Genomic DNA, 72,089 nt, shown 5'->3' with positions numbered 1-72,089 from the left:
GCATAAATTTCTTTACTCACAAAATATGTACCTTTTTGGAGCCCAAAGCCCATGAGGAGCTTTGCACTTAAATACTATACTAACATTTCTCAAATATCCAATATAGCGGTAAACTCTTTTTTTTTCCATTGCCATAATACCCACTTTAAAGTCAATTTTTATTCATTTCCTTCATAGATTTGAATAAGTGAATATATGACATAAAAGTACTATTTGAGCTCTTTTAATTCCACTATTAATCCATTATTAATAATGGGTGGACTCCACTAAAATATGAGCTCTAAATTAATAAAATATTTATGTCAAATACATGATATTTCCAACTATCCCCCACATGAATGAATTGACTAGAAATGCACATGAAATGCAAACTTGACTAAAAGTACAATGATAGGTAGTTTTTGGCTTTGAACCTTCTCTATGGAAGTACTATTGGATATATTCACTAACTAGTGAATATGATGTCTTAAACTGTTCAGCTTTTGTATAAACTAAGATAATAATACTCAAACACCTTCTTTTCAATATAGTTGGTTCTATATGTTGTCCATTTCGACCCTCAACGCGCCCGGTAATAGGTGACCTTTTATTAAGAGTATCATAATATAGTCCACTTAGATTTCCAAGGTATAAGACTCATTAAAAGTATTACTTCTCCTAGCACTTAGTACAAGTTTTTCACTACATCATCATAAGAAAAGGTTTAGGAAATAATTTCTTAGTGCTTTTAGAGAATGCCTCCACAACTCAGTCCCTTTGAAGTTAGATCTTGGGATCTCCAATCAACTAGGTTGGGTTGTCACTGTGTCATTCCTCTATGTGATAGACTTTAAACCTATTTTCCTTGATGAACAATACATTTGATCTCTTAGTAAGTTATTTGATAATGGATCTATAATGTTATCCTTTGATTTTACATAATTAATAAATATTATACCATTGGAGATCAATTATTGCACAGTATTATGTGTACAGTGTATATGTTGTGACTTGCTATTATATATTTGACTTTATGCCCTTCCTATAGCCGATTGGCTATCACAATATATGCAAATTTTTTGATACAGGTTTTGGCCACATAGGAATATCTTCTAAGTAATTTTGATATCACTAAGTTTTTTCTCCAACCTTATCTAATGCAATGAATTTATATTCCATTGTAGATTTAGCTATACATGTTTGTTTAAAAGATTTTCATGATATAGATGCACCTATAGCTTCTTTTTTTTTAGAAATCCAATTTGCATCACTATACTATTCAAGTACTGTTGGATATCTTGAGTGGTGCAATCCATAGTTAGTGGTGTATCTCAAATATCTGAGTACCCTAACTATTGCCTTTTAGTTGCCACTCTTTGGATTATTTGTATATTTACCGAGTTTACTCATAGAGTACGAAATATCTAGACGAGTTCATTTCATGACTTACATCAAACTGCCTATTATCCAAGAATATTCTAATTGAGATGTATATTCACTTGTATTCTTTGTGAGATGAAGATTCACATCTACGAGTGTTCTCACTAAATTGTTATTATCTTTATCAAATTTATTGAGTAATTTATCAATATAATGTGATTGAGATATAACATATACTTTTGTTGTTTCAGTGATCTTTAGAACAAGAATCACATCAACAATTTCTTGGTCTTTCATGTCAAACATGCTAGCCAACATGTTCTTTCATGTCAAACACACTTATCACATTCATTAATGTGAAAACCATTTGACACCATAACTTAATCAAATTTTTATGCCATTATTTTAATGCTTGCTTAAGACTATAAAGAGACTTAAATAGTTTGCACACCTTTCTCTTCTATCCTGGAGCCACAACTCTTTTAGGTTGTTCGATGTACATTTCTTTTTTCAATTCACCATTTCACCATTTAAGAATGTCATTTTCACATCCATCCCATGTATTACCAAATTATATAACTGCAAGAGGAATTATTAATCGGATAGACATTATTCTCGTAACTGGTGAATATATATCAAAGTAATCTATTCCATTTATCTGTCTAAACCCTTTGACTATAAGTCTCGCTTTGTATTTGTCAATTGAACCATCTGCTATCATCTTCATTTTGAAGATCTATTTGTGACCCAAAGGTTTACCCTTAGTGGGAGATCTACCAATTGCCAAAATGGATTCAACTTCACTCTCAATAGCTTCTTTTCATAAAGGAGCTTCACGAGTAGACATTGCTTCCTTGAAACTCTAAAGTTCTTTTTCTAACAAATATGTTAGAAAATTAGGACCAAAAGATGTAGAAGTCCTTGCCCTCTTACTTTGTTTAGGTTCGTTATCATTCCTTCTTGCATGGACTCTTAGTCTTGCTCATCCTTTTCTACATTTTCATGTTCTTTTGAGCAAACTTAATTCTTATGTAGACTTATATGGAAATACATTCTTAAAGAATAATGCATTCCTAGACCTAATAATTGTATTCGCATGTACCTCAAAATTATTTGATTTGTGAAATAGGAATCGATATGCACTACTATTATGAGCATAACTAATGAATATATAGTCAATAGTTTTAGGTCCAATTTTTGCCATTTTAGGAACTAAAATTGCAACCTTTGCTAGGCACCCCGACACTTTTAAGAATTTATAGCTAGATTCTCGACATTTCCATTACTCATAAAGTATTTTATCTAATTTCTTATGGGTAATCGATTGGGAATGTAATTTGTAGAAAGCAAAGCTTTCCCTATTCCCAACAAATTCTAGGGTAAACCAAAACTTATTAACATGATATTCATCATCTCTTTAAGAGTTCTATTCTTACGTTCAACAATACTATTTTGTTGTAGAGTATTAGAAGTCGTTGTTTGATGAATAATACCATTTTCTGCACATATTTGTGCAGATGGTGACTCATATTAACCACCTCTAGTATTTTAATCTTTACGCTAAGTTGGTTCTCAACCTTAGTTTTAAAATGTATAAATATTTCTAATGCCTTATTTTGCTTCTTAGCAAATACATATAACGGTATCTTATGCAATCATCAACAAAAGTAATAAAATTCATTTTCCTTGCTCTAGTTTGAACAAAGTAATAAGATCTAGAAGTTTTGTACTTCGTTTAATGGAATGAAACGAAGCCTAAGTCAATTTGGCTTCCACACATATTTCACATTTATTATTCAAATCAATATGAAAATTAGGCAACATGTTAAATCTTAATTAATCTACGTAATATGTCATAATCTACCATGCCAAATTTCACAAGACTCAAGCAAGTAAAAAGAACAAGATTTATCTTTATTCATTTTAGGAGTCATAGTTATTACATTCATCTTAAAGGGGCCATTAGACAAATAGCCTCTTTCTATATACATGTCAATTTTAATATGTACAAACTTATTAGACTTAAACACCAGTTTAAAACATTTCTTACTTAACAATGATCCTGAAATCATTTTTGCAAATGTCTGGCACATGCATCACATCATTGAGAGTAAGTTTTTTTTTTCCTTAAGTCTATTTTAACATGAACTTCCTTATTCTTTCCAACTTAGAAGTCGCTGAATTACCTATGTAAAGTTTTTTCATCTAGCACAGTTTGATAAGATGAAAACATATACATGTTGGCACAAATGTGTTGAGTAACCCTAGTGTCTACCCATCACTCTTTGGGATTTCCACCAGTTAGGTTTACTTTGGAGACAACAGCAGAGAGGTAAATGTCATCGACATTAGAATGAAGGTTCTCCAGTTCAGTTACATTGGCTTATGGCTTCTTCTTTTTAGAGTTCTCTTTCTTGGAGTTCTCCTTTTTACGCAAACGATAGTTCTGAGCACGATGCCCTTGCTTGTCACAAATGTAGTATTTGCTTTTGAACTTCTTTGCATTACCACCTTTAGAGTCTTCGCTAGTGTGCTTCATTTTCTAGTCCTTTGTGGACTCTATAATATTTGCCTTCAGCACATACTAATTTTTGCTTTTCTTTTTAAAAATGCGATTGTCTTCTCCATCCTTGATTTGACAATTAGTTCTTCAAGTGTTATCTCTTTGCGCTTGTGTTTCAGGTAATTTTTCTAACCCCTCTAAGACAGCGATAATTTTTTAATAATAGTCGCTACTTAGAATGATTCATTAATCATCATTAATTTCTTTAGCATGGATCTCATGAATTGTCACTTTAAGATCTCGCACCTAGTTAATCACTGGTTTAATGTTAACTATCACTGGTTTTGGACTTGACCCACACGCACGAACTGAACCGAACCGAGCCAAACTAGGCCGGGTGGCGTGTCTATGTTTGAGTTGATTCGCATAAATTTCTTTTCTCACAAAATAGGTATCCCTTTTAGGGACTAAAGCCCATGAGAAGCTTTGCACTTATATATTATACTCATTTCTTAGATATACAATATGGTACTAAACTCTCTTCTCTTTATTTTCTATAGCCATGATACCCAATTTATATCCAATTTTCATTCATTTCTCACCCAATTTATAGCTAATTTTTATTCATTTCTCATCATAGATTAGAATAAGTGAATATATGATATTAAAGTACTCTTTGAGCTCTTTTCATTCCCCTATTAATTCATCATTAGTAATAGGTGGACCGCACAAAATATGAGCTCAAGGTTATTAAAATATTCATGTCAAATACATAATATTTCTAACAAAGAGAACCAAGAGTAAGAACAAAATCCTTTTGTTCTATTTCTTGATCCCTCGTCTTCCATGCATAATTTGTAAAATTATTACGCACTACTTAGCTAACACACCTCTCTCTGGATATTCTCCCTGAGTTGTATATCTCATTAATGCACCCACCCTTCTATAGATATGAAATATATCGTTATTGTTTGGTCCTTGTAAACTTAATGAAATACACACCTCCAAATACACGTGCCTATCATGTGGGTAAAACCCCTACATAGTATTCACATGACCTAATAGTAAAATGCTTAATGATAGTTTTAGAGGTCTGAGTAGAATTATCCCCATTATAAATGCAAAATGTTCTAAATTATTGCAGGTGTGGGCTATTGCGCACCCCATAGCCCATCCAAACCCTAGGTGGGGGTTGGGACCAAACCCCACTCTCCTCACCATCTTCTTCCTAGAGAAGAATGACTGAGGAAGGAGGAAGAGGGAATTGTTGTTGGTGATCACCATTGCTAGCAATGAAGTTTACCTCCTCCCCAAAGTCAGAGAGGTTAGCCATGGTTGAATAGTCTTAGTGGTTGGCTAGAAAAGAGAAGGGAAGAAGTAAAAGGAACACAAGCCACTGGTGTGAAGAAGATGATAACTTGAAATGAAGGTGCAAAGGCAAAGGCATCTATCCTACAACACTCTATGAAGAGAATAGAGCATTCCTAGACTATCGACAATAATGGTGGAAAGGACACTCCATGGCCAGAGGCCATGGAGGTTCCCATTAAGATCAAAGGCCACTTGGGACCCAACAAGATGACACAAACAACTTCCTTTGGAGGAGCCGAAAACTAACTGACTAGAGAGATGTGGCCTAGGTCGCCCACATTGATGAGACGCACATCGGAAAACCGATGTTGAAAGGCGACATGGTGTAGCCTCTCATACAAAACATTGGTATCCACGGCAAGAGGACAAAGGGGTGAAGCTTCTTGTATCAGTAGGGGGTCAACACGTAGCCGTCAGTTGAATCTTCTTGATTGGATAGAGATCTATTTGATCTGATGGTGCTTCGGTGATCTGTGGCTTCATTATCGAACACTTTGGCACCTAGGAAACAAAGGCGAGAGAGAAAGATGAGATGAAGGGAAAAAGGCGAAGAGGAAAATTGTTAAGAGGGAGCAGGCAGGGCTTTAAATGGGATGGTCTCCACCCCGATGAGGGCAACATAAGACCATTTCACCTCTTGTAACCTCACATGTGCTTCAGTTGACTAGTCAGAGAAATTTGTGGCTGGTTGATCGCATGCCCCATTTTTCTCTTCTTCTTTTTCAGTAGGGGGAAAGGGTGGGGGGAGGGTTCTTACAATTATGTAGCAACTAGTGACACTTTAGAACATTTGGACGGCACATGCAAGATAGTAAAGAAAAGTTTAAAGATGAATCTAAATTGGAGAAGATTTTGTCTATTATAAGTTCACCACCTATAAATAGAGATTGAAGGGGCTGCTCTATATAAAAGTTGGTGCATTAATGAGACAAACAAGTAAAGAAGAGTTTCAACAGTCATTATATATCAAACAAATTTCAGGGGGCCATTGTAGAAATGGATGATAGTTCATGGAGATGAAAAAGAAATTATCCCTTCTCTTAATTCATTGGGTTTTGATATTTACGATGGTGTACGAAGAGATTTGGAGTGGTGTTCTTCCTTATAGTGATAAAGTAAACAATTGCACATTAAATTGGTAATAAAATATTTTCTTGAGATTTCATCTTCAATGTGTCCAAAATTTTGTCTCGAGGGTTATTAAGATGGAAATATGAACCTTAGATCACTGAGGTTTATAAGTCCATCTTATAATTGCTACATTAGTTCTAGTGATAGGTTCAATCATGGATATGATTCATAGTTTTTACCCTCAGTTTATGTGGGGATTTTTCTATGTATGTAGTAGTATATTTGTAATATAGTAACAAGCATAAGGTATTATTTATAATTTGTTCTCTCTGTACATAGTAGTAAAAAAAAAAAAATGTCACTTTATTCTTCACCATAGTAGATGGTAAAAAAACCTAAATGTATGTGAATTAACACCCTAAGAGATAGGATCTATCATACACTATTAATAATAAAAGGCAGAAAGTAAAGCGTAAAAATAACAATCTCAAACATAACTTTTTATGTAAAAAAAACCTCAAATCGGGTAAAAACTCATGGATCCAAACTCAAATCAAAATCAAGCACTAAAATCTGTAGAAGTTAACAAGAAGCTTACAGATCACCGTTGATTTTCACAACTCAATTTGTATCAACCTTGCTCGCTAGACCCCGCAATGCACTGCTTCCTGTGATATGTTTCCAAACCTTAGTAACCCTCGATGGCTTCTCTAAAAGATGATTTTCAATTTAATGCTTGGCAATACTAGCTCCTAGGGTTAGAATAAGTCTCTTTATATGCTTCTTAAAGATAAGATAAATATCTCTTAAATATTAAATAATATCTATTAGAGATAAGATATCTTTCCAAAAATTTTCTATGAATTTTCTTAGAGATAAGATAAATAAAGATAGACCTAAATCTAAGTTAAATCAGCCAAGGGCATTCGAATGCCTGTATGGGCCATTCGAACGCCTATACTGTGTTTCGCACTTAGGGAAATGCATCTGGATGCTCGATAGTCCGTTCGACCTGCTGAGCAGATAGTTGAATGCAGAGTTGTTATTTTTGTACTTTTGGGTAATTTTTTTATACTACTTTTACCATCATGATACCGTTTGAGCACTTTAATGACGATTATAAAGCTGTTTTGAATACTTTGACTTTAAAATTAATTTTTCACTTCAAACATCTCATAACTTGTGCATATGCTAATATATAAAATTTAGACGCATTACATAGATAAAAATTATACTTTAAAATACTATGTCAATTACATTAGTACAAATAAAACTTAACAAACCGAAACTCATATAGAAAGAGATAATATTTTTATTTGATGAATGAAACACACAGATAGATTTTGTTCTACAAAGAATAATTAGCACATTTTTATGTTAACAAACAAGGATTAGAAATATTGAAGGACTAATTAACGAATCATTAATTTATGCAGCATCAACTCAATAGGTGGACTATCCATACGTCTAAAACTGCGCTTGTATCATGTCAACGATCTTCTTATCCACTTGGAAAGCCTTGGCAAGAATATCATCAGAGATGGGTGGTGTCGACCCAAAGACAGCATTTGCAACAGTAATCACGCCAGGGTTCTGGCTGCTCAGAGCTGCGATAGCCACGGCATTGCAAGTACCATAGTTGTACTGGAAATGAATGAGACCTTGGGGGAAGACAAACACATCGCCCTTGTTGAGGACCTTGGAGAAGAGCTTGTTCTCTTGGTTCGCTTGGTTTGAGGTGACGAAGCCAACGTAGAGCGAGCCTTCTAGAACCGTAAGTATCTCAGTTGCCCGTGGGTGGATGTGAGGAGGGTTGAGACCATAGGGAGCAAAGTCAACCCGAGCAATAGAGATGCCCAATGTGTTTAGACCTCCAAGTTGGTTGACGTTAACTGCCGTGACATTAGACCCAACTTTGTTCGTCGTATTGCCAGGCATGTCGAGACCGGAGAAGAAGAAATCTTCGGCCATGACGTTCTTTGGGTCCTTGCAGGCAAAACCATTCACAAACACCGGTGACATCTTGTCTGCGACACAGAAGTCCTGCAGCTGGCTAGGATCAGATGCAAATGCTTGGGAGCATGCTAGAACTAGAAGAGCGAGGAGGAAGAGGTAGGAAGCCATCTAGGGAGGTTGTAATACTTTCTCTTTCTCTCTACCTATAAAAAGAAGAAAGTATATATGTGAGAGATTTTGAGCAATGGATTGCAATGATATTTGATGATGAAATAAGTTGGGGAAGACTGGTTTATATAGAGAAAGGGAGGTAGCTGCCATCAAGCTAACACGGGAGTGGGAAGAAGTGGTCAACTTCAATCCCTAACAACATGGAATAAGTCATACAAATAATAAAAGTCTGATCGCTGGCCTGCAAGGTGTGGACTTGGTCGATCCTTTGGTTAAATACTAAGCAAATAATGTTTGATTTGATGTAGTCATGCATAACTATTTCTACGCGGAGAAAATGAATTAAATTTTAATACAACAAGAGGGCTTCATCAACTTATCTGGAAGAACGCATTGATGAGCTTTATGTGAAATAACTACGTGTAATCTTGAAATAGTTATATATGGATTATATTGGAAAATATTATTCCTGTTATTTTGATTATTTATGTTGATTAAATTGAAGTAATCTCCTGATGCTTTTAATGGTAATCTTTATGCCTCTATTTAATGTGAGTATTTTTTTATCTCAGTGATAATTACTAAGCAAATCCAATGCAGCTTTGTGTTTATGTTGTTTGCTCTGGAATATTTTTTCTGGTTGATGGTTTCTGGAAAGTTGTTTTGTTGAGTATCAACTTATGCAAGATTGTTTGAGATGTTTTGAAAATTTTTGAGTATCGCCTTAAAGGTAGTGCAGCTTAGTAAGAATATGGGATTCCTAATTACTCCTTGCAGATGCTGGAATTCATGATTCAGTTTTGATTATAGGCTAACGTGGATGATTCATTTGCTATTTTCATGTCTTGAGTTTGTAATTACCTCAGTCACTGTGGCTTGTTTTCTAAACATTTTGTTGGTAATCTTGCTGTATGCATCCCATATATATATCCATATATTTTAAGCAATGTTAGGTTCAAAGTTATAACCAGAGTCATTCACTCATTTGAATTGCTCTCTTGAGAATTTGATGTGATCCAGGTCAGATACGATCACATCATAGGAATATTAGGCTTGATGAATCAAATCTAAATATTTTATTTATTCTGCTTATATAGTTTAGTTAGAGTCTAAGTGGATTAGAGTTTATTTAATTTGCTAAATTTAGTTCACTTAACTTCTGTGTAGTTTCAAAAAAATATTCTACAATATTTAGGAGTTGTTTGAATATTATGGAACTACTTGGAGAAGATCGAGACGTCCTGATCTACATATTTTGTATTCAAGGTTTCTCCAGATTAGAACTTTATCTTTGGAAGAACGAATAAATATTTTGAGAAAAATAAAGAAGGCTGATTTAGCTAAGTCATGTTTATCTCTAAGTCAAGTTTATCATTAATATAAGCTAATAAAGCAAATCTTAATGAAAGTCAGTCTAGGGTTAGCCTCTATAAATATATGGAGTGCCACTCTAATTGATTATCATTGAATTAAAGCGTTAGATGAATCTGAGTTTAGCTAAATATTTCTTATTATCCTTATCTTTTATCGTAGTCATTAGATCGTCTTTATCTTCATAGGAATAGATCATAACCGTAGAACCCTTTCAAGCATCCAAACCCTAGCCACCACCTTCCTTCAGTAGCCACCCTGCTTTACGGCCATCCACCATTACCGACAACCGCCACAATGTCGATTAATTACTATTCTACCCTACTTCAACCTTGCTCTACTATTTTAAACATAACTTTCCATCTAGATCTCTGACTGACTTTATTCCAAATCTATTATATCCGGGACTTCCGAGATTAATACTCTTCAAACTCTTAGGATCATTCTACGGACGGATCGTTCCAGATCTGGTTCGTAACATAATTGAAACTTCTAGTTTAAGCAATGGATGGCTTAGAGATTAACTAGCAATATGCTTGACAGTACTAATCTTCTTTTTTCCAAAATTGAATTTCCTTACTGACTAATTTATTAATTAGAAGTATTTTCCTTGAATTTTTGAATTAGAATTCAAATTCCTTGTGTGTTTAAATCAAATTTGAATCGCACTTGAAATCGTATGAAATTGTTTTTTCTATTACTTGATAAGTTTCAATTTATGGACTTTTAGTTTAATAATTAAATTAATGTCATCAATTAATTTTTGCATATTCTCTTTAAAGTATATCACTACTGAGTTGGTTTGTTTGAAGATTGGAAAAATGTGTATGTTGGGATGTTTGAACAAACAATTATATTGAAAGTTGTAATGTTGAATATTGTACTGTTTAAATTGTAGTTGAATTGGTGGTCACTTTGTTGAATATTTTTTGAGTCTTGGCGTAGTTTTGTTACTATTACTATGTGAACATAGTTTATTGAAAAGTCTAAGCATGTTTATTATGAAATGTTTTAATTGAATTTCAAAACTACAATAGATGTGTAGAAGTTGCATCTTACAAAATGGGCATTCATTATTTGATATATCATATTCTTCATAATGTTGCATATGATGAGTGATAGATGTGTAGAAGTTTATCATGTCCATTTATTTGAGGATGATCCTGAGATTTGGAGGGGTTGTAATCTTGAAAATCCCAGACTAATAGCTTTTGAAGTAAATCAGAGATCCGAATGGAAAGTTATTGTTAAAATAGTGGAGATAGGTTATACAAGGCAAAACGGTAAATATCCGACGTTACGGCGGTCGCCGGAGGGTGGTGGGCGGCTAAGGGTGGTGGTGGACGGCCATAACATAGGGTGGCTGCTGAAGGAAGGTGGTGGCTAGGGTTTGGAAGCTTTGGAGGTTCTACGGCTATAATCTACTTCTAGAAAGGTAAAGACGATTGAATGGCTACAATAAAATGATAAATATGATAATAAGAAAATAATTAAACTTAGTTAATTCTCAATGCTTGGATTCTTAGATTTCTCAACAAAGAAGCCCAGCCTTCTATATATAGAGGTGGGGTACAATGAGTTCTACTATAATTTAGCCCTAAAAGCTTATACGACTTGAACTAGTACTTGCCTTACACTAACTCGAAAGGCTTATATAACTCGATTTAGTACTTGCCTTAGACTAATCCTAAAGGCTTAGAAGACTCAAACTAGGACTTGTCTTAAAGGCTTACATGACTTAATTGAACTTGTCTTAAGAACTTACATAAGCATGAATCAATTAAAAGATAAATATGCTCGATCTATCGTGGCCAATGCCCACATGATGCGATCCGATGATACGATCTCCCCTTTTGGCTAAGGTTCGATCTCTTCCAATTCTCTGATCTGGACTAGATCTGACACGGAAATTTATAAATAGATCCCGAAAGATGCCGCCGTTGGATCAATGTGAAATATTGATATGTTGTAGCCCCAGAAAAGAGCTTTCCAACAAATTAAGTTTTAGGTGAATCGGATGTGCGGATCTTGAGATATCGTCCGATTAGTGGACAGACATCATGGGGTTTGATCAGGATCCGTGGATGGAGGCACGAGATCATAGGTGATGGTGGTTGGAGGCAGACCGGCATTAATGGGGTGGCACCGGTGAAAAGTGGTGGTGGAATGGTTATGGTTGATGGAAGGGTTAGGGCAAGTGTTGGATAGATTGGAAGAAAGGGGAGGAGAGGGCCACCCCTAAGGGACTAGGGTGATTGGCCGGTCAAGGGAGGTTAGAAGTGGCGTCGTCGGGGATTGAGAGAACGAGGGCGAAGAAGATGAAGGAGGCAAGGCAAAAACTCAATTCATCAATAATGACTCTATGGTTGCCATCCACATCCTTTAGAGGCTAACCAAACAATTCAAAAATAACCCTAAACAGTACATTTTTGCCGACCGTATTCGAATGCGCTCAATCACGTTCGAACACACATTTTGCGTTCTCTATATGTGCAAACGCGATGCAGGCATTCGCAGACGCGTTTGAATGCACTCCATCCGCGTTCAAACGCGGCGTTCGAACACACCAAATTGCATTCAAACACACATTTTCGCGTTCTCTATTTTTACAAACCTGATGTAGGCATTCACAAGCGCGTTCGAACGCACTCCATCAGTATTCGAACGCGACATACAGAAAACTTATTTTGTCTATGAAATAAACACTAAAAAAGAATAAAAGACACTCCTAAAATGTATCCATGCTTGAGACGTCCTCAGTGAAGTCTGAATCGTATCAATTCACCACGCTTTCATACACCTTGTCCTCAAGGTGACTTGAGTCAAACTTACTGTGTTCGGTGGGTCATCCTCAGTCAAACTTGGATACTTGTACTCCTACTTGCCCAAGGTGGGATTCGGGTCCGTCTACATTGAGTCCACTTGGTCTCGGGTGGTCGAATCAATTGACTCAATATCAATTCAGCAATAAAAATCTGGTGCATCTAATTACGCTCGGGAGGTCGAGTTAGATGTAGTTGGTGGATCCAGATTAGTTCCTCCTAGTGACTCGAGTTAAGTTCAACCAGCCGAACTGACTGTTGGTTGTGCTCATAATCATTCTGCCCACTCCATGGATTAGGATCCAAGTCAAATGTATCTTGGTATAAGCAAACTTGATTTAAGTCAAGTAGAGGGTTTTTGATCATGTCTCTTATTTGACTTAACTGAGTCCCCAAGTCTAGAGTTGACTCACACTTGACTTGACCCCTTTGTCTCTTAGGTCCAACCCAGCTCATGTCTAGCAATTCAACCTAGTCAAGCCGAACAATGTAGCCTTCTTGAAATTCTAACCACTTAGGGTCTTCAAAAAAATTTGAAATCCCTAATATTTCTCCCATAATTCCATCTCCATCAGCCATTGCCATAGGAGTTGCCTTAGCACGTGGCAGCTATGGTTGAGTAGTGACCACCTCCAGCAATTGCTCTGGTAGGGTTTCCGACGGTGTGGTGGCAGTCGACCGCTGTGGAAGGCTAAGGTTGACAAAAACAAAATCTTCATCTCCTTCTTCTTCATTTTGTCGCAGCCATGGCAGGGAGCTTTCGGCCTTCTGGGTGAGAAAAGCAGCAGCCCACAAGGTCTTTACAAGGCTGTCAGAGGCTGGTGCTGCCGTGGTTGGAAGATTGCGGCCTTCTCCTTCGAGTTGTAGCTCGGTGGGGAGCTACAACGTCATTGCCGGTGATGGCGCTGTCGCGGTTGATTGTCGATTGACCGAGGAGAATGGTGGAAGGTCACTAGAGACAATACATGATTTCTTCTTGGTTGCTGACTCGCTGTGGTTGCAAAAGAAGGTGGTGTAAGGCGGACCAAGTGCTGGAACTTGCAGGTTCTGTATCATCTCCCTCACCACTAATGAGAATTCTGGATGAGGAATATCCAGCGGCCATGTGTGGTCTTCCTCCATTCAACAGTGGTTCGCACAGTTGTTGACTCATCGAAGAACTCTGTTTTGATGTCGAAAGAATCTTTCCAACCATCGGGCTCGCCGAAAGAAACTACTGCCTTCAAGCTGGACTCTTCGCCGTTTCTACAGGGATCAGGAAAGGAACAGCTATCCTTTCGCAGTTTATCGGCGCGGTCTCCAGTGCATAGGAAGATTTGGAGGTTCCGAGGGCTGCTAGAATGGTTGAGGATCCCATTGTAGCCGACGGCAGTTCATTGCGGCTGACCATGGGTCGAGGTGTAGAAGCTCGATCTTGCTGGATAGCCGAACTCTCCCCTACTTTTGTGAGGGACGGGGAGGTTGTGGAGGATGTTGGGTATGCTGCGGAGGGTTCCCCATACTGCCTTGTGATTGCCCTGCTTGTTGAAGAAGGTTTCGGCCACGCCCGTATTTTTCGCATTATCTCCATCATCATTTGATTATTGATGGCCATCTGTTCGGAAAGAGACCCCAACACGGCTTGAACACTTGGTTCTTCCGTATTCCGATTTGATCGGGCGGTTTCGCGGGTGGAAGTCCCCGCAACCGTTTCCCCCTCCTCTATTAAGAGAATCTCTTCTTCCTCATCTCGCTGTGCAGCCATGGCTCTGGTTGTCATCATAGGAGGCGTGTGTTCGAGGAACGGTGGCTCTGATACCAGCTTGATACGATCTCCACTTTTGGCTAAGGTTCGATCTCTTCCAATTCTCTGATTTGGACTAGATTTGACACGGAACTTTGTAAATAGATCCTGAAAGATGCCGCCGTCGGATTGATATGAAATATGTTGTAGCCCCAGAAAAGAACTTTTCAACAAATCAAGTGTTAGGCAAATAGGATGTGGAGATCTCGAGATATTGTCCGATTAGTGAACGAACATCAGGGGGTTTGATCAGGATCCATGGATGGAGGCACGAGATCCTAGGTAATGGTGGTTGGAGGCGGACCGGCGTTAATGGGGTGGCACCGGTGAAAAGTGGTGGTGGAAGGGTTATGGTTGATGGAAGGGTTAGAGCAAGTATTGGATAGATTGGAAGAAAGGGGAGGAGAGGGCCACCCCTAAGGGACTAGGGTGATTGGCCGGTCGAGGGAAGTTAGAAACGGCGTCACCGAGGATTGAGAGAACGAGAGCGAAGAAGACGAAGGAGGCAAGGCAAAAACTCAATTCATCAATAATGACTCTATGGTTGCCATCCACATCCTTTAGAGGCTAACCCAATAATTTAAAAATAACCCTAAATAATATATTTTCGTCGACCGAGTTCGAACGCCAAGATAGTCTCTGTATGTGCGAACGCGATGCAGGCGTTCGCAAGCGCGTTCGAACGCACATTTCACGTTCTGTGTTTTTGCGAACCTGATGCAGGCGTTCACAAGCGCGTTCGAATGCACTCCATCCACGTTCTAACGCAACATACAGAAAACTTTTTTTTCTATGAAATAAACACTAAAACAAGAATAAAAGACACCCCTAAAGTGTATCCATGCTCGAGACGTCCTCGGTGAAGTCCGAATCGTATCATCCGATCTGAACCGGTTCACATCAGAAACTATCTTGGCATTTGAAGAATTATCTATTGTTCTAGTCAACTGTATTTCAGTTTTCATATTAGACAAATTGGCTTTTCAGATTAAGACCTTGCAAGATAAATAATATTTGACATGTAAACACATAACCATGTCTAGATGATATCATTTATATGGAACACTAAGTCTATAGATGCATATTATGTTTCTACGGTGAATTGATTAATCGGGAGTTTTCATCTTTATGCATAGATTGCTAGTCAAAGATTTATTTTATAGTTGTATTCGATTCTTATTCGGTTTGTATTCATATTTGATTAAGATTTGATCAGTATCCATTTAATATCTATTATGTATCCGAAAACTATTTGTATCCCTTTAGTTAGGATATAGATTTGAATTTTGCTATCCGTCCAAAACAAATATTTGAATTCGTATCTAAGTAAAATCATAGATCTGAATGTGAATTGAGTACTATCTGGTCCATATATCAGAGTTGTTTTCACCCCTACTTGTATATATAAATTTTTGTTCCTGTAATGAGCATTATGTTAGGATCAACATTGATTGAGAGAGCTTGGTTTATTTCTGAATTGCATCCTAAAGAAGGAATATTTAATTATTTGCTAGAAGTTGTTTTCTTAATTAGAACGTAAAAGAATACCTAAAATAGGAAATGTGAACACGTGCAATCTTGAATCTAGTAGAGCTCCATCAAAATATGGTATAAAAACTCACCATTCAACCCTCTTTTTTTTCTATAATTCTTGTTTAACATCGTGACGTTATTTAGATTAACTAATATTGACCAAATTAATAAAATACTCTCACCACTATTTTTCCTCCTCTCTGCCCCTACTTTGAAAAAGGCATGGTTGCAAATGATGAACTTGAAATTCCTCTGAGTTATATTTGTATAGATTCTCCTTCCTACCTTTTGTTCAGCTCCTCCGAATTGCTACAAAGTGTAGTTGATATTTGATAAGCATTCAGACTAAAATTTGAAAAATCACCAACTCGCCACGTGCCTCCAACATGAGGTTACGATTAATACTGCATAAGAATAAAATAGTGAAAATTAAAAGAGTTCATAGGCCACAATAAATCTATAAAAAGTACAAAAGTGGGTAGAAACTTTAAATACAAGAATACATGCTAAAAAATAAGATAAAATAATAAAAAGAAACATAACCACTTACAAAATATTTTATACCAAAAATGATAAAGGGTAACCACCGTGTACTTATGCCCAAAATCGTTTTACTCTCTATACTTTAAAAAGTCTTAAATCAGTCATTGTACTTATGACTTTTGGGGACTATTAGTTTTTTAGTCAAATTTAATTAAGTATCATAGCTATTTTAGTCATTTAATAGCATTACCTAAAAAATTCGCATGTTTTGCCTAATAAACACGATGTGGTATTTTAGTCATTTTGACGGCGCTTAGCTAAGTTTGATAAAAAAAATTAACGGTTACATTTTAATTATAAGTATAAGGATAGGTTTGAGAAATTTTAAGGTATAGTAGAGTAAAATAATTTTGGGTATAAGTATAAGGTAGCAAAATATATTTAATCCAAAATTAAAATATGCTTAACGCATTACTAGGTGAACTGCTAGTAGGCCCTTATAGCAACGATTGTCGATCTATAATATATGACAAATATGGATGAGCTCAATGCTCTCCAAGTGGTATTATAACTAGCAGGATAAAATTAATATAAATACACTCAGCATGAAAAGTGCATGAATAGCTAAATAATTGAACATCATAATAGCAATAAGTCAAGCACACAAATACTTTAGTTAACATTGTCCGACCAAACACATGCTAACTCGTTGCAACCCCATCCTAACTACTAGCAATAACTCATACATGAGCATGCTAGCATGGATGCATAGAAATCACAGTAAATGCAGTCATATTAACCATCAAGCTAAATCAATCTATGCATCAACAAATGCTAAGACTGCCATGTCATATGTGAACCGTTCTAGTCGTCAACCTAGCACATCATATCTATTGATTCTGCAAGAGAAGATGGTCCATTTTTGCCTGGATACACTAAATTTCTTAGTGATGAGAAGGCTCAAATTTAATTTGGGTTTGCTGCAAGGTTTGCACCATCATCTAGGAGGTCAATGATAAAATGCTAAGTTCATATCAAATTTTTAATATTTGATAAATAATAAGGTTGTGTTCACTTGTGTAATAAGGGTGAAATAGGCATAACTATTATGTTTTTAATACTAGAAGAAGAAGGCGTAATACTAGTATAAGCTATTCTATTGTTTACTTTAATATTAGCATAAGATATAATAATTATATTAAATGTGATATAAGGTTGATATTAAAATAATGAAAATGTATTAGGAATTTGTGATATTTTAAATCCAATGACAGAAATACCCTTAAGTATATGTTAAATAGTAAATAGTAGACTTTCCTGCATTGTGCAGGGTTATAACTTTGCACTAACCCCGTACTGTGCGAAGTTATAACCCCGCACTAGGGTATAGTGTATCTAGTCCTTCGACTCAAAGAATGGTTATAAGCAAATTTTGCTTGAGCCAGCATGATCCCATTGACAGATATTTTTACCGACCAATTATATTATTTCATGTGAAGTTGTAAACGCCAAACTAGTTAGGCATGAACATTTCTGTTGCACTCGGTCAATCAGGTTACCACCGACTGGGAAACATAGTTTTCAAGATAATATAGCTCTCATCAAATGTGTTCTTCCAGATAAGTTGATCTAGCTCTCTTGTTGTATTAAAACTTAATTCATTTTATCCGTGTAGAAATAGTTACGCATGACTACATCAAATCAAACATTATTTGCTAGTACTTTAATTAAAGGATCGACCAAGTCCACCACTTGCTGGCCATTGTTCAGACTTTTAATTACTTTAATGACTTATTCCATGTTGTTAGGCATTAAACTTGACCACTTCTTTGCCCACTCCCTTGTCAGCTTGATGGCAACTACCTCCCTTTCTCTATATAAACCAGTCTTCTCCAACTTATTCCACCATCAAATATCATTGCAATCCACTGCTCAAAATCTCTCACATATATATTTGCTTCTTTTTACAGGTAGAGGAAGAGAAAGTACTACGTATCTAGATGTCTTCCCACCTCTTCCTCCTCGCTCTTCTAGTTTTAGCCTGCTCTCAAGCACTTGCGTCTGATCCTAGCCAGCTGCAGGACTTCTGTGTCGCAGAAAAGATGTCGCAAGTGTTTGTGAATGGTTTTGCCTGCAAGGACCCAAAGAATGTCATGGCCGAAGATTTCTTCTTCTCCGGTCTTGACAAGCCTGGCGATACCATGAATAAGGTTGGGTCTAACGTCACTGCAGTTAATGTCAATCAAATTGGAGGTCTGAACACATTGGGCATCTCCCTGGCTCGGGTAGACTTTGCTCCTTATGGTCTCAACCCTCCTCACATTCACCCACGGGCGACTGAGATACTTACGGTTCTAGAAGGCTCCCTCTATGTTGGCTTCGTCACCTCGAACCAGGCAAACCAAGAGAACAAGCTCTTCTCCAAGGTCCTCAGCAAGGGCGATGTGTTTGTCTTCCCCCAAGGTCTCATTCATTTCCAATACAACTACGGTACTTGCAATGCTGTAGCCATCGCAGCGCTGAGCAGCCAGAACCCGGGTGTAATTACTGTCGCAAATGCAGTCTTTGGCTCAACACCACCCATCTCTGATGATATTCTAGCCAAGGCATTTCAGGTAGACAAGAATGTAATCGATCGGATTCAAGCTCAATTCCAGACCTAAGGATACTCCACCTAGTGAGTTGGCGCAGCATGACGCTATGATTCTCTAATTAGTTCATTAAATATTTGTAATTTCTATTTATCTGTTGTAATTATGTCTGTAGAATAAGGCATATGTGTGCATTTCATTCAACAAATAAAAAGCATTATCTCTTTGTATACTATATTATGTTTTGTGATTGATAAATTTATGAGAAAACATAGTCTTTTGTGATGTAAATTGTTTAAATTTTCTATAAATATCAATAGCACAAACTCTTCCATTTAGCAATTAAAATTGAAGCAGTTTTAATTTGAAAAATAGTGTTGTAGGAATTTTATTCGAAATTCATTAAAAACGAGATTTACTTCCATTGGTACAAGACAAATCTGTTTAAATGGAATTTTTCAAAAACCAACATATTTCCAACATGGAAAATCCATTCAAACGAAATCTTTTAGAGAGCAATATTTTCCAATGTGGAAAAGGCATTCAAATGAGATACACTTGAAACAATTAGGTGTTTGAATGATTTTTAACCCCTTCAAGTCAAAAGATTCCTCCTTTCAATCCGAGTTGCCACCAAGTTAAGGCATTTTGGGAGCATATCTTTTAGGACTATATAAGGGAAGTCTTAAAGAATAGGTAGATTCTTGGAGACTATTAAAAATATTTTGGGAGAGCAAAACGAGAAGAGTTGGAATAGTTAAATGGTGAGGTTTTATATCACATTTTGATAGAGATGTACTAGATTCAAGATTGCTTATGCTCTTACATCTCATATTTTAGCTATTGTTTAGCATTTAAATTGAGAAAACATCATCTAGCAAGTAATTATATATTATCAATTAGTATTAGATCGAGATTCTCACCTTAGAGAGAGAAATCCTCTAGAAGATGGATCATTCTAGAGAAGGATTATCTACTGTTAGGCCTCCATTGCTCGATGGATCAAACTATCCATACTAAAGTGTTAGAATGCTAGATTTTTAAAATCAATTGATGGAGACTTTCTACTCTTTATGGTTATAAATCTCCTACTATTATTAATGAAAATAGAAATGCTATTAAAAAACCTATTTCTCAATGAGTTATAATTGTTTATGAAAACTCTAGTTTTAATAGTAGGGCTTTTGTCGAATATATACTTGTGGGATTGCTAAGAATGCATAACATAGTTACGGACCAAATCTAAATCGATCCGAACGTAAAAAAATTATAAAAATTTAGTTAGCGGTAGCCTCATGAGATAGGATTCTAATAGCTCTAGTTTTACGTCAATCAAATATTTGGATGAAAAGATATAATTAAAATAATAGAACAAGATCAAAATTGAGTAAAACGATAAATATCCAACATTGCGGCGCTCGTTGGATGATAATAGACGACCAAGGGTGGTGATGAATAGACGTAAGGTTGCATGGCTCCTGGAGGTGATGGTGACTATAGGTTGGAGATTGGGTTTCTAACTTAGATTACTCTTAAATAAATAAAGACGATCTAATAGCTATAATAAAAAAGGTAAATACGAGAATAAAAAAAAAACTAAACTCAATTAGTTTCAATGTTTGGATATACTTAGATGCTTGGATGATTAAAGCCTAGCTTTACTATATATAGAGTTGGGTACAATAAGTCATACTCGAACTTAGCCCTAAAAGCTTATATGACTCGAACTAAGACTTGCCTTAGATATTTATATGACTTAATTGAATTTACCTTAGTAGCTTACATAACTTATTTGTGGCTTATATGACTTAACTAAACTTGCTTTAAGAGCTTACATTAAAGATAAACATGACTTAGCTAAGTCAGCCTTTTTTATCTTTATTAGAATGTTTCTTCATTCTATCACAGATAGAGTCCTAATATGGGAAAACCTTGGATACAAAAGTTGTAGATCAGTACGTCTTCAATCTTGTTCAAGTCGCTTTATAATATTTGGTCGACTGATAAATATCTGCAAAATATTTTCTTAAAAGTACGAAGAAGTTAACAAACTTAGCTAATTAAATAAACTCTAACGTCTAACTAAACTACATAAGCAGAATAAATAAGATAATAAGACTCGATCCATCGAGTCTAATGTCCCTACGATGTGATTCGATCTGACCCGGATAGTATCAAACATATTTTTGAGACTACCCATAAGGGGACTCCGTCGATTTAATTTTCAAAATTTCAATAGCTAACTACTAGGTTTGAGACTCTCCGTTTGGATGAGAATGAAATTGTTCATGATTTCTATGCTAAGCTATCTGATATTATTAATTCTAGTTTAGCTTTGGTGAGCAGATACTTGAGAGAAAAATTATAATTAACAAAAATCCTCATGTCCCTTGCAAAGAGTTTCAAGCAAAAGTGACAACTATAGAAGAGAGAAAAAATATTGGCTCTCTTAGAGTTGAACAACTTATAGGCAATCTTTATACCTATGAGATCACCCTTCGGTCACCCTAAAAAGGTAAAGGATTTGCCTTAGCGTCCATCAAGAGGGACGATGATTAGTTTGATGAGGACTTTGACAATGAGATGATGAAGCATAAGAAAAAAATTAGATAAATTTTCAAAAATTCGAAAGATACCACAAGCAAGAAGATTAAGGCAAAAATCCTAGAGAAAAATAAAAATTCTAGTGAAGCCCTCACTATCCGTATTATTAAAGGCTCAAAGTAAGATCAAAAGTCAGGTGAGAGAGGTTCAATGTTTTAGTTGTCAAGATTACGGTCACTTTGCTAAAGAGTGTGCTAATCATAAGAAAAAAAGAAAATTTTACAAGCCACCTACCAAGCCAAGACTGAGCGAGCAGATTTCAGCTCAGACTCTGCTCAAAATTTAAATTGATCCTTAATTTTTGAGCTCTCGAATAGAGAAAATCCATATTACACAGTATTTCACATAAAGCTCATCAATGCGTTCTTCCAGATAAGTTGATCAAGCTCTATTGATGTATTAAATTTAATTCATTTTCTCCGCGTAGAAATAGTTACGCATGACTACATCAAAACAAACATTATATACTTAGTATTTTAAACAAATGATCGACCAAGTCCACCCCTTTGCAGGCCATCGATCAGACTTTAATTATTTGTACGACTTATTCCATGTTGCTATGGATTGAAGTTGACCACTTCTTCCCACTCCCTTGTTTGCTTGATGGCAGCTCTCTCCCTTTCTCTATATAAATCAGTCTTCCCCAACTTATTCCATCATCAAATATCATTGCAATCCATTGCTCAAAATCTCTCACCTATATACTTGCCTCTTTGTATAGGTAGAGAAAGAGGAAGTATTACAACCTCCCTAGATGGCTTCCTACCTCTTCCTCCTCGCTCTTCTAGTTCTAGCATGCTCCCAAGCATTTGCATCTGATCCTAGCCAGCTGCAGGACTTCTGTGTCGCAGACAAGATGTCACCGGTGTTTGTGAATGGTTTTGCCTGCAAGGACCCAAATAATGTCATGGCCGAAGATTTCGTCTTCTCCGGTCTCGACAAGCCTGGCGATACCATGAATAAGGTTGGGTCTGACGTCACTGCAGTTAACGTCAATCAAATTGGAGGTCTGAACACATTGGGCATCTCCCTGGCTCGGGTAGACTTTGCTCCTTATGGTCTCAACCCTCCTCACATCCACCCACGGGCGACTGAGATACTTACGGTTCTAGAAGGCTCGCTCTACGTTGGCTTCGTCACCTCAAACCAAGCGAACCAAGAGAACAAGCTCTTCTCCAAGGTCCTCAACAAGGGCGATGTGTTTGTCTTCCCCCAAGGTCTCATTCATTTCCAGTACAACTATGGTACTTGCAATGCCGTAGCTATCGCAGCTCTGAGCAGCCAGAACCCTGGCGTGATTACTGTTGCAAATGCAGTCTTTGGGTCGACACCACCCATCTCTGATGATATTCTTGCCAAGGCTTTCCAAGTGGATAAGAAGATCGTTGACATGATACAAGCGCAGTTTTAGAAGTATAAATATTCCACCTATTGAGTTGATGCTGCATAAATTGATGATTCGTTAATTAGTCCTTCAATATTTCTAATCCTTGTTTGTTAATATAAAAATGTGCTAATTATTCTTTGTAAAACAAAATCTATCTGTGTATTTCATTCATCAAATAAAAATATCATCTCTTTTTATATGAGTTTCTATGTACTATGGTGAAGAATAAAGGGACCTTTTTTTAACTACTATGTACAGGGAGAAAAAATTATAAATAATACCCTACGCTTTTTACTATATTAAAATATACTGCTACATACATTGAAAAATCCTCACGCAAAATGAGGCTAAAAACTATGAACCATATCCATGATTGAACCTATCACTAAAACTAGTTTAGCAATTATAAGATAGACTTATAAAAATTGATATTTCTATCTTAATGACCCCTGAGACAGAAATTTTAAGGATACATTGAAGATGAAATGTCAAGAAAATATCTTAGTACCTCTTCAATGTGCAATTGTTTACTTTATCCCTACGAGGAAGAAAAAAAATTCTACAAAAATTAATCTACTTAAAATCCTCGAGTAAAACACCACTCCGTATCTCTCTGTACACCGCCGTAATAATCTCAAAAAAATAATGAACTAAGAGAATGGATAATTCTATTTTTACCCCATGAACTATCACCCATTTTCATAATGACCCACTAAATATTTTTTAATATATAATAACCTTCTGAACTATTAGAAATATTTTAATTGACCCTTTTTATTAGGGGGCTACCGTGTACTAAAAATAATTTAGAGGATCATTATATACCAAAAAAAAATAATTCAGAGAGTCATATATAGGAGAAGTAAAATTAAGAACAAAATCCTTTTATTCTATTTCATGATCCCTAGGCTTCCGAGCATAATTTGTAGAACTATCATGCACAACATAGCTTGACACACCTGTCTCTTTGAATACACTGGTTGACTTGCTTGTCTCATTAGTGCACCGACTTTTATATAGGTGTGAAGATGATAGACAATTTATTAAGGTTGATAGCTTGGTCAGACAAGAGATAGTACTTATCAATACTGGTTTTGAATTTAGAAGCTTCACCAATAGTTGATTAGATCATTGATAAACATTAAAGGTATTAATGCCGCTGCTCCTCGAGCAGGTGTCACATCACTGATTCCGTCGATGTTAGCTTCTATCCGAAGGAGTAAAGAGAGAATGTTAGAACCGATTATGAATAGATAGGGAAGACAGGGCACTCTTGACGAAGTCCCCTATAGAGCTTGAATCTACCATTAGCCCTTCTATTGACAATCACAGATAGAAGATATTTGCATACCAAATCTACTGATGATAGTGAACTGATTTAATCCGATTCGAATCAAATATAATATATTAAATATAAAATACAGTTAATTAAACATTGAATAATTCTTTAGACGCCAAGAAAGTTTCTCAAAATAAATAGACATCTATTACGGCAACTTCTACACATCTATTACTTAGCACATCAAACATTACGAAGAGTATGATATATCAAATAATGAATACTCATTTTGTAAGATGCAACTTATACACATCTATTGTAGTCTTGAAATTAAACTAAAATATTTCATACATATTTAGACCTTTCAATAACCTTGTTCACATAGTAATAGTAACCAAACTACATCAAGATTAACTAAAAAATTAATAATTCAAGTACAAAAGTAAAACTTTGATATAAGAAAAAGAACTACTATCATCAACAAAGTGACCAACAATTCCACTACAATTTAAACAATATAACATTCAATACAGTTGTTTGTTCAAACATCCCAACATACACATTATTCCTAACAAGCCAACTTAATATTAATACACTTTAAAGAGGATCTTGCAAAATAAATGAATGATATTAGTTTAATTGTTGAACTAAAAATTCATAAATTCAAGCTTGTCAAGTAATAAAAAAATAATTTCACATGTAATTCAAATTCAATGTAAACATACAAGGAATATGAATTCTAATTCAAAAATTCAAGGAAATAATGCTTCTAATGAACAAGAAATAAGCCGGTAATGACTAGATTTGTTTCAGAAACGAGAAGCCTAGAACTACCGGGCCAACGCTGTAATCTCTAAGTAAATCATTGGTTAAAACTAGAGGTTTCAATTCTTAAGAGAACCATTCAAATGAGTGAATGACTCGTTATAACTTTGAATCAACCATTGTTTAAAAGATAGAAATATATGTGCTGCATACACCAAAATCAATAAAAATAGTAATAAAATCTGATTTCGATATTTCTTTCCAATACTCCCCCTCAAGTTGGAACCAAAACTGATTTCGATATTTCTTTCCAATAAACACCCTTCTCAAGTTTGAACCAAATCTAATTTCAATATTTCTTTCCAACACTCCTTCTCAAGTTGGAGAGTGAATATCTTGCACACCCAACTTGCATACCATAGGTATAAATGTTTCCTTTCCCAAAGGTTTAGTTAACAAATCTGTCAATTGATTTGCTGAGCCAATATGCTTGGTAATTATTGAATCATTTTGAATCTTGTCTCGAATATAGTGACAGTCCATTTTTATGTTCCTTGTGCGTTCATGAAAGACTGGATTTGCTGCTATATGCAGAGCGGCCTTGTTGTCACAATATAAGGAAGCAGGTCCATGGTGAATAAGGCCTAACTCTCCTAATAGGCACTGAAGCCATGTTAACTCGCAGCAAGCTCCGGTCATTGCACGATATTCCGCTTCGGCTGAAGACAATGATACAATTTTCTACCGTTTTGATTTACATGAAATTAGTGAGGACCCAAGGAACACAAATACCCTGTAGTGGATCGTCTGGTGAGAGGACAACCTCTCTAATCTGAATCAAAGTAGGCCCGCAATTTCAAACAACGCATAAGGCTGCCTCCATATGATGTCTTCTGGGTTGATACATAAATCTACTCAAGACATGAACTGAATAGGTGATATCAGGTCTTGAAATTGTCAAATATATCAGGCGGCCTACCAATCTTCTGTATCTGCCTGGATCTTTAAACAATTCATCTTTATCTGACAATTTTAAGCCTCTTTCCATAGGAGTGTCCACTGGAGTAGCATTTAATAGACCTGCATCTTTGATTATTTATAATGCATATTTTCTTTGTGACATAAAAATCTCATTCCTAGATGCAGAGATTTCTATTCCTAGAAAATATTTCAACTCGCCAAGGTCTTTAAGACTGAAATTTTTATGCAAATGCTTCTTGATGGCAGCAATACTATTTGGATCATTTTCAGTGATCAAAATGTCGTCGACATAAATTAGGAGAATGGTAAAGGACTTGCCTTTCTTTTCGATGAAGAGGGAGTAGTCGGCTTGTGATTGTACAAAGCCAGTGGAAGTGATGACAAAAGGAAACTTTGAAAACCACTAGCGGGAGGCTTGCTTCAATCCATAGAGCGATTTGTGTAGGCGACAGACGAGATGTTCCTCCCCCTATCTCTGAAGCCCTAGTGGTGGAGACATATAAATTTCTTCAGTCAGGTCACCGTGGAGGAATGCATTGTGGACATTAAGCTGATGAAGTGGCCAGCCTCTGGCAGCAACTAAGGCAAGAAGACAGTGAACAGAAATAATTTTTGCTGTGGGAGAGAAAGTCTCGTGGTAGTCGATGCCCTCCATTTGGATGAATCCTTGAGCAACCAGGCGTGCCTTATGTCGCTCTATTGTGTCATTAGAGCGACGTTTGATCTTGTAAACCCACCGACATCCTATGGGTTTCTTGCCAGTCGGAAGAGAGGTCAGACTCCATGTGTCGTTGGTAGCAAGGGCATCTAACTCAAGCTTCATTACATCACACCATTGAGGGTTGGTGATAGCTTCATTGTAAAAGGTTGGCTCTCGCTCTTGACTAATAGAAGCAATAAACAATTTGTGTGCAGGGGTATAGCGATGATAAGAAAGGTAACTGGTCAGTGGGTACCTTGTCCCTTTGTGCGAATCTGGAGGGGAGGAGGTGACTAGATCAGAGGGAGGCTACGTGATGGCAGAGCAGAGATAATCGTTGAATCTCACAGGTGGATTAGATTGTCGAGTGGAGCGGCGGAGAGGAATATTGGTTGGTGGTGGTGGATCGGGTGTTCTGGTAGAGGGAATGGTGATAGTATGGCAAGGTGGTGGTGGCGAGGAGGGAGTATAGGGGAGAAGGTTCATGGGTGAACAAATTTCAGGTGGTTGTTTGTGTGGTGGTGGTGGAGTTGCGGTGGAGGGTGGTGAGGTGGGTGGGTTAGGTTCAAATGATGGTGATGTGGTTGAGTTGGGTTCAAAAGAATTGTCATATGGGCTTATGGGATCTATATCATCTCCCCTTGATGGGCTTGTTGTTTGGATCAAAAGAAAGGGTAGTGAATAGGTATTATTTGGAGAATAAGGAAAAATATCTTCTTTAAAATGGACATCTCTGCTTGCGAAATTTTTTTTTGTTGATAAATCAAAAAGTTTGTAACCTTTTTGACCTATCGGGTATCCAATGAAAATAGAAGATGTAGCTCGGTAGTCAAATTTATGAGATGTATGGATGTTTGTGGCATAAGCCAAGCAACCAAAAACTCGTAAATGGAAAAAAGTAGGAGGTTTTGAGTAAAGAAGCTCAAATGGTGTCTTGTCGGCTAAAATTGGGGAAGGTAGCCGATTAATGATGTGAACAACAGTAAGAACACATTCTCCCCAAAATTGGGAAGGAAGATTAGCTTGAAATTTTAATGCTCTTGCTACTTGAAGAATGTGACGGTGTTTGCGTTCCACATCCCCATTTTGTTGAGGTGTGTATACGCAAGAATATTGAAAAATAGCACCGTTATCTTGAAAAAAAGAATGAAGAGAGATAAATTCGCCACCATTATCACTTCGAACAGTTTTGATGCGAGTTTCAAATTGAGTAGAAACATAACTAAAAAAATATTTTAAAAGTAGTTGTGTTTCATCTTTATGTCGCATAAAAAATATCCAAGTAAAACGTGAAATATCGTCGACAATGGTGAGAAAATAATTAGAACCAGAAAGGGAAGGATGTCGATAGCGACCCCAAATATCACAATGAATAACATCAAATGGTTTAATAGAGAAAGTATTACTGACATTAAAAGGTAAACGACTTTGTTTGGCAAGTGGACAAATAGAGCAAGATTTATTGGAATTAGCAGAAAAATTTAAGAAATTTTGGGCAATAAATTCAAACGGGAAAATGATACATGCCCTAAGTGGTTGTGCCAAATGTCGGTAGGTGAGATGGTGAGATTGCATGTTGGTTGGTTTGAGGACGTGTCTTGTTTAGTGGTAGACTTTCCTGCTCCTAATGTCACCAGATAATAGAGTCCGTCATGCATTTCACCCAAACCAATCATCTTCCTCGTATCTAGATCCTGCAAAATGCACCAATAAGGGAAAAATGTCATTGAACAATTTAAGCATTTTGTCAATCGCCCTACTAACAACAAATCAACTTTGAATATAGGAACAGATAACACATCATGCAATTTATAGACGGAATTCAAAGGCATGGATCCTTTAGCAATAGTTTTGGCCTTCTCTCCACTAGGTAATAATACATGTGACAACGAGAAACCTTTATCTTTATGTAGTATTTTTGATGATGAGGTGATATGATTTGTTGCACCACTATCGATAATCTAATTTCAACGAGCTAATTGAGACAAACCTGGTTTTGTGACCGCATTTGCCTTAGGATTAGGGGTACCTTCTGCCCGATTATTGAGAAGTTTCATAATCTGTTTTGATTGGGCTTCTGTGAATGTGGTGTTAGGTCCACCTTTTTCACAGCTCGCCTGGTTGACTGCAGAGTAATTGGGCCAAGCAGAGCCTGAGCCGGATAGAACTTGGTCTTTGGATGGCCAGGGGGGTAGCCATGTAATTTGTAACACTTTTGGACCCAATGTCTATCGCATCACAATAGGTGCAGTGGGGTCGCACCTTTCCAGAATCGGGTCCATTACATTTGTGATTAGAATCAGGACGATCACTCCTCTCGTTCTTCCCTGGTGATGGCGGATAAAGCTTGCGGACAGCCATGGCAGCAACCGAGGTCGGCTCGGTGGAGGTGGAAGCAACTTCTAGATGGCGTTGATTCTCCTCTTGAGCAACAAAGGTGTATGCTTCGCAAATCGAGCGAGAAGGTTTCATCAAGAGGATCTAGTCGCGAATTGCACTGTAAGATTCATTCAAACCTATTAGAAATTGCATTACCTTTTGTTGCTCCGATTGTGGTGTTTCACAATGCATCCCTAGCTCGTCCCATAGGGTTTTCAATCGAGTGTAATAGGTGGAGACAAAGGTGGTTTCTTGCTTGTGGAGGGCGATGTCCCGTTGGATCTCAAATATGTAGGCTAGATTGCCCTGAGAGAATCAAGTGTCGATGTCCTCCCAAACTTCTCTGGCAATGGAATAAAAATTCACACTATCAACAATTTCTGGATCACAGGTGTTGACTATCCAAGAATGGATAATGTCATTACATCTTGACCAAATGGCGTGACCTTTAGGATCATCTGCTTATGAAGGAGCTGAGATAGACCCATTGATGAATCCGAGCTTATTTCTTGTATTCAAGGCTCGAATCATGGATCTTTTCCAACTGGAGTAGTTATCTCCATTGAGGGGCTTGGAAACGAGAACCAATTCAGAATGATCGGAAGGATGGATGAAGTAAGGATTGGAGAGGTCAGCAAGAGATTTTTCTTTCCCTACCTTTGATGGATTTAGTAGAACAACACCTTGGGAAGAAGAATGATTATCTTCGGCCATTGAGGGTAATGAAGGTTTCGATGGATTAGAATATGACTGCAATAGAACTTGGTTGCTCGAGTTCTAGCTCTGATATCATGTAAAAAGATTAGAATAAGGTAATTGTGTGTTTCATTAAGATGAATCAAGTACATAAATAGGAGAAGATTATAACAATCTCTCTTATAATTAAGCTTGTCTATTCAACAGATTAGGATAGAGCCGCTATATACAAAGAAAGTAAATAACAAATAGATTAACCAAATCAATAATAATAGTAATAAAATCTGATTTCGATATTTCTTTCCAATACTCCCCTCAAGTTGGAACCAAATCTGATTTCGATATTTCTTTTCAACAAACACCCTTCTCAAGTTGGAACCAAATCTGATTTCAATATTTCTTTCCAACACACAAACACAAAGCTTTCTTTCCAACACACAAACACAAAGCTGCTTTGGATTTGTTTAGTAATTACAACTGAGATAAAAACAAACTCACATTAAATAGAGGCATAAAGATTACCATTAAAAGCATCAGGAGATTACTTCAATTTAATCAACATAAGTAATCAACATAATAGCAGTAATATATTCCAATATAATCCATATATAACTATTTCCAGATTACACGTAGTATTTCACATAAAGCTCATCAATGCGTTCTTCCAGATAAGTTGATCCAGCTGTCTTGTTGTATTAAATTTAATTCATTTTCTCCGCGTAGAAATAGTTACGGTATGACTACATCAAATCAAACATTATTTGCTTAGTATTTAATCAAAGGATCGACCAAGTCCACACCTTGTAGGCCATTGATCAGATAGGGATCCAAATTCTTCATGCAAAGCCGTTGTAGCACATTTGTTAAAATCAATATTTGCTTGGCTTTCCGGGTTCGAACCCCGGCAACGGCATAAATGCTGCTGTATATTTTTTTCCCCATTTTCTTCCTCACTCCCAACTTACTTTAATACTCTTTGTTTGTGGATCCAAATTTCCAATATCATACAAATAGATCTTAACAACTTATTTTAAGTGTTTCTGGAATAAAAGGAAGCTAGGATTATTTTCATATTACATCCGGATACAGTAGGTAAACGTCTTATATAGATAGATAGATAGATAGATAGATAATTATCACACCGGGCAAGCAAAGCTATATAAATATATTGCACTTCATGTCACACTTGTATATATGGATGGTAGCTAGTTACATGGATATGAAAGCCCCTACGACTGCTGCAATTATAGCAGTTGGATCACCGAGGATGGCAGAGACGATGATTCGAATGGCGGTGGTGGCGATCTAGCAGCGACGAGCTTTCAACCACACCCTTCCCTTGTGATGGTTCTGCATTGCCCCTCGAAGGTTGGGAATCCTCGACTGGATCTCTCTAACCTTGGTCTTATCCATGTTCGCATACATTGCTTGCCAACTCTTGACCACCAAGTGAAGGTTATAGTTCTTGCAGTCGGATGTTTTCAAAAGTTTTCCACTACTCCCTTGTTAGCTACCTCCCTTTCACTATATAAACTAGTCTTCCTCAACTTATTCCACCATCAGATATCTTCGCAATCCATTGCACAACATCTACTTGCTTGTTTTTATAGGTAGAGAAAGCGTAAGTACTACGTACCTCGATTGCTTCCCACCTTTTCCTCCTTGCTCTTCTAGTTCTAGCTTGTTCTCAAGCACTTGCTGATCCTAGCCAATTGCAATACTTCTGCGTCGTAGACAAAATGTAGTAAGTTGAATGTTGGATTTTGAAATACTGATCGAAGAGTAGCCGAAGGTCAAAAAGGATGGAAAAGTGATAGCATCCGGTGGTGGAGATCCGACCGTTGAAAAGAGGAACCGAGATGGTGGAAATATAGATCAAGATGGAGGTTCGATTCTATGGTTGTGAATTGTCGAAGTAGGTAGCTGTTGGCGACGATGGTGGTTCGGCTAGGTTGAGTGTGGTGCAGTAGGAGCTAAGGTGGTGTAACAGGTCAAATGATAGAGGTGACGAGGGCGACCATTGTGGTCGGCCAGGTCTAGTCAAAAGTAAGAGGGAGAGGAAAAGAGGAGAGCTAGAAGACAAGACTTAATAATTCTCAATAATTGACGAAGGTGCACACTATAGCTATTTATTAGTGGCTATCTTGACTTGGTTGACCAACATGGTTTCATTTTAGTCTTGGCTCATCTAAATACATATCTAATCAAATAAATTATAATAATCCAGGGACTTGTGAAAAAATCCCTAGACACACGTATGTATCTAAACACTAGGCAATGATATCGCTTGTTCTCTTAAGTAAAAGTCCGAAGAAATATCTAAACCTTTTGTTAAAGGATTCATAATGTTATTTCACATAATCAATGGATATTATACCATTTGAGATCAATTGACGCATTGTATTATGCCTACGACATATATGTCGTGACTTGCCATTATATATTTGACTCTTTGCCCTTTTTATAGCCAATTGATTATCACAATGTATACAAATTGTGGACACAGATTTCGATCACATAGGAATATCTTCTAAGAAATTTCGAAACTACTCGACTTCTTCTCTAGCCTTATCTAATGCTTTGAATTTTGATTCCATAGTAGATCTGGCTATACATATTTATTTAGAAGATTTTTATAAAATAGATGCACCCCTAAATGTAAAGACATATCCACTTGTAGATTTTGTATCTTTTGTATTAGAAATCTAGTTTGCATCACTGTACCCTTCAAGTACTGTTAGATATTTTGAATAGTGCAATTCATAGTTAGTGGTGTATCTCAAATATTTGAGTACCCTAACTATCTCCTTCTAGTTATCATTCCTACATTACTTGTATATCTACTCAGTTTACTCATAGAGTACGCAATATCTAGATAAGTGCAATTCCTGACATACATCAAATTGTCTATTATCCAAGAATATTCTAACAGAGATACATTTATTTATATTTTTTGTGAGATGAAGATTCACATCTACAGGTTTTTTAGCTAGATTGTTATTATCTTTATCGAATTTAGCGAGCAATTTCTCAATATTATGTGATTGAGATATAACATATCCTTCAATTGTCTTAGAGATCTTTATACCTAGAATCGCATCTACAAATTCATGTCGAACTTGTTAGTCAACATGATCTTGATAGCTTTAATAACATTAATATTGACACCGGTTATTACTATGTCATCCATATAAAGACATACAATGGCATAATTATCTAAACCGCTTTTTATATAAACACACTTATCACATTCATTAATGCGATGACCATTTGACATCATAACTCAATCAAATTTTTCATGCTATTGTTTAGGCGCTTGTTTAAGTCCATAACGAGACTTAACTAATTTGCACACATTTTTCTCTTTTCCCGAAGCCACAAACCCTTTGGATCTAGTCGGCACCAAGGGTGGTGCAAAAGTGAAAGATCCAACTTAAAGAATGGTTGGTTATAAGAAAATGTCATGAAATAGTTGATTCAATGGAAGAGTTCAAGAGGTCTGTATCTAGTCGTTCGACTCAAAGAATGGTTATAAGCAAATTTCATTGAAGAGTTGAGTCCATGGAAGAGTTCATGAGGTCTGTATCTAGTTGTTCGACTCAAAGAATGGTTATAAGCAAATTTTGCTTGAGCCAGCATAATCCCATTGACGCATATTTTTACCGACCAATTCTATTATTTCATGTGAAGCTGTAAACTCCAAACTAGTTAGGCATGAACATTTCTGTTACACTCGGTCAATTAGATTACCACCGACTGGGAAACGTAGTTTTTAAGATAATATAGCTCTCATCAAATGCGTTCTTCCAGATAAGTTGATCTAGCTCTCTTGTTGTATTAAAACTTAATTCATTTTATCCGTGTAGAAATAGTTACGCATGACAACATCAAATCAAACATTATTTGCTTAGTACTTTAATTAAAGTATCGACCAAGTCCACCCCTTGCTGGCCATTGATCAAGACTTTTAATTACTTTAATGACTTATTCCATGTTGTTAGGGATTAAACTTGACCACTTCTTTGCCCACTCCCTTGTCAGCTTGATGGCAACTACCTTCCTTTCTCTATATAAACCAGTCTTCTCCAACTTATTCCACCATCAAATATCATTGCAATCCGTTGCTCAAAATCTCTCACATATATATTTGCTTCTTTTTACAGGTAGAGGAAGAGAAAGTACTACGTACCTAGATGTCTTCCCACCTCTTCCTCCTCGCTCTTCTAGTTCTAGCATGCTCCCAAGCACTTGCATCTGATCCTAGCCAGCTGCAGGACTTTTGTGTCGCAGACAAGATGTCACAAGTGTTTGTAAATGGTTTTGCCTGCAAGGATCCAAAGAATGTCATGGCCGAAGATTTCTTCTTCTCCGGTCTCGACAAGCCTGGCGATACCATGAATAAGGTTGGGTCTAACGTCACTGCAGTTAATGTCAATCAAATTGGAGGTCTGAACACATTGGGCATCTCCCTGGCTCAGGTAGACTTTGCTCCTTATGGTCTCAATCCTCCTCACATCCACCCACGGGCGACTGAGATACTTACGGTTCTAGAAGGATCCCTCTATGTTGGCTTCGTCACCTCGAACCAGGCAAACCAAGAGAACAAGCTCTTCTCCAAGGTCCTCAACAAGGGCGATGTGTTTGTCTTCCCCCAAGGTCTCATTCATTTCCAATACAACTACGGTACTTGCAATGCTGTGGCCATCGCAGCTCTGAGCAGCCAGAACCCGGGTGTAATTACTGTTGCAAATGCAGTCTTTGCCTCAACACCACCTATCTCTGATGATATTCTAGCCAAGGCATTTCAGGTTGACAAGAATGTAATCGATCGGATTCAAGCTCAATTCCAGACCTAAGGATACTCCACCTAGTGAGTTGGCGCAGCATGACGCTATGATTCTCTAATTAGTTCATTAAATATTTGTAATTTCTATTTATTTGTTGTAATTATGTCTGTAGAATAAGGCATATGTGTGCATTTCATTCAACAAATAAAAAGCATTATCTCTTTGTATACTATATTATGTTTTGTGATTGATAAATTTATGAGAAAGCATAGTCTTTCGTGATGTAAATTGTTTAAAATTTTTTATAAATTTATGAGAAAGCTGTTTTAATTTGAAAAATAGTTTTGTAGGAATTTTATTCGAAATTCATTCAAACCAGATTTACTTCCATTCGAACGAGACAAATTTGTTCGAATGGAATTTTTCAAAAAGCAACATATTTCCAACATGGAAGATCCGTTCAAATAAAATCTTTTAGAGAGTAATATTTTTCAATGTGGAAAAGGTATTCAAATGAGATACACTTGAAACAATTAGGTGTTTGAACGATTTTTAACCCCTTCAAGTCAAAAGATTCCTCTTTTCAATCCAAGTTGCCACCAAATTAAGGCATTTTGGGAGCATATCTTTTAGGACTATATAAAGGAAGTCTTAAGGAAAATAGGTAGATGCTTGGAGACTACTAAGAATATTTTGGGAGAACAAAAAGAGAAGAGTTGGAATAGTTAAATGGTGAGGTTTTATATCACATTTTGATAGAGATGTACTAGATTCAAGATTGCTTATGCTTTTACATCTCATATTTTAACTATTGTTTAGCGTTTAAATTGAGAAAACATCATCTAGCAAGTAATTATATATTATCAATTAGTACCAGAGCGAGATTCTCACCTTAGAGAGAGAAATCCTCTAGAAGATGGATCTTTCTAGAGAAGGATTATCTACTGTTAGGCCTCCATTGCTTGATAGAACAAACTATCCATACTAAAGTTTTAGAATGCTAGATTTTTAAAATCAATTGATGGAGACTTTCTACTCTTTATGGTTATAAATCTCCTACTATTATTGATGAAAATAGAAATGTTACTAAAAAACCTATTTCTCAATGAGTTATGATTGATTATGAAAACTCTAGTTTTAAAAGTAGGGCATTCATTGAATATATACTTGTGGGATTGCTAAGAATGCATAACATAGTTACGGACCAAATCTAAATCGATCCGAACGTAAGAAAATTATAAAAATTTAGTTAGCGGTAGCCTGGTGAGATAGGATTCTAATAGCTCTAGTTTTACGTCAATCGAATATTTGGATGAAAAGATATAATTAAAATAATAGAGCAAGATCAAAATTGAGTAAAATGATAAATATCCGACATTGCAGCGCTCGTTGGATGATAATGGACTACCAAGGGTGGTGGTAGATAGACATAAGGTTGCATGGCTCCTGGAGGTGATGGTGACTATAGGTTGGAGGTTGGGTTTCTAACTTAGATTTACTCTTAAGTAAATAAAGATGATCTAATAGCTATAATAAAAAAAGATAAATACGAGAATAAAAAAAATAACTAAACTCAATTAGTTTCAATGTTTGGATATACTTAGATGCTTGGATGATTAAAGTCTAGCTTTACTATATATAGAGTTGGGTACAATAAGTCATACTCGAATTTAGCCCTAAAAGCTTATATGGCTCGAATTAGGACTTGCCTTAGATGTTTATATGACTTAATTGAATTTGCTTTAGTAGCTTACATAACTTAATTGAACTTGTCTTTGTGGCTTATATAACTTAATTGAACTTGCCTTAAGGGATTACATTAAAGATAAACATTCTTTATCAGAATGTTTCTTGATTCTATCATAGATAGAGTCTTAATATGGGAAAACCTTAGATACAAAAGTTGTAGATCAGTACGTTTTCAATCTTGTTCAAGTCGCTTTATAATATTTGGTCGACTGATAAATATCTACAAAATATTTTCTTAAAAGTACGCAGAAGTTAACAAATTTAGCTAATTAAATAAACTCTAACGTCTAACTACACTACATAAGCAAAATAAATAAGATAATAAGACATGATCCATCGAGTCTAATGTCCCTACGATGTGATTCGATCTGACTCGAATCACATCAAACATATTTTTGAGACTACCCATGAGAGGACTCCCTCTATTTAATTTTCAAAATTTCAATAGCTAACTACTAGATTTGAGACTCTACGTATAGATGAGAATGAAATTGTTAATGATTTCTATGCTAAGCTATCTGATATTATTAATTCTAGTTTAGTTTTGGTGAGCAGATAATTGAGAGAAAAATTATGATTAACAAAAATCCTCATGTCCCTTGCAAAGAGGTTTCAAGCAAAAATGACTACTATAGAAAAGAGCAAAAATATTGGCTCTCTTAGAGTTGAAAACTTATAGGCAATCTTCATACCTATGAGATCACCCTTCGGCCACCCTAAAAGGGTAAAGGATTTGCCTTAGCGTCCATCAAGAGGGACGATGATGAGTTTGATGAGGACTTTGACAATGAGATGATGGAGCTTAAGAAAAAAATTAGATAAATTTTCAAAAATTCGAAAGATACCACAAGCAAGAAGATCAAGGCAAAAATGCTAGAGAAAAATAAAAATTCTAGTGAAGCTCTCAGTATCCATATTATTAAAGGCTCAAAGTAAGATCAAAAGTCAGGTGAGAGAGGTTCAATGTTTTAGTTGTCAAGATTACGGTTACTTTGCTAAAGAGTGTGCCAATCATAAGAGAAAAAGAAAATTTTACAAGCCACCTACCAAGCCGAGACTGAGCGAGCAGATTTTAGCTCAGACTATGCTCAAAATTTAAATTGATCCTCAATTTTTGAGCTCTCGAAAAGAGAAAATCCAGATTACACATAGTATTTCACATAAAGCTCATCAATGCGTTCTTCCAGATAAGTTGATGAAGCTCTATTGTTGTATTAAATTTAATTCATTTTCTCTGCGTAGAAATAGTTACGCATGACTACATCAAATCAAACATTATATACTTAGTATTTTAATCAAATGATCGACCAAGTCCACCCCTTTGCAGGCCATCGATCAGTCTTTAATTACTTGTATGACTTATTCCATGTTGTTAGGATTGAAGTTGACCTCTTCTTCTCACTCGCTTGTTAGCTTGATGGCAGCTACCTCCCTTTATCTATATAAACCAGTCTTCCCCAACTTATTTCATCAACAAATATCACTGCAATCCATTGCTCAAAATCTCTCCCATATATACTTTCTTTTTTTCATAGGTAGAGAGAAAGAGAAAGTATTACAACCTCCCTAGATGGCTTCCTACCTCTTCCTCCTCGCTCTTCTAGTTCTAGCATGCTCCCAAGCACTTGCATCTGATCCTAGCCAGCTGCAGGACTTCTGTGTCGCAGACAAGATGTCACAAGTGTTTGTAAATGGTTTTGCCTGCAAGGACCCAAAGAACGTCATGGCCGAAGATTTCTTCTTCTCCGGTCTCGACATGCCTGGCAATACGACGAACAAAGTTGGGTCTAATGTCACGGCAGTTAACGTCAACCAACTTGGAGGTCTAAACACATTGGGCATCTCTATTGCTCGGGTTGACTTTGCTCCCTATGGTCTCAACCCTCCTCACATCCACCCACGGGCGACTGAGATACTTACGGTTCTAGAAGGCTCGCTCTACGTTGGCTTCGTCACCTCAAACCAAGCGAACCAAGAGAACAAGCTCTTCTCCAAGGTCCTCAACAAGGGCGATGTGTTTGTCTTCCCCCAAGGTCTCATTCATTTCCAGTACAACTATGGTACTTGCAATGCCGTGGCTATCGCAGCTCTGAGCAGCCAGAACCCTGGCGTGATTACTGTTGCAAATGCAGTCTTTGGGTCGACACCACCCATCTCTGATGATATTCTTGCCAAGGCTTTCCAAGTGGATAAGAAGATCGTTGACATGATACAAGCGCAGTTTTAGACGTATGGATATTCCACCTATTGAGTTGATGCTGCATAAATTGATGATTCGTTAATTAGTCCTTCAATATTTCTAATCCTTGTTTGTTAATATAAAAATGTGCTAATTATTCTTTGTAAAACAAAATCTATCTGTGTATTTCATTCATCAAATAAAAATATCATCTCTTTTTATATGAGTTTCTATCTACTATGGTGAAGAATAAAGGGACCTTTTTTTTACTACTATGTACAGGGAGAAAAAATTATAAATAATACCCTATGCTTTTTACTATATTAAAATATACTGCTACATACATTGAAAAATCCTCACGTAAACTGAGGCTAAAAACTATGAACCATATCCATGATTGAACCTATCACTAAAACTAGTGTATAAATCTCAATGATCTATTTCTATCTTAATGACCCCGAGACAGAAAGTTTAAGGATACATTGAAGATGAAATGTCAAGAAAATATCTTAGTACCTCTTCAATGTGCAATTATTTACTTTATCCCTACGAGGAAGAAAAAATTTCTACAAAAATTAATCTACTTAAAATCCCCGAGTAAAACACCACTCCGTATCTCTCTGTACACCGCCGTAATAATCTCAAAAAAACAATGAACTAAGAGAATGGATAATTCTATTTTTACCCCATGAACTATCACCCATTTTCATACTGACCCACTAAGTATTTTTTAATATATAATAATATTCTGAACTATTAGAAATATTTTAATTGACCCTTTTCATTAGGGGGCTATTGTGTAGTAAAAATAATTTAGAGGATCATTATATACAAAATCCTTTTATTCTATTTCTTGATCCCTCTGCTTCCGAGCATAATTTGTAGAACTATCATGCACAACTTAGCTTGACACACCTGTCTCTTTGAATACTCTGGTTGACTTGCTTGTCTCATTAGTGCACCGACTTTTATATAGGTGTGAAGATGATAGACAATTTATTAAGGTTGATAGCTTGGTCAGATAGTACTTATCAATAATGGTTTTTTACTTAGAAGCTTCACCAATAGTTGATTAGATCATTGGTAAACATTAGTTTTTATTTGTCGGCAATTGTGTACAAAATATTCTAAGTGTATTTTTTATATGTATATAAGCTTTACACAAGTCTAGAATATCTCTGGTTTGAAGAATTGCAAAATTATTGGAGAAAAGCCGTTGAGTTCACACCGCGTTCACAAACGCGTTCGAACGCGAAATCTGCGTTCACGCAGACAGAGAATCGCGTTCGCAAACGCGTTCGAATGCGGGCACTGTGTTCACACAAACAGAGAGCCGCGTTCACAAACACGTTCGAACGCGAGAACTGCGTTCACACAGACCGAGAGCTGCGTTCACAAATGTGTTCGAACGCAACCTAAAGAATTCAAGCTGTCGCGTTCGAACGCACTCGAGCCCGTTCAAATGCACCTGAGATTAAGACATGTCGTTCGAATGCACCCGTGCCGCGTTCGAACACACCAACAAAGTTTGAGAATATTGGACTTTCGTGAGTACGGATAAGACTCGAATTTGGCTCTATCTTGAAGATCATATATAAGGATTGTGATACCCTATCTCTAGGGTAGTTGAAGAAATATTATTGAAGGATATTTCTTGAGGCTACATCGGTTCTTCAACGAACAAGGTTCCACTCATCTACAAGATTTTAATCTTTCGTCTTTAGGGCTATCTAGACGAAAGATCAATCTCGAGGGCTACTGAGATTGGACTTCAATCACGAGAAGCAGTGAATCGTGGGTTCTAGCGATCAAGACTGAGAGGAACAAAGTCGTTTGGACCGACGGGTTGCTTTGTGAGTCAATCTTGTAACTGCTACTATCATATTGATTGGTTTTGATCCGAGTTTGGATCCGTGGTTTTTTTCCGTTTTGGGTTTTTCCACGTTAAAATCTTGGCGTTCATCTCTATTTTCGTTCTTAATATTTCTTCGGACTTTTACTTAAGCGAACGAGCGATATTATTGCCTAGTGTTTAGATACATACGTGTGTCTAGGGATTTTTTCAAAAGGCTTTAATGCCGGTGCTCCTCTAGCAGTGTCACATCATTGATTCCGTCGATGTTAGCTTCTTTCTGAAGGAGTAAAGAGAGAATGTTAGAACCGATTATGAATAGATAGGGGAGAGAGGGCACTCTTGACGAAGTCCTCTATAGAGCTTGAATCTACCATTAGCCTTTCTATTGACAATCACAGCTAGAAGATATTTACAAACCAAATCTACTGATGATATTTAATCCGATTAGAATCAAATATAATATATTAAATATAGAATACAATTAATAAAATATTGAATAATTCTTTAGATGCCAAGAAAGTTTGGCCAAATAAATAGACATCTATTACCACAACTTCTACACATCGATTATTTAGCACATGTAACATTATGAAGAGTATGATATATTAAATAATGAATGCTCATTTTGTAAGATGCAACTTATACACATATATTGTAGTCTTGAAATTAAACTGAAACATTTCATACCTGCTTAGACTTTTCAATAACCCTGTTCACATAGTAATTGGAACCAAATTATATCAAAATTAATTAAAAAAATTAATAATTCAAGTACAAAAGTAAAATTTGATATAATAAAAAAAAAACTACTATCATCAACAAAGTGAACAATAATTCCCCTACAATTTAAACAATATAACATTCAATAAAGTTGTTTGTTCAAACATCCCAACATACACATTATTCTCAACAAGCCAACTCAATATTAATACACTTTAAAAAGCATCTGTAAAAATAAATTAATGATATTAATTTAATTGTTGAAACAAAAAATTCATAAATTCAAACTTATCAAGTAATACAAAAATAATTTCAAATGTAATTCAAATTCAATGTAAACATACAAGGAATATGAATTCTGATTCAAAAATTTAAGGAAAGAATGCTTCTAATGAACTAAGAAATAAGCCGGTAACGACCAGATTTATTTCAGAAACGAGAAGCCTAGAACTACCAGGCCAATGCTGTAATGTCTAAGTAAATCATTGGTTAAAACTAGAAGTTTCAATTCTCAAGAGAACCATTCAAATGAGTGAATGACTCGTTATAACTTTGAATCAACCATTGTTTAAAATATATAAATATATGTGCTGGATACACCAAGATTACTAACAAAACGTTTAGAAAACAAGCCACAGGGACTCGAGCTAATAACAAACTCAAGACATGAAAATAGCAAATGAATCCACCACACTTAGCCTATGATCAAAACTGAATCATGAATACCAGCATCTGCAAGGAGTAATTATGGATTCCATATTCTTACCAAGCTGCAATACCATAAAGTTGATACTCAAAAATTTTCGAAACATCTCAAACAATCTTGTATAAGTTGATACTCAACAAAACAACTTTCCAGAAACCATCAACCAGATAAGATATGACTTAGGGTTAGGTCTCACTATATAGCTACTCCAAAAATAGCACAAATTGACCTTCAAAGTTGTTGAAATTAGAATCTTGCTCATGCGCTCGAACACTAATTAGTGCATTCGAATGCCATTAGTGAAAAGTACTCTTCTACATCATTTCTTTTTCTTAAACTATATTGGAACCATTCATCAAATGCTAGACGTGTGAAAAGTCTATATTACCCCTAGTTAAAACCACTTTTGGTAGTTAGACCCACAACATGAGAACTTAATATCTAGGGGTGGCAATCCGGTCGGGTTAAGCGGGTTCGGGCCGGGTCAGATTCGGGTCGGGTCAACTTTACCCTAACACGAACACGACCCGATTAATAAACGGGTTGTATTTATTAGACACGAACACGACCCGATTATTAAACGGGTAACACGACACGACCCGTCTAACCCGTTTAATAAACGAGTCGTGTTAACACGACATAGTAACATGACCAGTCTAACCCGTTAAATAAACGGGTCGTCTTAACACGACCCGATAACACGACCTGTCTAACACGATTACCAACCCGATTACCCCGTATAAAATTTAAAATTTATTAATTTATTCTATATAAATAATGTGTTAAACAAACAAACAAATTAACCTATTATCATTTCAAAACTCATTCAAACATAAAGCTGCAGTAACTAAAGCAATCGATGTTCAACAATCATTTCCTTCTTTCGTCCACAATAACAATTTCTTCAGTAATTAAAGCTGCAGTAGGCTTTGGTGCACTAGAAGCACTAAAGGTTCCAGCTAATATGGAGTTCGATGTATGTTCCAAGGACCGCCAGCGCTTTGAGTTCTTTCTATTGTATCAAAATGCAAAGTTTCTGCTTCCAGCTGGTAATGTATTAATGGCTTCAACAGTATCTCCAACATGTTTAGCTATTTTAGAGGAAATATTGTCAACCTTGATCAAGGATGTCTCCCTGCCAAAAATAAAATGATGAGATTTAGAAAGCAGAACATAAAAATGTTAGAACCAGATGTTATTGTACAAGCTGCATAGCCTGCATAGCGTCATACAATAGCAAAGTAATAACAATGAACAAATCGTAAATATCTAACCAAGGAAGTGAAGAACTATTAGGAATACATGAACAAATGCTGCTACCTCGCTGTAGTAATCTCAAGCCAAAATATACCATTTGAGATCAATTGACGCATTGTATTATGCCTACGACATATATGTCGTGACTTGCCATTATATATTTGACTCTTTGCCCTTTTTATAGCCAATTAATTATCACAATGTATACAAATTGTGGACACAGATTTCGATCACATAGGAATATCTTCTAAGAAATTTCGAAACTACTCGACTTCTTCTCTAGCCTTATCTAATGCTTTGAATTTTGATTCCATAGTAGATCTGGCTATACATATTTATTTAGAAGATTTTTATAAAATAGATGCACCCCTAAGTGTAAAGACATATTCACTCGTAGATTTTGTATCTTTTGTATTAGAAATCTAGTTTGCATCACTGTACCCTTCAAGTACTGTTAGATATTTTGAATAGTGCAATTCATAGTTAGTGGTGTATCTCAAATATTTGAGTACCCTAACTATCTCCTTCTAGTTATCATTCCTACATTACTTGTATATCTACTCAGTTTACTCATAGAGTACGCAATATCTAGATAAATGCAATTCCTGACATACATCAAATTGTCTATTATCCGAGAATATTCTAACAGAGATACATTTATTTATATTTTTTGTGAGATGAAGATTCACATCTACAGGTTTTTTAGCTAGATTGTTATTATCTTTATCAAATTTAGCGAGCAATTTCTCAATATTATGTGATTGAGATATAACATATCCTTCAATTGTCTTAGTGATCTTTATACCTAGAATCGCATCTACAAATTCATGTCGAACTTGTTAGTCAACATGTTCTTGATAGCTTTAATAACATTAATATTGACACCGGTTATTACTATGTCATCCATATAAAGACATACAATGGCATAATTATTTAAACCGCTTTTTATATAAACACACTTATCACATTCATTAATGCGATGACCATTTGACATCATAACTCAATCAAATTTTTCATGCTATTGTTTAGGCGCTTGTTTAAGTCCATAAAGAGACTTAACTAATTTGCACACATTTTTCTCTTTTCCCGAAGCCACAAACCCTTTGGATCTAGTCGGCACCAAGGGTGGTGCAAAAGTGAAAGATCCGACTTAAAGAATGGTTGGTTATAAGAAAATGTCATGAAATAGTTGATTCCATGGAAGAGTTCAAGAGGTCTCTATCTAGTCGTTCGACTCAAAGAATGGTTATAAGCAAATTTTGCTTGAGCCAGTATAATCCCATTGACGCATAGTTTTACCGACCAATTATATTATTTCATGTGAAGTTGTAAACTCCAAACTAGTTTTCCATGAACATTTCTGTTGCACTCGGTCAATCAGGTTACCACCGACTGGGAAACATAGATATTAAGATAATATAGCTCTCATCAAATGCGTTCTTCCAGATAAGTTGATCTAGCTCTCTTGTTGTATTAAAACTTAATTCATTTTATCCGTGTAGAAATAGTTACGCATGACTACATCAAATCAAACATTATTTGCTTAGTACTTTAATTAAAGTATCGACCAAGTCCACCCCTTGCTGGCCATTGATCAAGACTTTTAATTACTTTAATGACTTATTCCATGTTGTTAGGGATTAAACTTGACCACTTCTTTGCCCACTCCCTTATCAGCTTGATGGCAACTACCTTCCTTTCTCTATATAAACCAGTCTTCTCCAACTTATTCCACCATCAAATATCATTGCAATCCATTGCTCAAAATCTCTCACATATATATTTGCTTCTTTTTACAGGTAGAGGAAGAGAAAGTACTACGTACCTAGATGTCTTCCCACCTCTTCCTCCTCGCTCTTCTAGTTCTAGCCTGCTCTCAAGCACTTGCGTCTGATCCTAGCCAGCTGCAGGACTTCTGTGTCGCAGAAAAGATGTCGCAAGTATTTGTGAATGGTTTTGCCTGCAAGGACCCAAAGAATGTCATGGCCGAAGATTTCTTCTTCTCCGGTCTCGACAAGCCTGGCGATACCATGAATAAGGTTGGGTCTAACGTCACTGCAGTTAATGTCAATCAAATTGGAGGTCTGAATACATTGGGCATCTCCCTGGCTCGGGTAGACTTTGCTCCTTATGGTCTCAACCCTCCTCACATCCACCCACGGGCAACTGAGATACTTACGGTTCTAGAAGGCTCCCTCTATGTTGGCTTCGTCACCTCGAACCAGGCAAACCAAGAGAACAAGCTCTTCTCCATGGTCCTCAACAAGGGCGATGTGTTTGTCTTCCCCCAAGGTCTCATTCATTTCCAATACAACTACGGTACTTGCAATGCTGTGGCCATCGCAGCTCTGAGCAGCCAGAACCCGGGTGTAATTACTGTTGCAAATGCAGTCTTTGGCTCAACACCACCTATCTCTGATGATATTCTAGCCAAGGCATTTCAGGTTGACAAGAATGTAATCGATCGGATTCAAGCTCAATTCTAGACCTAAGGATACTCCACCTAGTGAGTTGCATAGCAAGAAGCTATGATTCTCTAATTAGTTCATTAAATATTTGTAATTTCTATTTATCTGTTCTAATTTTGTTTGTAGAATAAGGCATATATGTGTGGATTTCATTCAACAAATAAAAAGCATTATCTCTTTACTATATTATGTTTTGTGATTGATAAATTTGTGACAAAGCATAGTCTTTGGTGATGTAAATTATTTAAATTTACTATAAATTTCAATAGCACAAACTCTTCCATTTGGCAATTAAAATTGGAGCTGTTTTAATCTGAAGAATAGTGTCGTAGGAATTCTATTCAAAATTTGTTCGAAAAAGACTTACTTCCATTTAAACGAAACAAATTTGTTCGAATGGAATTTTTCACAAAGCAACATATTTTCAACGTGGGAAATCTATTCAAACGAATTTTTTTGGAGAGCAATATTTTCCAACGTGGAAAAGACATTCAAACGAGATACACTTAAAATAATTGGGTGTTTGAACGAGATTTTATGTATGAGAATATATTTGAATTATGATAAGTCATGAGATGTTTGAAGTGGAAGATTAATTTTAAAGTCAAAATATTCGAAACGGTTTTAGAATCATCATTGAAGTGCTCAAACGGTGTCTTGATGGTTAAAGTAGTATAAAAATTTCCCAAGTAAACAAGAACAATAAGTCCACATTCAACTATCTGCTTAGCCATTTGAATGAACCATTAGGCGTTCGAATGCATTTCACCAAGAGCAAAAACACACTATTGGCGTTTGAATGGCCCTTGCGAGCGTTCGAACGACCTTGCTGATTTGACTTAGATTTGAATCTATCTCTATTTACCTTATCTCTAGTAGAATCCATGGAAAATCTTTGAAAAGAAATATATCTTATCTCCGAGAGATACTTATCTTATCTCTAAAGATATTTACTTAATCTCTAAGAAATATTTATATTATCTTTAAGAGATAATTAACTTATATCTAAGAAGCATATAAAGGGGTTAATTCTAACCCTAAGAGTGAGTATTGTCAATTTTTAATTGGAGGTCATCTTTTTGAGAAGCCGTCAATCAATATTGATATCATCTTTTGAAGGCCATTGAAGATCACTTCTCTGTTTTAGATGGAACGTGCTAAATCATTTTCATCTCAATGCATATACATTAGATCAGGAAGAACTACATCAAGAGGGTCATTGAGACGAAAAGATCAACCTCAAGGGTCACTAAAATTTGGAAACCTTACACGGAAAGTATTGCATCGCGGGGTCTAGCGAGTAAGGTTGGTATAGATTAAGTCGTTAGAATCGGCGGGTGATCTTTAAGCTTTTTGTTAACTGCTACAGGTTTAATGATTGGTTTTGATCCGAGTTTGGATTTGTGCTTTTTACATGGTTTGGGGTTTCTTCATATAAAATGTTAGGTTAATTACACTAGCACCCCCTGAACTATACCCGATTTTCACGAATACCCTTTGAAACTTTTTTGGTTATAATGTCTTTAGGGGACGAAAAATGCATATGACCAACTATACTCCTAATAAATTAATGAGGTCATCAATTTAGCCATAACTAGTAAAATAAAATAAAATAATTAAATTACAAACCATCATCTCATCCCAAACCCACTACCATTCCTCCCCTAACTTGAACTACATCTATTTTTACAATGACTCCTTGAACTTATTTGTCTAATTAGTGCACCAACTTTTATATAGGTGTGAAGATGATAGATAATTTATTAAGGTTGATTGACAAGAGATAGTACTTATCAATAACGGTTTTAAACTTAGATCATCGGTAAACAATAAATGCATTAGTGCCAGTGCTCCTCTATCAGATTTCACATTATCGATTCTATTGATGCTTGCTTCTTTCTGAAGGAGTAAAGATTGAATGTTAGAATCAATTATGAATAGATACGGGAAAGAGGGCATTCTTGATGAAGTCCTCTAGAGGGCTTGAATCTACCATTTGCCCTGCCATTGACAACAAAAGCGGGAGAAGATGAGATTTGCTAAGTAAAAAACTGATAAAATGAGTAGGGAAACCATGAGCCATAAGACAATCACTAATAAAAGACCATGTTATTCTACCGAATGCTTCAATAGATCAACTTTAATAACAAAGGAGCCAATTTTACTTTTGGAAGTATTCAGGAAGCTCATCATTTCTCTTGCCTTAACTTGATTGTCTGCAATTTGCCAACAAGGGACAAAGGCATTCTAGGCATTTGTGATTAGGCTGTCAAAATAATCAAGCCGGCTCAAGCTCGACTCGAGTTCGGCTCGATAATGCTCGATCAAGATCGGCTCGAAAATAGGCTAAGCCGAGCTTGATCATTAAAGCTAGGCTCGAAATTAAATTCGAGCCAAGCTTGATCCCGAGCCGACTCAATCGAGTTGGCTCGATAAGGCTCGAATATATATATATGAGTAATATCAAACTAATATGAACTATCAGATCAAAACTCTTTCACCCATTCAGAATTTCAGCCATTATTTTCTGACACAATTATCTTTATTGTTTGTAATTTATATTTTGGTTGCTTGTAGTTTTTTGACACAATTATCTTTGTTACTTATAATTTATATTTTGATTGTTTTAGTTTTCTAACCTATTTATCTTTATTGCTTGTAATTTATATTTTGGTAATATTTATATCTTTATAGTTGAATTAGGTTTTATTTCAATCTTGATTCAAGCCTAAATTAACTCAAGTTTGCTCAGGCTCGAAAATGGTTTGAAATTGATAAGGCTTGAAATTACTAATTGAGCAGCTCGTTTAAGCTCGTTTAAGCTCGAAATTAGCTCGAGTTCGAAATTGGCTCGGATTGAAATTATTTCAATTCAAGCTTGATCACAAAGACAGGCTCGAAATTAATTTCAATCCAAGCTTAATTAGAGCTAGGCTCGATCAAGCTCAGCTCATTTACACCCCTATCTATGATGATTCCATTCTGCACAAGATTCATCGGGGTAGCTAGGATTTTTGTGATGAGCTGGTAGAAGGTGTTACATAGACTGATCTGTCTACAATCTAATTGACACATAGAGCTCCTATTATGGTATCAAGATAATATTTGACTTGTTGAAATCCAGATCTAGCCTACCCGTCGTAAAGAAGTCTTGGATAAAGATGTAGATTTTAGACTAGAGATAAGGCCAAAGGGTTTGAAAGAAATGAGCATTGAGCACATTTGTACTTGGGGACTTGTCAGAACCGAAGCTTTTGAGAGCAACTTCAATCTCGTCATCAAAAGGGATAGAGGGAGTAACAACATCGATCGAGACCTAAGAAACAAAGATAAGAATGTTATGGCAAACCATTTCAAGAGAAAGGGGATTAGAAGAGGTGAACAATAACATCTTGAAATGTTGAACAAACACTTTTCTAATAGCATTAGGATGGCTCATCAAGTCACCATTGGTTAGGATGATGGAGTTTATATTGTTCCCTTTTTTGAGTAGTGGCCATAGTACGAAAAAATATAGAGATAATTTTATTTTCACCACTTGAATTATCATCTTTTTCCATACTGACCCTCTAAACTATTTTTTGGTAAATAATAACCCCCTAATTATCAAAAATATCTCACTTGACCTTTTAGAGTTCTGTCACCTATTTCCATTGATAAGTCGCCATGTGATAGTTACATGATAATAATATGACAAAAATACCTCTCATATACACGTGCAAGTCATGTGCAACTCGAGAGAGAATTTTATGATGAAAAAAATATTGTTACCTTGTGAAATAAAACCCCTCCCCTTCTCTAGTCAAAGTTGACCCGAAGTCTCACCCTCTTCTCCCAAATTTATGCTGTCCCACCCCCTTCTCTAATCTTTCCAACGTTCACCTCCATTAAAAAATCATTTCCTTTCATTCTTCAAGTTTGTAGCACCTTTAGTTGCTCTCCTAACCGGTATCTTCAACCTCCCACCTCCATGGCATCTTCTAGATGAAAGAGAGAAGAGAGAGGAAGAGAGGAGAGGAGGATGGCATGGGGTGGGGATGTTGCTAGAACTAATGGAGACAAGAAGGGAGCTCTGGGGAGCTCTGGGTAGGATGTGCTCGAGATGAGAGAGGAGAGGAAGAGGGGAGATGTCAAATTTGTAAAAGAGGATTATGGCACTATTTATTATGAACTAGATTTGGAACAATCTGGACTTAAAAAAATATGATATTTTAATAGGAGGAACCCTTAGGTGTCATAGATCTAATGGATTTCATTTTGCATGATTCCGAGGTCAAAGTGAAAAGATAAAATTAAAATACTGTAAGAAGGTCAAAATTGGATAGATTAGTGATTATCCGATGTTGCGGCACTCGTAAGAGGGTGGTGGACAGCCGTAAGGTAGGGTGGCTCATAGAGGTGATGGTGGCTAGGCCTTGGAGGTAGAATTTGAGTTAAAAGTTAGATTTACTCCTAGAAAAATAAATGGTTATGATTAATTACTTTTATTCCTAGATTATCTTATAAATAGTTATGATTAATTACTTTTATTCCTAGATTATCTTACTCTTACTCCTAAGATAGTCTAAGGCTAAAACAAAATTCTTTATTTTTCATTGGATGCATAGATGCTTAAACAAACCAGCCCAAGCCCCTCTATATATAGAGACTAGGTATAATGAGTCATACTATGATTAGCCCTAAAGGTTTACACAACTTGAACTAGGATTTAATTTAAAGGCTTACATGACTTAATTTAACTTGCATTAAAAGCTTACTTGGTATAACTAGACTTGTCTTAAAGACTTACTTGACTTTAATTGGCCTAGCTTTTTGGGCTTACATCATATTAGATATTAATGTAAGATATTGATTCAACTAATACAGGTGGCACAATGACAAGATGCCACATAGCATAAAATATGTTTACATATATGAGAGTTTTGTATAATTTAACACTTTTATTAGCCCATAGAGATAAGTATATTAGATTTTACATGTAAAATACAAGAATATACTCATCTTGCTCCCTTAATGGATAAATGGAAAAATATGTCAATATTAAAATATAATCAAATAATTATCTAATTGGATAATTTAGGTCAAGAATGATGATATTTATGTCTCAAGGATAATTATCTAATTATTAAATTTAGAACCTTATGCATATATGTGATAAGAGTTTGCATGTTATAATACTAATATTGTATGCAAATATATGCTAATTAACTAGGTATAATTTGTGAGTAATTATAATTATAATAATTGAGATATGTTATATATATGTAGATTACATATTTTATCTTGAACTAGTCAAAATGCATGTCAACACTCTCCTGTGGCGGAGTGCATCCATCTTCTCCATTGATCTAGTCTCGAAGAATCTCACCTTGCTAAAGATTGCGTCGCCAATCTTTAGCCAAAAGGTTTGCATGAATAGGGGCCAGAAGAATCTTCTTCTTCTTGTATTCTGTTATTGCTTCTTTCTTCTTCTTCTTCTTCTTCTTCCATGTTTTAATCATTCTTTCTTTTTTCTATACAAGTCTCTCTAACCAATTTTTAATTAACAAAGTAAGAGATTAATCAAAGATAGTGGTGAAATAATTAAAATTAGTCTCTTACTTTATCATAATTATCTCACCACTATCTCCGATTAGTTCCTTACTTTATTAATTAAAGAGTGATTAAATAGATTTATAAAATAGAGAGAATGATTAAGGGATTAAAGAAGAAGAAAAAGAAGCAACAATAGAAAAGATGGTGAAGAAGAAGAAAAAGAAGAAAAAGAGTAAGAAGAATAAAATATATTAACAACATTTGCAAATATAATAACAACTTTCATTATTTTTTCTGTACATTACAAAATTTACATATTTCACCATTACAATTTACACAGAAATAAATAAATAATAATAATAATAATAATAATAATAATAATAATGTAGAGTTATGTTTTTTTGTTATTTAACTAATTCTAATTATTTTCATTACTATTTCTAATTAATCTCTTATTTTATTAATTAAAAAGAGTAGAGAGACTCATGTTCATCCTCTTCATGATCACCTAAGAACATGACGTGGTTGGTTGGCGCTTGCATTTATAACTGAGGATAAATCGGTCATCATTGTAAAAGAAAATAAGCCTTTCCTTCGGCTCTCCTCTAAGTCATTGGGTACAAAACGGAGCGAGATCATTTGTCTATTAGGCTGAGCTGTCGGCGTAGGTTAAGTCGAGGTAGATGCCATCTCTAATAGGTCGTGGGCTTGAGTCGTCTTTCTTCTCTCCTCCTTGCGAATCTGGTTCAACTGATCCAACTTGGACTCTATCAAAATAGTTAAGGAGAAGGCCTCATTAGAAGTAGTGGGCCTCAAAGCCTTGACCTTAGCCTCATCGAATTCGGCCACCCAATGGTCGCCGGCGGTTGTGACGGCTACCACAGCCTAGCAATCAGCTTAAGGAAGCTAGCCATGGCCATCGGCTGTCATGGGAGCGCTAGACCCATGGCCACCAGTCGGGGGTTTGCAACAGCAATAAGTATTGCCATCAATGGTCTTCCAGTAGTCGTTGGCGCAAATAAAGGCCACATCTCGGGTGCGCGTGGTCCGAGGAATGTGTTGGACGTGGAGTTCAGTGCCAGTGGGGGTTGGATCACCATAGGTAGGAAGCTACGGATTTTAGCCCTAGCTCCCACCACAGGTAAGCAAGATGATGCCGAGACCAGCATGGCCAGTTGCTTCAACGTCGTGTCGGCAATGTTTTGGGTTTACAGTGGGTGGGGCCTCCATCGTGGCCAGAAGAGTCATGGTTGCCGTGATTTGGGGCTCCTCTCCACCTCTCTCATGGGTGGAGTTTTCTAGCAGCGATTGGCTAGATTCCGTAAAGGCCAACGGCAATGGTGGCACAGAGTCAAGGCTTGGATCACCTTCTCGATCCTTTCGAAGCTTTTCTTTGACTCGACGAAAAATTCTTTAAAATGCTTTTGCCCGTGCTAGCGACTTGTTGTCAATAGTTGCTGGTGGTGAAGGGGGTGCTAGAGAAACTCCCACAAGAATGGAGATGAGTTTCTAGTCCTCCATGGTCGCTCCTTCGTCATTCGTCTTAGATCGCATGATAATCATTGCCTGAGGAACGTCAGCTCTGATACCATATATTACAGACCAGATCTTAACCGATCTGGAGGTAAAAAAATTATATAAATTTATGTGGTGGTAGACTCATGAGATAGGGCTCTAATGGCTTTGGTTTCACATCAATTAGATATCTAGATAAAAATATTCGAAGTTGCGGCCGTCGTCAAAGGGTGACAGATGACGAAGGGTGGTGGTGGATGCTCGTATAGTAGAGTGGCTACTGGAGGAAGGTGGCGGCTAGGGTTTGGGTGCTTGGAAGGGTTTTACAATTATGATCTACTCCTATAAAGATAAGACGATCTAACAGCTACGATAAAAAAGGTAAATGCAATAATAAGAAAATAACTACACTCAATTAATTCTCAATGCTTGGATGCTTGGATGAATAAAGTCTAGCCTCTATATATATAAAGATCAGGTATAATGAGTCCTACTCGGACTTAGACCTAAAGACTTATAGAACTTGAACTAGGACTTACCTTAAAGGCTTATATAACTTAATTAAACTTACCTTAGAAACTTACATGACTTAATTAAACTTGCCTTAGTGGCTTACATGACTTAATTAGACTTACCTTAAGAACTTACAAAAGAAATAAACATGAAACAATTAAAAAATAAATATACTCGATCCATCGAGCCAAATGTCCTCATGATTCGATCCAATTAGACTCGGATCGTATAACTTATGGTGTTCCATCAACATTTAGGCACTAAATGATAGAAGGTTAAAGTTGGATAGAAAAGAGGGAAAAAGCCTGAAGTGCAAAAAAAAAAAAACCAAAAATGAACCAAATTGACAAAATCGAAAACCAGCTAGGTTTTTCATGCAAAAAAACCCTTAATAATTTAAGAGTCTAGATGTAATTTAAGGTATGTGACATTACATGAGGTCTCCAAATATAGCATGAAATACATTAGAACATCCCACCAATTATTTTTTCAGGAATTTATAAATTACACCTTAAATTTTATTTATTTTGTTATTCATATCCTATCTTTGAGGATTTTATAACTTGACGCTATCTTTTTTTCTTATTATTTTTATTTAACACCCTAGATTAACTTAAATGGTACCAGCAAAAGAATATTTTATTATAATATACTAAATAATTTATAAAATACTAAAATTACGTTTGTCTTCTTCACCCTCTCATTCTCTCCTGTCATTTCAATCATCCCCACCACCTCATCATGGCCAAACTAGAGGTTTTGATTCCCAAATTGGAGTTGGTCGATATGCTTGACTCTCTCCATCTTCTTCGGCAAACCCTAGTCCGAGTAGGAATAGATAGAAGAGGAGGGGGAAGAAGTAGAGGATGCGGAAAAAGAAGAAGAAAAGGACAAGGGAAGGTGGTGGTGGTGACGACGACAGGAGGAGACGGTTGGGGGAAGATGGTGGAGAGATAGAGAGGAAGGGAGGAGTGGTAGAGGTATTTTAGTAATTTGGTCAATGTTATTTAGTCAAAATAACATCTAAGTTGTTAAATAAATATTATAGGAAAAAATAAGAGGTCAGATTACTAAATCCTCAAAGTAGCTATAAATCACAAAATTGATAAATTATAGGGTGTGATTCTCTATGTTTTTTTTTTTTTATGTGGTTCTAAACTCCAAATTAGTTAGGCATGAAGGTTTCTGTTGCACTGGGTCAATCTGGTTTCCGCCGGCTGGGAATTAACATAGTTCTTAGAATAAATCTCACCAATCAGTTCTTCCAAATAAGTTTTCTTGTATTGAAACATCATTCATTTTCTCCGCGTAGAAATAGTTACGTATGACTACATCAAATCAAACATTATTTGATTGGTAATTTAATTAAAGGATCGACCAAGTCCACTCCTTGCTGGCCATCGAACAGGCATTTAATTACTTTTATGACTTATTCCCATGTTGTTAGGGATTAAACTTGACCACTTCTTTGCCCACTCCATTGTCAGCTTGATGGCAACTACCTCCCTTTCTCTATATAAACCAGTCTTCCCCAACTTATTCCACCATCAAATATCATCGCAATCCATTGCTCAAAATCTCTCACAGATAAACTTGCTTGTTTTTATAGGTAGAGAAAGAGAAAGTACTACGTACCTAGATGGCTTCCCACCTCTTCCTCCTCTCTCTTCTAGTCCTAGCCTGCTCTCACGCACTTGCGTCTGATCCTAGCCAGCTGCAGGACTTCTGCATCGCAGACAAGATGTCGCAAGTGTTTGTTAATGGTTTTGCCTGCAAGGACCCTAAGAATGCCATGGCCGAAGATTTCTTCTTCTCCGGTCTCGACAAGCCTGGCAATACGACGAACAAAGTCGGGTCTAATGTCACGGCAGTTAACGTCAACCAACTTGGAGGTCTGAACACATTGGGCATCTCTATTGCTCGGGTTGACTTTGCTCCCTATGGTCTCAACCCTCCTCACATCCACCCACGGGCGACTGAGATACTTACGGTTCTAGAAGGGTCACTCTACGTTGGCTTCGTCAGCTCGAACCAGGCGAACCAAGAGAACAAGCTCTTCTCCAAGGTCCTTAATAAGGGCGATGTCTTCGTCTTTCCCCAGGGTCTCATTCATTTCCAATACAACTATGGTACCTGCAATGCCGTGGCCATCGCAGCTCTGAGCAGCCAGAACCCTGGCGTGATTACTGTTGCAAATGCAGTCTTTGGGTCGACACCACCCATCTCTGATGATATTCTTGCCAAGGCTTTCCAAGTGGATAAGAAGATTGTTGACATGATTCAAGCGCAGTTTTAGACTTATGGCTACTCAATCTAGTGAGTTGGTGTTGGGGAAATTGGTGATTCTTTAATTAGTCCTTGAATATTTGTAATCCTTGTTTTTAACATAAAAATGTGCTAATTATTCTTTGTAAAACAAAATGTATCTTTGAGTTTCATTGAACAAATAAAAAACATCGTCTCTTCTCTTTCTTTATGAGTTTCCATCTACAGCAGTGAAGAATTAATAAACTCTCTAAGTGAGACTTTAGTTACCATGAATAGTATAGCAACCATTAAATAATAGTTTCACATATTTACTTTAGTGTCTAAGCCTACAATACTTAGGCTTTTGGACGCACATCAGTTTCGACCAAAATTTCGACAGATCAATCTGTCATTTTATATCATTTATAATTTAGAGTTAATAAAATATTCTTGCCTATGAGTTTTCCTATAAAAAAGATAAAAAAAAGAAATTTATTCACCAATTACGTTGAAATTATGAAAAAAAATCTACTTCTTACCCCTAAATTTATATCTTTAATTTATAGTAGAATATTTTAATATTTAGTGATAATAGTGGAATTATTATTATTATTAATGTGATATAACGTATAAATAAGAAGTAAAAATTAACTCAAATACCCTTAATTTAACATATCAATTGAATAAAAATATTTTCATGTATAATAAATATGTAATACATACTCAAAAGTACCAAATGAGATTGGTGAGTAGCAGAAAATATATATAAAAGAAAGTTGGTGGTAGGAGAGAATAAAATTGTAATTCGATTTATATGTCTAATTATTTGAATTGTATTTCCTAATTTATAATAGAAAATTAATAATTAAATAAATGGAGCAGCGACTTGCATGGAGATCAGATTACTTGGGGCACCAATTTTATCCATAGCCGTTGTAGCACATTTGTTAAATCCAAAATTTGCTTGGCTATCCGGGTTCGAACCCCGGCAACGGCATAATTTTGCTGTATATTTTTTTTACCCATTTTTTCTTCACTCCTAATTTGCTTTAATACTCTTTGTTTGTGGATCCAAATTTCATCGTACAGATAGATGTTAACAACTTATTTAAGAGTTTGTGGAATAATTGGAACTAGGATTATTTTCATATTACATCCAGATACAGTAAGTAAACGTCATAGATAGATAGATAATTATCACACCGAGCAAGCTATATGAATATATTGCACTTCATGTCACACTTTATATATATGGATGGTAGCTAGTTACTTGGATATGAAAGCCCCTACGACTGCTGCAATTATAGCAGTTGGATCACTGAGGATAGTAGAGATGATGATCCAAACAGTGGAGGTGGCAATCTGGTAGCAGCGACGAGCTATCAATAGCACCCTTCCCCTGTGATGGTTCTGAATTGCCCCTCGAAGGCTAGGAATCCTCGCCTGGATCTCCCTAACCTTGTTCTTGTCCATGTTTTCGCATACATAGCCTACCAACTCTCCCCCACCAACTCGCCACCACCAATTCCTTCATGCACAACAAGTGAAGGTTATAGTTCTTGCAGTCGAACATTTTCACAAGTTACCCCACTCCCTTGTTAGCTAGATGGCAACTACCCCCTTTTCTCTATACAAATCAATCTTCCTCAACTTATTCTACCATCAAATATCTTCGCAATCCATTGCTCAAAATCTCTCACATATATACTTGCTTGTTTTTATAGGTAGAGAAAGTACTAGGTATTCCCACCTCTTCCTCCTCGCTCTTCTAGTTCTAGCATGCTCTCAACCACTTGCTGACCCTAGCCAGCTGCAGGATTTCTACGGCGCAAACAAGATGTAGCAAGTATTTGTGAATGGTTTTGCTTGCAAGAACCCAAAGAATGTCATGGTCGAAGATTTCTTCTTCTCTGGTCTCGACAAGCCTAGCAATAAGACAAACAAAATGGGTCTAACGTCATATTTTTTCAAAGTAATCTCATGATGTTTTCAATGGTAATCCGACACGATCATCCGATGTAGTAACTCAGCTGTTAAATAATTCTGGATTTAGTCTAATTAGTTTTAGGTCATAAATATGACAACTCATCTAATCTTATTAATAAACTGATAATGTTCGTATTTATTACTCTAATGCAATTAACCCATTTATGACTCGAGCCGCCAACTCATTTATAACCCAATTAATCCATTTATTACATAATTAACTATTTTATAATATGAAAAAACTCATTTATAATTTGAATAAACCCGTTTACAACATGAATATAAAAATTTAAAAATTTTATGCTACCCGATGACCCATTTATGACCCCTATAACCTGTTTAATAATTAGTCATATTTGTGTTTAGAAATTCTAACCCATTAATATATGAATTATATATGTGTGTTTGCACTAGCATTATCAGCCGCCCTACTCTTGCCGAACCATAAAGAGACAATGGGAGACAAAGGTAAACTAGATCACATCGATTTAAATTCCATAGACAACTCTAACTTCAGATATAACCAAGGCGACATGCGTTCAGCAAGACCAGTTCTATTATGAAAGGTTGCATTGTATCAAAGTTTTGTCAACTGAGTTAAAACTAGTTGACTCAATCAATATTAATAAGTATTATCTGATTCAATTCAATGGAACGATCTAATTTAATATAACCATGTCTTGCTTTTTCCTCTCACATAGAGGTGTTTTCCACATTTAAAAACTGTGTCTTAGTTTGTTAACCATGTTTCCCTTTTCCATCTCTTACCCAGTTTCAATTTTAAATTTTGATTCTTAATTATTTTTTTAAACCTATTTGAATTATGTTTTTACTGACTTTTATTTTTCATGTCTCAAACCTATTCAAATTAGGAATTCTATTTCTTCCAAACATTTTCAGAATATATTCATGAAGTATCTACGATCTTAAAGACTTTAAATAATTTTGGGCTAAGTTTGATTGCGTTTTACTAATGAGCGAGTTGATCTGTCTAATAAATTATTAAATAAATTGTGTTTATATCTATTATCTCAATTAAATTATGTAATCTCTGTTAAGTTTCATCAAGTTATAACCCAATAACTCATTTATGATTTAATAACTCAATTATAAGATAAATAACTTATTTGTAATCTAAATACACTTATTTCTACCCCAATTAAACTATACAAAGCCCAATGATTTATTTGAATCTAACCCATTAAACTGTTTTATTAAAATGTGGTGTTAGTATTGGCTTGAACTTAACCCGATCTGACCTAATTTGATATGAACCTAACATGACATGACCCGACCCGACCCGATTTCCACCTCTAGTTATCTATAGTCAGAGCTTCCGTAATGCACATCTTTTTTATATGTACAATAACGTCTCAAGCCAATTTGAATCAAGCCAAGTCTAGCTCGAGCTCAACTCATTTGATTGACCTTATTTTGCTCCTAGTTATCTCAAATATAACAGATATATAACATCTTTTATTAACTGCCTAACTATTTTAAAAACTTAATCTCAGAGATAATAATGATTTTATTCATTTATATTGTGAAACTTTTTATTTTCATATTTAGGTTATTTTTGCTTATCCTGATGCCATAATAACTCACTAAATACACTGAATGCTAAAAAATTCTTAACATCTTAAACTTAAAGGTTAACTTATACCTGTATATATTAAACAATGTAGTCCCAGACAGTTTAATGAGATTCTAGAAATGTGATAGGTTACGGAACAATTCCTTCAATATTTATTGCAGAAAGCAGTCTGCGTAACCAAGGAAAAATATTCACTAAATATTTTTCTCGTAGTCAGAAAATTACGAAACTAAGTGCAATCAATCAGTAACTCCCTGATCTACGTTTTTCGTATTTACGCCCTTCACAGATTCGAACTGCAACTAGGACGAATATACGATATAGTGCGGATGATGATGGTGATGACGGGTGGAGTAGATGTTAGGGTTATAAATGATAATGGAGATGAGGGTGGATTGTTGTTGTTTAAGAGATAAAGATGAAGGAAAGAAGTGGTTGAGATCCCAAAGAAGAGGGAGGACTCGATAGACGAGGGAGATTAGAAGTTAGGAGATATCTTGCCAATAGAAAATATGGTAGGTTGGTGAAAAGGGAGGAGGGAGATTAGATTAGATAGACTATAGAGAAGATAGAGAGCCAAGAAACTAATATTTCAATCGCATTATAATTTTGGCTGCTATCCGCACCTTTATAAAAGCTGGCCAACAAGCCAAAATAACAATTATTAATCCTAATTCTAGTGGACTCCCGCTGATCGCGTTCGAATACCTGCATTAGGTTCGCATAAGAAAAAAATCCAATAAATAATTTCTGAAAAATTAATAAAAAAATTCTTCGGATGTTTTCGGTTAGCTATATTTAGTTTTGGAGTTTTTTATAAGAATAAAATATAAATACTGAAAAGATAAGTGTGAAACATAAATTCATGAAATGGTAGGTTGTGAATTGTAACTTTCCCATCAATAAGTTATTTAAGTTGCATGTTAGACCATGACAAGCCCATTAATTGGCTTCTTTATCAACAATAATCCACACAAAAGAAGAGGACTGGATGAGGAGGATAAGTTGATCACATTACGTTGTCTCTTCTTTACTTTCCCAATGATTAATTGTTGGTTGTCTTAACCTTAGCTCTAATAAGAGGTAATCAATTATCAACTTACTAAACTACTCCAATTTTATCCTGATTGAAACCAAATACATAGGGATATAAATATAAATCAAATATAACCATCAACATTCTATAGTTACGTGAGACCTGAATGTAAAAGTTGGATCCATTTAAGACCTCATTTAGTTTAAAAAATAAGATAATTCATGATTTATAGGATAGTTATTTATATATATATTTTTAGTTACAATACTAAAATAGATGGTCATCTCGGTTGCTCCAACTATAAATTTGAATAAAAGTGATAAATTTGAATAAGAAAATAAGGTATAAGACTCTAGTCGAATTCAAATCAATACAAAAGGAGCTTATTAATAAATAAGCCGCTTAATAAATAGCAAGGTTTCGTATTAGAATATTTACATTAAACAAATTATATAGGTTAAAGTTTGGGTTAAACCTTGTAAATTACAGAGATTATTCGGGTTACAAACAAACGAAATAAATCTATCAGAATAAAGTTTAAAACGGGTTAAAAATGTATCAACCTGTTCCAGGTACAGTAATCACATGGTTCACCTTAAAAATGTTCAAATGCAGCGTAGACATATTGTTTTTATCTCCTATTGTCCGGTTTGTTTGGGGGTCCATAACTCCATATCATTTCACTCAAGGGCATGCAGTTATATATATATATCACCTGGTGCCTTGTTTGCAGGGTAGTTAGTACTGGTAGGTAGGCAAGCAGTCCATATCAAAGCCAGCCAGCCAACACAGCTCGCATTGCAGCTCACCAATTTATTGTGGTCAGTGTTAAGGAATCGAGCGTCCAAACAGTGGATTTCTTCGCATTATGGTACCATCCAGCTATTGCTGTAGCCATTTTCTCAAATGTTACTATGTGTGTGTATCGATCGATCATGCAACTTGCTTGTTCTCTTTCACTTCTAGCTATTCTACTCTCGTAGAGCTATCTTTCTTGATGGGCGAAAAGGATGTGTGCTTTTGGACGTACGTGATTCTAATGTCTTATTAACAGTCATAGAAGGATGGCGTGATATCTGGAGGAAAAATTAATGTATTTGAATTGACACCAAATTAACATGACTTAACTACCGATTTTTAATTCCTAGACAAGATATATATACTGGAGATCACCATAAGACTTGATATAAAGGTTTCGTTAATCGTTATATATATACTATCACACCCTCCTAACTATGGCTTCGTTCTATGAAGAAATTAAATGTGACAAATAGATCTCCAATTATTTAGCTTTGGGGGAATAGATCGAATTAAATAGTAATGAAGAAAGATCCAATTATGAGGAACGAATCCACCTGACGGACCATCAAGTCAAGAGTTCTCTACTCATGCTTGATTAATTGCAGCTGCTACCGTCAAGCAACCAATTTTAAAAATTTGAAATGATCAGAAAGATTTTATGATTAAGATCTCATCCTATAAAGATAAATACAATCGAATGATTACGATAAAATAGTAAATATGATAATAAATTAGCTAAAATAATTTCTCTTACTCCTAAGAAAATATTAAAGCTAAAATAATTTTTCAATACTTAGATGCTTAAATAAAGAAGCTCAGCCACTCTATATATAGAAGTCGGGTACAATGAGTCATACTAGGACTAACCCTAAATCTAACACGACTTGAACTAGGATTTGTCTTAAAAACTTTCATGACTTAATTGGACTTACATGAGAAGTTTATATGACTTAATTGGACTTATTTTAGAAGCTTATATGACTTACCTGGACTTACTTTAAAAACTTACATAACATAACTATACTTGCTTTAAGGGCTTACATAGTATAACTAGAGTTACATTACGAGCTTATGGTGAAAATTTTCTTTTATAAGGTACTTGACTTGGGTTCAAATCAACAAGCTTATTATTATCTTCCTTGCGTGTCACTGTAAGCCTTATTATTAGCTAAGTTGATATTAGAAGATTCGTATTAAATAGACTAAATTGGTTAGAGTTGAAGTTATACGTGCTAATCAGGTTATATGGGTTAATTCGATTAAGCAGTTATATAAATTATTCGGGTTATAAACAAGATAAATTGATGAGAATTATAAAAATGGGTTAATAAGGTTACTCATATATTAACCTGTTCCAGGTACAGTGGTCACGTAGTTCACCATAAAGGTGTCCAAAAGCAGCGAAGACATACTGTTTTATCTCCTATTGTCCAGTTTGTTTGAGGGTCCATATGATTCCACTCAAGGGCAGACACATTATTTACTAGGGTTAAGCTCAATTACTTGGTCATTAAGATGATCACTTAAGAATTAAGATCACCAATTTGGAGAAATAAGGTCCAAAAGATATCATGCTTGTATAATATACAGTGGGGTTTCTTTTCTTTTTTTCTCTGACATAATTGATTCCATTAAATTCTTCAAAATATCAAAATTGCTGCTAAAATCATATATAAATCTAACTAATATTTATTCAATATCGTAGTACAAGAAAAGAAAATTTTATGTTAAGGTAAAAAAATCAGTGATATATAAGTTACACCCTAAGCTACTTAAAGAAAGAATAGTATATATTCTATGAACATTCTTTCAAAAATTAATTTTAATGGCAATTTTTTCAAAAAGAAGGTCAAAAGATTTCAATTGGTGATCATGTAAAACATCCATATATATACACTACGATCTATTTTCATTCTTTTTTTTTAATTTTTTTGAAAGAATTAAAAGGTTTTGTAAGTTTCACAATAAACTAGATCATCTTCATGTCAGCAATATGCTAAGTTATATGCACAGGCCATCTTCTATCACGCTATAAAAAGGCAGCAGCATGAGGTACGGATAAGCTTTATCCTCGTGACTGCATGGCACATTATTAGTTTATATATCATCCTTCCTTACCATGGTAACTTAGTAACGGTACACCATAGAGTTGATAGATATTTTTTGTACGATGAAAGAGGTCACAAATTTATCTATAATTTTAAATAATATTATGAAAAAATTATTTGGTGATTTGATAACTTTACTCAATTTAGTTGATAGCTCAGCAATGTGATTAGCTTAAAAGAATAGCTCGGCAGTGCAATGGCTTAGAGTAAGTCTCGAGATCGTTTGATTCGGAGCAATTGTTCGACGACGCATATGGCTTAAAGTCTATACTAGGTAACTAAAAGTTCAGTGAATCATAAATGCTTCTGTGTCTAAGGAGGATTAGTCATTTGTTCAGCCAATATCTAACCCTTGGGCTCATGAACAATAAAAAAAAATTAATAATAGTAGGCAAGCAATATATATATATATATATATATATACTTCTTTTCCACGCAGCTAGTGGCATTGAGTTCTCACATTTATATTTCGGACTTTTATTTTCATTTTTCGACTTGACTTCAACTTATTTTCACAGTTTGAATGTCATTTGGATTTCCATCTCTTATTTAATTTCTGTTTCCAAAGTGTGATTTGTATTTGGTTTTCCTAAATCAATTTAGATTTAATTTTTAACTTTGACTTTAAGTGGGATTTGACTTTTCATATCACTTTCACCCTAGTCAATCATTTTCAAATCCCTTAATAGAATATTAAGGCCAGATAAGTTTGACTGCTTAAGAATTAAGATCACCATTTTTTTCACAATAATAGAAGACTTTTTGACCAAACTAACCATGTTTGAATTTATTTTTACTGAAATAGATTATTTCTTAAATATATTATCAAATTAGGTCTAATTTATTATAGCTTTAATAAAAATATTAAACTAATCAATATTTTATCTCTAAGTAAAAACACTAATCAGTTCAATGTTTTTATTTAGTCCTAAAATACTAAACTGATTAGTATTTTATATATATACATTATTTTAACTTAATTTTTTAGTAGTTAAAGAAAAATATTATCTACCGATGAAAATATTGAACTGATTAGCCTTTTTTAAAAGGCTCCTTAATTTAACGTTTTTGTCTAGGCTAATAAATTTATAAGATAAAAGAAGAGATCTACTTTAGTTAGAAACTCATATATATATATATATATAGAAAGGCTGCAGCATTTGGTACGTACGTACGTAAAGGTTGACTTCACTGGCACATTATTAATTTATATATGATCTTGTCCCTTCTTTGGATGGTAATTATAAGTAATGGTAGGTAAGCAGTCCGTATCAAAGCCAGCCAGCCAGCCAGCCTTATATAAGAAGCCCAGGCCTTCGCTTCTTTTCCTTACAGCCAGTGGCATCTGAGTGTTAGTTAATTAAGTTGAGGCATCATCCAAGCATGGGCAAAGAGTTCTTGGAGAGGAGGAGACGCATAGGCCTTGTGCTCCTTTTCGTTACTGTTGTTATATTCTCCGGCCGGGTTGCCGCCGGTGCCATTAACATCTCAAGTTCTGGTTTTAATAAGGTGGAGGAGGAGATAGCGGTGGAATTTCCAATGGAATTTGAGATACATAGGCGGATCCTCGCCACTATCAATCCTGACACTTCAAATCGCAATAAACCTGCTTGCATCGACTCCTGCCCGGGCCGCGGTGGTCAGTACACCGCCCCGGGTTGCAAGGACCGCCAGTACGATCGTACCTGTCCCCATTAATTAAGTTGAGGGTCCACAAGGTGATTAATTTCTCCAGATTGCAGTATTATCTAATCTATTGTTGTAGGTGCAGGCGGTGTGCTAGCCACTCTTTCTTCTTAACATTTTACTATGAGTATCAAGGAGAATGTTTGACCGATGATGTAGCTCTAAGTAAAAGAACTATTAAGTGTTTTACTTATCATCATTTTTCTAAGTATAACGTTAATTTTATGGGCATTTTTATTAAAATACTTTATTAGGAAAAGATGATACACATAAAACGTTAAATAGTTAAGCACTTTATTATTAAAAAGATTAAACTATTCAGTTCGCTTCTTATTAAGACGCTAAATTACTTATTTTTATATATCATAATTTTCTAACCAATAGTCTATTCGGGACATATGATATGTAATAAAAAAATATATAATAATTTTGATGAAAACTTAATTGAACCTTAAATAAAAAAGATAATAGGTAAATATATAACGAAAAAATTTGTAGTGTTATAATTTTGTGATCAAATATCTATTTTAGTCGTAAAATATATTATTGTGAAGATATGGAAAAGACAATACTACCTCCAAGAGGGTCTACATGCAAGAAACTTATTAAATAGTCATGGACTTAGAATTAAAAGGGGCATATATATATATATATATATATATATGTAAATGAGAGATTTTTAGAAGGATACGGGTATACATGCAAATATCAATTTTAGAAGGTTATATATGCAAATAAGATATTTTTAGAAGGTCGTAATTATATGTTGAACCGGTTATAATACTCAAGTGTTCCTATTATACCCTTAGGTATATCAAACCGTTAGATTTCTTTTTATCCTAAAAATATAAACAAGCATGAAAGGCATGGAAAAAGAACTCAATAATTATAATTACTTTCAAGATCTTCACGTTATTGCTCCAACGATAAATTATATTATGGACAAAATTAAAATTTCTTCTTTCTCAATAAAGCTCCTACTGTTTTAATGTGGAAGAGACTTTCTAAATATATTTTATGAGAACCACAATAGCTCTATCTAGCATTCGAATGCATGAATGTCTGGATCTCTAGTGTTCGTTTGAACAGTCTTCCAATAGACTTTGAATGTTTGGCCAATTTGCACTTTGCTGAAATCCGCTCAATCGATGTTCAAACAGCTTCAAATGCGAAAGACAAAACTTTTGGGTCATTCTCTTGTCATGCATTTGTGTGCCTCAAGATTAGGTCAAACAACCTTTGCATGCATGCAGAAATATCAATGTAAACCCTGTCTTCCACATGAACTCTTTATCAACTTGACTAGCTAACTTGTACCATGACTTGTACAATCTAACAAAAAATCTAAGATAATCCAATATGATTACTTCGGTCACAAATTGCCAATTACAATTAGAATAACATAAGAAGTGTCTTTACTAATGGTGATAAAGATGTCATGCATATAACAATCTTACTAGGATGATTTCTTCTTGTTTGTTTTTTGGTTCTCCATTGCAGATTTTTTGGCTAAATAACCAGAGAATTAGGCTATCCGGATCCATAAATATCCTCTCCTAGACAAACTCCTAGAGTGATGTCTTGCTTCAAGGAAATAATTTCTTTAACTATGATAGGAAAGTGTAGGAAGATGAGGGGACGAAAGGATCAATCACACTCCAGATGAACCCAAATTAGTCCTTGCTCACTACTCGAAGAAGAACGCAAAAAGATACATATCTATCTCAGAAAGAAACACACTCAAGACAGAAAAAAAAAGCTTTTCCATCCAAAACTAGGTTTTCTCGTGAAAATAATAATTCATAATAATACAGAACCAAAATCACATATGAATAAAAAAAGTTTATGAGTGATAATTATGCATGCATAATATTATTACCATTGCTCTATAAATAGAGCTGGAATTACAAAAGGATTACAAGATAAATAGTTTACAACAAATATGTAGATATTTAGGTCTAATAAATCTATAGATATTTAGAAATGTTAGGTGTAACAAAGTCTAGGAGAATATACATGAGATTGTAACATAGAGAGGTTGGAGATGATGGACGACTTGGTCTATTATTCCCGCTCAAGTGAACTGTGTTTGTACAAACAATTAACTTGTGCCACATAATCAACTTAAGCCCTTGGTAAAGATGTCAGCAATTTGATTATTGGTAGGAATATACGAGACAATAAGTGATTTGCATTTCACTCATTCGCTTATGAAATTATAGTGGATATCAATGTGTTTGCTCTGGCCATGAAATACTAGATTTCTCGAGATGAATATAGTGAAACTGTTGTCATAGTATAGTGCAGGAGCTTTGGCAAGAAATATATTAAGATCACAAAATAAGGATTGGACTCAAATGTCTTTAGCACATGCATCAAAGAGGCCTTTGTATATATTTCACATCTAAACTCAGTCAGGACACCATAGGTTGCTTCTTTTAGCACTCCAAGAAATTAGATTGAAACCAAAGTAGATGCAAAATCTACTTGTAGAGCAACGATCATCTGACTAACTAAGCCTAATTTGGGCTAGTGTAACTCGCTAAAGAGGATGGAGAGCATGGTCAGAGGAGAATGCGATATGAAATATTATTCTTCAAATACCTTAGAATGTGCTTGATAGCCACTAAATGAGTAATACACTGTACATAAAGGAATTGGTAAACTTGTTGGACAGTGTAGGAAATATCTGGACATATGAGTGTCAGATACTGTGAAGCACCAACCATGCTAAGGTATTGAGAGACATCAGCTAAGAGCTCACCATCATGGCATGAGAGTTTACCACCAAAGGTGGTAGGAGCAGTGATTCATTCAACTTTTTCAAATTTAAAGTGTTGCTAGAGATCAATAATATACTTGCTTTGAGATAAATGCAAGCCATGGATGCCCATGCAAGCTTCAATGCCAAGAAAAAAGTGTAGAGCACCGAGATCCATCTTGACAAAGTAACTACCAAGATAGCAAAGTAGTTGGTTAATAATAGCAGATGAAGAGCTAGTGATGATAATGTCATTGACATAGATGAGTATAAGGAGAGCGTCGTGAGAGCTATGATAAGTGAATAAGGAGTTATCTACATTTGATCGAATGAAACCAAAGTCTAATAAAAAAAGAGCTAAGTCGTTGGTACCAAGCTTGGGGAGCTTGCTTGAGACCATAAAGTGACTCATGTTATTGACGAACATTGTTAGGATAGTATGGATTGACAAAATCTTGAGGTTGCTGCAGGACTTCCTCGCGAAGAACACCATGCAGGAAGACGTTTTGAACATCATAAGTTGATAAATTGGCTATTGATTAGGGAGAGAAATAGATAGAACAACTCAAATGGTGACGATTTGACAACTAGATTGAAGGTGTCACTATAGTCACAGCCAACTTGCTGTGTAAAATCTTTAGCGACTAAGTGAGCTTTGAAATGCTTAATGGAAACATCATGTCTGCACTTTATGCGGTAAACCTACTCATTGCCAATAATATTTCGGCTGGTCAGGGTAGGAATATTTCCAAGTTCTATTTTTTACGAGAGCGTTAAACTCCTATGCCATGGTTGCACATCATTGTAGGTCTTTGACAACAAAACTATAACAAGTGGGCTCTCCTGAGACACCATTGCTGAGGAAAACAAGAGTACAGTGAGTGTTTAGTTACAAGAAAAAAGTTGGGTTTAAAGGTGCCAACCATGCCATAAGTAATCGCGCTATGAGTACGAGTAGGAGAAGATTGAACCAATGTAGAGGGAGATGATGAAGGTGGAATGTTAACTTGGAGGAATAGATTGAGCAAGTCTTCCGATTAAGTTCAGAGGATTGCCTGCTCAGAATAAGTCCTTAACTTGTGCAAACATTTTGAAGCGGTGGTCGTCATCATCATCATCATATGTCCTTCATGATGATAGTGTTCTCACTACATACTTGGATATTCAATGTGCCTTCATGGATTATACAAGAAGCTTTGGTGTAAAGAGTTGGGGTTGACCCAACCCATATCAGTCGCCAGAGCTTCCTTCCGTTAATTTTTATTGCTACGATGAACTGTTTGGGTAATTCATTGTTACAGAGATGAAAATATATTTTATAGTCTGTGCCAACTAGTAAATCTCCTGGCTCTAATGGTTTTCACACTGGTTTTTATAAAAATATTAGGATATTGTAGGCCCTAATCTTATTAATTATTTTATTCAGTTATAATCCTCTTCTACTTTTCTGAATCCTTGGGGACACACCTATATCTCATTAATTACTAAAAAGACTAATCTAATTAAGGTTGTGAATTTTAGACCTATTTCTCTATGTAACAGTAACAATTGTATACTAGCTAAAGATGTTAGCTGATAAAATAATGCCTATTTTGCCTCAGTTGATTAATTCTGAGCAAATTATGTTTGTTGCCGGCAGACATATTTATGATAATATAGCTCTTGCTCACGAGGTTACTAATTATATTAATATTGATTTAGAAACAGCCCACCACGGAGTTAATTGGGAGGCTGCTATATTTGTGGATTGGATCCTAATATATTTTCTCTATCATTTGGAACAAAAGGAAGAAGGAAAGTAATACGGAAAGAGATAATGTTTTATTTTACAAAGATAATTAGCACAGACAAACACGGATTACAAATATTCAAAGAACATATTAAAGAATCACCGATTTACGCTACGCCAACTCACTAGATGGAGTATCCTTATGCCTAGAATTGAGCTTGAATCTGGTCGATTACGTTCTTGCCAACTTGAAAGGCCTTGGCAAGAATATCATCAAAGATGAGCGGCGTCGACCCAAAGACTGCACCTGCAACAGTAATCACGCCAGGGTTCTGGTTGCTTAGAGCAGCGATGGCCACGGCATTGAAGGTACCATAGTTGCACTGGAAATGAATGAGACCTTGGGGACTAAGTAAGAATCCTCATCCTTATTAGTCATCAAGGCAATGCCTTTGGACTTTTATGGTTGACAAAGAAAACCTTCAAATATTTGCAAGTTTTCCACCAATTGTTTAACTCTGAACGAATCAACGTCCTTGCTTTTCTCAATAATAGTGACTTTGGTCTGAAACCTTTCAGACAAAGATTTAAGAGTTTTTCTAACAATCTTGTTCTTAATAATTCTTTCACGTAAGTTAAAACTAGAATTAACATTACGCAACCTAGCAGTATTAAAGGTTTCATGCTCTTCCATGCGAAGTCTCGAAATTGATAGTAAGCATTTGAAACTGATAGTAAGCATTTGAAGCTTGGACAATTTAATAGAAGAAGTACCGTCACGGGTAGTCTTGTGGTTGTTCCAAGCATCCTTAGCGACATCTCAAATGCAAATTTGCCTGAACTCATTAGAAGTAACACCACGAAAGATGACATCTATAGCCTTATTATTCTATCTTGAATTTTCATAATCCCTTTTATCCCATTTATGGATAGGTTTTTCAACAACATGTTCACTATCATATTAGGAGGTGAATAACCATGAATTACGAAAATGCACACGTTCATCTATAGATTTCTAAAAAGTTCTCTTTCTAGCTTTCCAATAATGGATAATTAGATTCAAAGTAAGGGAAATCTAACAGTGGATTGTCATACTCTAGGTAATACCATTTCTTTGTGAATCTCTCTTTAGAGTAAGAGAGACTAACTTTAATACCAATTGAAAATTTTAAATACCCCTAAGAGATTGGATTTGTCACATATTCTCGATATAAAATGTGTAAAATAAAACGTTGAAAGACAATTGCAAAAACATAGAGTTTTTTGTGGAAAAAACCCATACCTAGGTAAAATAATCATAGATCCAAACTCGAATCAAATTGATCACTAAAAATTGTATTAGTTTACAAGAACAACTTACATATCATCGTGGATATCTGTGACTATATCTGTAGTGGTCATTTTCGCTAGAACCCACGATTTAATGACTTCTGTGATTGGTTCCTAATTTTGGTAGACCTTGATATTGTTGCCCTTGAGACGAAGTTCTTCAAGATTTGAAGAATATAAGATATGTAGGAACTCTAATTATTATGTTTCGTCATGAACGTGAACTCTCCTAAAATCGTGATCTTAATCTCTTCAAAAACATAATAATAGAGATTCCAATAATCTAAACGATGTCTTGGTGTTAGGTTTTAAGTCCTTATATAGCTCTAAGATAGTCCCAAATTGCCCCTAAATATAGTGCAAATCGGCTTCAAAAAAATCACCAATTCGCTCGGGCATTCAAACACCCCCAAAACGTTCTTTAGTGGTTTGAACTAGGGGAGTAAACGAGCCGAGCTTAAGCAAGCTGGGCCCAGCTCGCCTTGGCTCGGGAGGTGGAAAGTCCTAGCTCGGCTCGAGCTCGAGCTTGATTCGAGTTGGAAAAGCTCATCTTAACTCAGTTTGGCTCCAGCTCGATAAGGCTTGAGCTCGGTTGGATGGCTCGTGGGCGTAATGGGCCTATGTGGGCTGGTAGCCCGATCTAAAATTTAAGTGTTATATTAAAGCTAATCCAACAGCCAATTTCATTGCATTTAGAGGGGATACTTATAAAGGTATATCTATATTACCCAATGGATGATACCATAATGCGAAGAAATCCACTGTTTGGACGCTCGATTCCTTAACACGGTCCACGATAAAATGGTGAGCTGCAATGCGAGTCTTTGTCGGTGTACGGATGACCGTCGCCCAGGCAGGAGTCGATGCAAACAGGGCGGTTGGAGATACCGGTACGACCGATGTCCAGCTTGGTGGCGAGGATCCGCCTATGTATCTCAAAATCCATTGGAAATTCCACCTCCTTATTAATACCAGAACTCGACGAGTTAATGGCACCGGCGGCAACCGGGCCGGAGAACATAACAGCACTAACGAAAAGGAGCAGAATTGCGAGGAGAGAGAGGCCGGCTATGCATCTCCTCCTCTCCGAGATCTCTTTGCCCATGCTTTGGATGATGCCTCAGCTTAACTATCACCCAGATGCCCTAAACTCTAAGGCTTTGGGCTTCTTATATAGGGCTCGCTGACTGGCTGGCTTTGATATGGACCGCATGCCTACCTACCATTACTAATTACCCTGCAAACAAGGGACCGGGTGATATATATATAACTGCATGCTCTTGAGTGAAATCATAAGGAGTTAGGGGTGAAAACGGGTCGGATTAACTCCGACCTGACCTGCTATCCGATCCGATTCGGATAAAAAATTTCTATCTGATTCGTATACGGATAGAATTTTTGAAAAAAATTCGGATGCGGATTCGAATACAGGTCGGATATATTTTTCGGATTCGAATACAGATATAGGATATCCGTTTATCCGCATATTTTTTTAAATAATTTATAGTTTTTAGTTTACTTATTTAAATAGTAAATATTAATATTGTTACTAATAATACGTTATATATTATTTATATAGATTAATTTCTCTAATTTTATAAATTTGACATACAAAAAAAAATTATTTGTTGTAAAACTCTTAATAATTTTGTGTTAATTATATATAAATAAAATATTATAATTATTTTAAATTCAATCAAGATCCGTTTAAGATCCGATCCTT

At 35.7% G+C, this 72,089-nt stretch overlaps 7 protein-coding genes across 7 annotated transcripts; 6 read left to right on the top strand and 1 right to left on the bottom strand.

Annotated features, from left to right (window-relative positions):
- Positions 1-7,534: 7,534 nt before the first annotated feature.
- On the bottom strand, positions 7,535-8,507 carry LOC140762779 (putative germin-like protein 2-1). The gene has a single exon (XM_073100729.1). The coding sequence runs from the start codon at positions 8,426-8,428 to the stop codon at positions 7,772-7,774; it is 657 nt and encodes a 218-aa protein (XP_072956830.1). The 5' UTR covers positions 8,429-8,507; the 3' UTR covers positions 7,535-7,771.
- A 9,840-nt stretch (positions 8,508-18,347) lies between these two features.
- On the top strand, positions 18,348-19,299 carry LOC140762942 (putative germin-like protein 2-1). The gene has a single exon (XM_073100931.1). The coding sequence runs from the start codon at positions 18,424-18,426 to the stop codon at positions 19,084-19,086; it is 663 nt and encodes a 220-aa protein (XP_072957032.1). The 5' UTR covers positions 18,348-18,423; the 3' UTR covers positions 19,087-19,299.
- Positions 19,300-22,306: 3,007 nt separating this feature from the next.
- LOC140763140 (putative germin-like protein 2-1) lies at positions 22,307-23,196 on the top strand. The gene has a single exon (XM_073101205.1). The coding sequence runs from the start codon at positions 22,373-22,375 to the stop codon at positions 23,027-23,029; it is 657 nt and encodes a 218-aa protein (XP_072957306.1). The 5' UTR covers positions 22,307-22,372; the 3' UTR covers positions 23,030-23,196.
- Positions 23,197-33,939: 10,743 nt separating this feature from the next.
- LOC140763265 (putative germin-like protein 2-1) lies at positions 33,940-34,856 on the top strand. The gene has a single exon (XM_073101378.1). The coding sequence runs from the start codon at positions 33,999-34,001 to the stop codon at positions 34,659-34,661; it is 663 nt and encodes a 220-aa protein (XP_072957479.1). The 5' UTR covers positions 33,940-33,998; the 3' UTR covers positions 34,662-34,856.
- A 2,990-nt stretch (positions 34,857-37,846) lies between these two features.
- On the top strand, positions 37,847-38,756 carry LOC140762894 (putative germin-like protein 2-1). The gene has a single exon (XM_073100875.1). It carries the CDS (start codon positions 37,912-37,914, stop codon positions 38,566-38,568), a length of 657 nt encoding a protein of 218 aa, XP_072956976.1. The 5' UTR covers positions 37,847-37,911; the 3' UTR covers positions 38,569-38,756.
- Positions 38,757-44,813: 6,057 nt separating this feature from the next.
- On the top strand, positions 44,814-45,712 carry LOC140763048 (putative germin-like protein 2-1). Its single transcript, XM_073101082.1, has one exon. The coding sequence runs from the start codon at positions 44,888-44,890 to the stop codon at positions 45,542-45,544; it is 657 nt and encodes a 218-aa protein (XP_072957183.1). The 5' UTR covers positions 44,814-44,887; the 3' UTR covers positions 45,545-45,712.
- Positions 45,713-54,654: 8,942 nt separating this feature from the next.
- LOC140763174 (putative germin-like protein 2-1) lies at positions 54,655-55,565 on the top strand. Its single transcript, XM_073101255.1, has one exon. It carries the CDS (start codon positions 54,729-54,731, stop codon positions 55,383-55,385), a length of 657 nt encoding a protein of 218 aa, XP_072957356.1. The 5' UTR covers positions 54,655-54,728; the 3' UTR covers positions 55,386-55,565.
- The last annotated feature ends 16,524 nt before the right edge of the window (positions 55,566-72,089 follow it).

This window comes from Typha angustifolia, chromosome 1 (genome assembly GCF_048772165.1).
Source record: "Typha angustifolia cultivar Huaian chromosome 1, ASM4877216v1, whole genome shotgun sequence".
Classification (NCBI taxonomy): Eukaryota; Viridiplantae; Streptophyta; class Magnoliopsida; order Poales; family Typhaceae; genus Typha; species Typha angustifolia.
Note: the sequence above shows the minus strand (reverse complement) of the source record. Positions and strands in the feature narration are given on the sequence as shown.

What these genes read in the sequence shown, in the direction of transcription:
- LOC140763140 (XM_073101205.1), top strand. Translation starts at nt 22,373, where the DNA reads ATGGCTTCCTACCTCTTCCTCCTCGCTCTTCTAGTTCTAGCATGCTCC.
- LOC140763048 (XM_073101082.1), top strand. Translation starts at nt 44,888, where the DNA reads ATGTCTTCCCACCTCTTCCTCCTCGCTCTTCTAGTTCTAGCCTGCTCT.
- LOC140762942 (XM_073100931.1), top strand. Translation starts at nt 18,424, where the DNA reads ATGTCTTCCCACCTCTTCCTCCTCGCTCTTCTAGTTTTAGCCTGCTCT.
- LOC140762779 (XM_073100729.1), bottom strand. Translation starts at nt 8,428, where the DNA reads ATGGCTTCCTACCTCTTCCTCCTCGCTCTTCTAGTTCTAGCATGCTCC.
- LOC140762894 (XM_073100875.1), top strand. Translation starts at nt 37,912, where the DNA reads ATGGCTTCCTACCTCTTCCTCCTCGCTCTTCTAGTTCTAGCATGCTCC.
- LOC140763174 (XM_073101255.1), top strand. Translation starts at nt 54,729, where the DNA reads ATGGCTTCCCACCTCTTCCTCCTCTCTCTTCTAGTCCTAGCCTGCTCT.
- LOC140763265 (XM_073101378.1), top strand. Translation starts at nt 33,999, where the DNA reads ATGTCTTCCCACCTCTTCCTCCTCGCTCTTCTAGTTCTAGCATGCTCC.